Genomic DNA, 72,089 nt, shown 5'->3' on the forward strand with positions numbered 1-72,089 from the left:
TCAAATGATCACGACCAGGTTCTGGCTCGTCTGACAGGCCAACTGTTCTCTCTCTGTGTTTCTGTCCAATCCTGAAATCTGTCATCATTCTCCTCTCATAGCTTCACTGAGGAAACACTGAGGCCTGAACGACGAAGCCAGTTCAACATATCCAGGAGATCTTTCCGATATCCAGCTGAACTTAACCTAACGAACAAAGTCAGGCTAAGCGGTCACATGATGCTGGTTATCAACTTGTTAACCCAGGTTGTCGTCTTCAAGATCTGAGAACGTGCACATAAAAGGGGCGGGGTTTACTGCATTTGACCAATCACAGACATGGACAAGTGAACTGACAGCAGAGTCTCATATTTCACAACGAGGATCAAACTGTTCTATAGTAAGAATATGAGGAGAACAAACACAGGATCCAGAATAAAAGAAACATAGTTACAGCTGCTAAATGCAGGAAGAAAAGCTGGTAAAACATCTGTGATTGTGTCAATGTGTAAGTTATGGAGCCCCCTGGTGGCATTTGGGAAAATATATATTACGTGACCACGATATTATAACGTGTGGGAACGAGATAAATAACTCGGGGCCACAAGATCTGAATTTTTTCTTTACTAACAAGACGTGTGGAAGTGAAGTCAAGAAGCCTCTTGATGAGAAACGTTTGAATCACATGATGTGGCTTCAATAATTAGCTTTAGTCTGCACTGACTCTGAGGAAACACTGTAGTGGAAACCTTTGACATCACTACTCAATAAACACACATGGACCTATTTTCAGGACCCTGAGTGCATTTGGTATTTTGGTGACTGGATGAGTCTGGAGAGATTGAGATGTACTGGGTGTGTTAGCGGGAGAGATCGACTTAACCAACCAGACATTGTTTTAAACTTCCCCTGTCCTTCCCTTTAAGGAGAGTGTGCACCACACAACAGTGTAGAGTCACTTTGGTCAGTGGGCGGAGCTTTTATACGGGTTGTTCTCAGACTTAACCTGCTCCAGAGCAGGTTAGCTGTTCATCATAACTTACCATGGTGATTTACCCCGATAAGAAGTCAATGAGCTTCGTAAGACTGAAAAAACTAAACCTGAAGTTAACCTGATAACCACAAATCCTGTTTCGTAGTACAAACCCTGGATCTTTACTGTGATACTGACTGTGTTTCGTAAAATACTGATGAAAGCGGTGTGGACTGACTCACCTCACAGTCTCCAGTCAACAGTCTGAGGGCTGCTTTAGATCAAGCAGCTCTTTCACTCCTGAGTCCTGCAGGTCGTTTCTGTTTTCATACTTTGAGGGTCCCTACTGACCCCTTCAAGTAATTACGGATAGTAAAAGCCCAGAAAATGTATTTTACACAATATAGGCCATTTAAAAGTGGTTTTATAAGTAGGGTGTTGGGCCTTGGTGGAGGTCTGAGCTCTTTGAATGATTATGAGAGATTAGTCACCAATTTCATGAAGCTGTGTCCTAATGCAGGGGCCACATTAGTGGCAGTTCACAGTAGAAACAGTCTCTTACTGTGCGTGTGAGAGTCCAGGTTCATTTCTGAAGTTTCGGAGTTTTCGTTTGGACCTGTTACTCTTCACAGACACACAGCTGAACCATGAACACGCCGCTCTGTCCTCCTCTTCCTCCTCATAACCACTCATCTTCAGTCTGAGAGGAAAAACAATGACACTGACTGTTAGCTCAAACACACACACAATGAAGCCAGGTACCTAAATTCTGTGTTTCTTCAAATATAACAACAGTCTCTTACTCTGCGTGTGAGGGTCCAGGTTCATTTTTGAAGTCTTGGTATATACTTTTGGACCTGTTACTCTTCACAGGCACACAGCTGAACACTGGAGACTCCGCTCTGTCCTCTTCCTCCTCATAACCACTCATCTTCAGTCTGAGAGGAAAAACAATGACACTGACTGTTAGCTCAAACACACACAATGAAGCCAGGTACCTAAATTCAGTGTTTCTTCAAATATAACAAAGTCAACCCTCCTACACAGTTTCCCTGTTGTCACGGTAACCTGAGACAGTTGTAGGTTTAATGTGATCGACTCAGCCGATCATAGAATTGAGTCAAACTGTTGATTGACAGAAGTTCATCCTTGATCTTGTTCTCTCGACAGTTCACGTGTAGAAAAACTGACTCAGAGTCTCCGACAGTAAAATAATATTAATTAATAATATTAATGTTGATATATATCTACCTATGTACCTGGCTCTGCAGGTCGATGTTTCTCAAACAACCTCAGCCAGTGAGTCCAGAGCTTTACGGGGATCGACAGTGAAGACTGTCGACGAGTTGGTGACCACTGCTGTAATGTATGATTCTGAAAACACCATTCTGTTTTTAAACACTTGATTAACAGATGTGACGAAGATAAAAAGTGAAATTGTGAGTTAACTCTGTTAATTAGTCATTTGAAGGCACTTTGTTCCACACCTGGTGTTCACATCTGTCCCTGGTGATCCGATCACATGGAAACTATGTCTGTCACCAGGTGTGAACTGACAAACTTAGAGCCGTGTGAACCGCAGACGGATGTTAACACCAGATGTGAGAGTGTGACAGTAAAACTTTCATAAATGTGTGTTAACACTCACCTACTCACTTTTCTTCCTTCTGCTCATCCAAGTGAAAATGGAGTCTGACACGTCGCTGTTCTCATGCTCCTCCAGCGTTGAGCCTGTTCACACTTGACAAAAACAGGTTCAAAGTTCAGTTCATATAAATGAGAAGGAACTAGTTATCGTTGACAGTCACTTCAACACTGAGTCCTGACTGTGTGCGCCACGTGTTGTACTGAGCCGTAAAATGTTGGCTGGTCATTTTTCATGATGTCTAAATGCAGCCTCATAAACTCTGGAGTGAATCAAACAAAGTCTGAGTAACTTCATGTACTGATCAGGTCCTGATAACTCGTGATGAGTGTTTATTAGTTAAAGTGAGAGCAGAGTGGAGGAGGACACAGAAACTCCAGGTACAAGCCAACCTTCTGATCATTGAGCAGCTGTGGACCAGAGAGAAACTAAAACACACTCTGCTCGTCTTATCTTGTCTCAATGTGTGAGTCACTGTGTGAAAGTTAGACAAAAAGCACATATTTTCAATCCAGTGTCGTCAAAAATTGGTCACTAATAGTATTAGCGTATAAATACTGAAAACCTAGTAGCCTATAATACATTTTCAAAAAGAAAGGGTCCTCACAAATAAGTGAGAAGGTATGTGTGTTTGTGTTAATTAGAGACAATCTTTTAAATCTTCAGTTGTTCACTTTTATTTCTGTGCTACAGTCAGTCAGGCATTCTGTGATATTTTCTTGGGTCAGAGTCCATCTAACCTCAGAAAATGTCACCGCATTAATCTGTCACTCTCCTCAAAGCACACAATCCATATACATAGAGCAGCACTAATGCAGTTATTGACCAATTACAGTGTTGTCTCAGCCTTAATGGTTTGTGTTTCCTGAATTATTATTAATAAACCATTAGACCTTTAAAATATACTGGACAAATCACCTGTTCGCATGTGCAGTACAAGATGACGACTGTGAATATAGAGCAATTTGTGCAGTAAACCTTTTTGAGTCTTGTTTTTGTTTTATGATTTCTATCATGTTCTGGGCACTAAAATAACTATCTGTTTTATTTAAATGATTTAATATATAATACTTTACTTAAGGAACAAACAGAGCCACAGTGAGCCACTAGATGACGCTACAGGGCAAAACACACAGTGAGCTGTCCGTCTCCACAAACAAAGCATTTCACACTTTTCTAAAGATTTTTTAATAATACTAATAATGAAACATTAAAATCAAGCCATGTACCTGGTTTGGACTGAAATGCAAACTGTCGGACTGCTGACCAATGTTATTTTATTTTATTTTATAAATTCAATAAAAATAATTTAGATAATTTATCACAATTATGTTTCATTTTAATTCACTTAATAAAATTTACTTTATTAAATTTAATGTATTTATTTGAATTTTTAAAATTAATTATGTTAATTCATATAAATATGTTTTGTTGAATTAACAAAATAATATGATGTGAAAATAACATAACATATATATTTGATTGACACCATGCACTCTCAGATGACGGATGTTTTGGTTGTGGATGACCAAGGTCACTTACTCAAGTTGTTCCTCCCTGAGTAGTTTTAGTTTTAACTTCTTCTGTTCATAAATTGCAACTCTTTTATTTTGATAAATGAATGTAGATTTTTTTTTGTCTTTTAAAAACTAATGGATATTTGTATTTATTACCTCTTATAGCAGCAAGGTCTTAATCAAACTGTTGCACTGTTGTTATAGCAACAAATAGGCAGTCATTCCATTTTTCCATTACACGCACTTAAGTGTGCGTGTGTGTTTGCACGTGCACTCACAGTGTCCAGATCAATTTGTGCTCTCATTGGCCTCAATCTTCCCCAATTGCAGACAGTTGCTTGATGTGCTACTTGAAAAAACACACATACACACTCACACACACACACTGGTTAGGCCTCAATTACAAAATGGCGCCATTTGTCTGTCTAATGAATCCATCGTGTAAATGCGGGATCGCCCCTTCGCCCTCGTTACACGACGCCGCCACAGCGTCCTCAGTGAGCCATGTGATGTCAAAGAAACTTCAATGAAGTGGAAAATGTTTATTTTCATGTAAAAATGAAGAAATAATTCATGTTAACAAAGCAGCCACAAGATTTTAGAAGTGAACAAAATATAACTGAGATTTGAAAGAGACGTTATCGTGACGATCAAACTGGATTTCCTGGTTTTCCTGCAGCAGTTGAATTAAATGAAGAATTGAAGCTGAGATTTTCGACCTACTACCATTAAACTGTGAAACATCGAAACTCAGAAACTCAAACAGATCATTCAATTAAACACTGTAAAATAATTTTGGTATAATTTAGACTGTAAATAAAGATGGCCAACATGATGGCTCTCAAAAGTGAGGCCAAATTATCTGGATCACACCCTGGTGGCTGGCTGCAGTATAGGTCATAAACCCCGCCTCCTCCATGTGTCTGATCAACAGATTATAGAATCACAAATTCTCGGTGTGTTGTTGCTGTGAGAGGTGACAGACGACATGTCGCTCACCAACCAATCACCGCTTGACATTTCCATACAATATTACAATATTCTGGTATTCACCAGATTAAGACAATAATCAGAATAAGACACTGACATATAAACAATATGTTCTGATAAACTTAACCTGAATAAGATCGAACTCAGAATAATCAATAATCATTGATAAAACATGAAAACGTCCTGTCGGAGTTAACACAACATTTTGACATATGACAGTTACAACTGATGACATCATGTCCTGGATGTAGTGAGGTCTGTGCATGAAGTACGATCATAGACTGTATATAAATGATTCATCTGCAGTTGATCATGTTGTGAATTGAAAAATGTCACTTTAAGGGATATTCCCTAATTTCCTTTTATTTCATGTACATTTGTGAATAATTGTCCGATGTTGTTTAAATGCTGTACATGAAAGAAAGTAAACTTATATAAAACTTTCTAACTCTTAGTACACGAGCAGGAACATGCAGATTAGTTATTAACACATGTGTGAAGAATCCAGAGAGAATACAAATCATGAAAATGTGAATTCACATGTTTTTCATGAAGTTATTGAACTGATTAGATATAATGAGTCCAGACGTTTTCATTCATTTCCTCAGTGACAGCAGAGCTGCAGGCTCCCTGCTTTAAACTAATTATCTCTGTGTTTCTAAACGTCTTTCACCCACAGACTCACACCACTTTACATTTGAGTGATTAGGTGAAGCAGGTTATTAAACTATGTAGATGTCAAACTTTACTATTTGACAAATAACATGTTTCACATGATTAAATTAACTTTGAACAGAAAAACATTTTAGCTTCTCATTAGGTGAAAATATTTTTTTAATCTGAAGAAGTTCTTCGCCGCGTCATTATCCTTTCTTCTTTAGTTACATCGACGCTTAGCAATCACTGTTGACTATACAATTTTAACTTTACCCTTTCTGATTACCTGCAGTGCTAATCCACGTGTTTCCTTTAGTTTTCAACACAACATGCTAACATGCTTCCATCAGCAGGATCAGGGGTGAAATTGTTTTAAAATATAAGACGCTGGTCTGAACTCAGCAGTTATCTATTTGTAACACTGACTGCTCACAGCTTCGTGTCCCTACCAGTAAATATAATGTCACTTTTTAGATTTGAAAGTAAAATTTGCATTAAATTGGCACATTTTCCCACACATAATTTTGAAATATTTAGGGATTTGACTTTTCTGTGTCAAAGGACAGAGCAGCAGCAGAGCAGAGCAGATACACTGATGGTGCTGTGTCACATCCACAGGAGCACACAGGAAGGATGGTGGACTGGACACTGTGTGAGAGTGGACCTGATCTCAGAGCAGCTCACCTCCTCTGATTCCTCTGGAGCTCTGTCTCCACTCTGCCTCCCTGCAACAAGGCCCAGTCAGAGCCGCTCTATGCACAAGCTGCTGCTGCTTCAGCCTCTGTGGATGATCAGGACACAGCTCAGCCTCCATCCACACACACTGTCCTCTTCACACTCACCTTTACAAAATGACTTCCTCAATCTGTTGATAGAAGAACACATCAGTGTTTACAGAGACTCACTTCATCAGCTGTGAGTCAGTAATGCAGCACATCCAGTATAAAGAGCAGCAGGGACTTCAGTCCTGTTCAGAGGATGCACTTCAGGACCCTGAGTGCATTTGGTATTTTGGTGACTGGATGAGTCTGGAGAGATTGAGATGTACTGGGTGTGTTAGCGGTAGAGATCGACTTAACCAACCAGACATTGTTTTAAACTTCCCCTGTCCTTCCTTTTAAGGAGAACAGCTAACCTGCTCCAGAGCAGGTTAGCTGTTCATCATAACTTACCATGGTGATTTACCCCGATAAGAAGTCAATGAGCTTCGTAAGACTGAAAAAACTAAACCTGAAGTTAACCTGATAACCACAAATCCTGTTTCGTAGTACAGACCCTGGATCTTTACTGTGATACTGACCATGTTTAGTAAAATACTGATGAAAGTGGTGTGGACTGACTCACCTCACAGTCTCCAGTCAACAGTCTGAGGGCTGCTTTAGATCAAGCAGCTCTTTCACTCGTGAGTCCTGCAGGTCGTTTAGTCTTAGATCCAGTTTTTTCAGACGAGAGGGGTTTGACCTCAGAGCTGAAGCCAGAGAAGAACAGCTTATCTCTGACAGACTGGAGCCCTTCAACCTGGATAAAGGTTCATTTGTGAAAATAACATAAAAATATTCACGTCAGTGCAGACTCATAACATGGAAGGTAAATATGAAATCAGGACGAAAAATGAGTCCTGATTCAGTAAAAATATATTATTTGGACCCTGTCTCTGTCCTGCAGATCAGTTTAGGAAATCCAAAACTAAACACAGATGTGTTTTAACAAGTAGCTGACAATTTAGAATTCAAATGGATAAATTGGGTATAAATGCTGTATTATAGATATGCGATCTACAAAACTCGGTCTGTGAACTGACCTCAGAGTCTCCAGTCGACAGGTTGGACTCTCTACAAAACCACACAGCTCCTTCACTCCTGAGTCCTGCAGGTTGTTTCTATTCAGATTCAGTTTTCTCAGATGAGAGGGGTTTGACCTCAGAGCTGAAGCCAGAGAAGAACAGCTGATCTCTGACAGACTGCAGCCCTCCAACCTGAATAAAGGATAGTGATTATAATATAAAATTATGTTTATAGTACTTTTTAAAAACAGAGTTTTCAAAGTGGTTTGACAGCAAGCACGAAAAGTAAATAAAAACGTGACTACATAAAAGCAGTAATATGACAATAGAGATAAATGAACAAGTTAATAAAAGGTGAAAATGATAAAAACACAGTAAAACACAACATCACATAAAAGCTATAAAAATTGGTTTTAAGAAGTGGTTTAAAAGAAGTCACTGACTCTGCCTTATCTCCTCAGGTAGGCTGTTCCAAAGCCAAGGGTCCTGATGGTAAAAGCCAGTCACGGTTTAGTTTTCAACTCGACTTTGGGACAGCCAGCAGGATCCACCTGAGGATCTAAGGCTGGGTGCAGGCACATAAGTGGTCAATAATTCTGTGATGTAGCTGGGGGCCAGATTCTTAAAAAGTGATCAGTAAAATCTTAAAATCAATTCTTAAACAGACAGGGAGCCAATGGAGAGAAGCAAGGATCGGGGTGATGTGATGTTTGCCATTTAATACCAGTGAGAAGCCGAGCTGCTCTGTTCTGAACTAGTTGGAGGTGGGGACTTTTGGCTGACGCCAGAGAGGATGGAGTTACAGTAGTCCAGTCTAGAGAAGACTAGTATAAAGTATAAAGGATTAAACTTAACTGTAAATTAAACTGAGTTCATGTGGTAAAATAAAGGACTTTGACTAAACATCACTGTCGATGTTTTCAGACCTGCATTGAAGTCTGAGTCAAGTTGTTCTGGACATTTTCTGGAACTTTTCCTGCTAGCCTCCAAATAAAATTTCTGAGTGAGTCCATGTGAGAATAGAGCAGGTAAATGTCCCGAGGATTCACAGTGAGCGAGTGGAAGTGTTGATGACGGACACAAACACGCGAAGGACATGAAACTGCAAGAATACAAATATCTCAGGATGAAGAAGAGGAGCCATACACGTAGAAGACGAAGACGTCAACTTGGAAAGACGAGGAGATTCCAGAGCTTTTCAAAGCAGAATTTATACGCCATGCCCGGCCTCCTGCTGCTCGACCTGTTCTTCATATGTGAAAGTCAAACTCCAGAAAATGTCCAGACACTATTTTACAGAGTTCATGACTGAAAACAGCTTCAAAGTGTAAGTGTTCAGTTGTTTGTAATATGTAACTTCACCACTAGATGTCTCTAAATATATTGCTGGACATCTTCAGGAGTCTAGATGTGAACAAGTGGACTACGTTCACATGTACGACACCTGGTGACGTCACTAAATCTTTCACAGTGAGTCTGTAATTTAACATAACTCAATGTAACGATGATTTTCATGGAGATATGTGTTTTGGCTCCACCCCTTGTCTGAATGTTCCCAAATTTTCCTGTTGCTGTGAACAAGTCTGACCTGGACAATCTCCTGCTGCTTCTTCAGCTCCAGAAATGGTCTGCACCCAATTTTCAGAACATTTTCCACAGTTCATGTTTGAAAAGGGCGAGCAGTTATATGATCATGGTTTCTTGAAGGGGCGATGATCTGAGCAGCAGTTTTTTTGACCAGTTAAATGTGGTGCAGGGAGGCCTGAGTAACACGTGTGTACAGGGCGGTACAGAAATCTAGTGTTGAAAAGATAAAGGCATGGACGACCCCGTGTAAGTCCTGATACCATAGGAAGGATTTCATGTTTGAAATGAGCCCAGTTCGAGAACACGAACGCAGCACACTGTCATGTTGTCAGTCCACAGGACCACCAGGACAAATCCTAGTTAGCTTACAAAGAAGCATTACATGTACACATTGTCCAGCATTGGATTGTTTATCTCTCAGTAAAACTTCAGTCACATTTTACTCGATCCTCAACGCTCATTCTACAAACATCTCTCAGTTCAGTATCAGTGTTCACTGTGAGGAACAGATGTTCTGCACTATGAACTTAAAGCTCTAGTGTGTAAGTTTTAGGTGAAAGGATCTACTGTTAGAAACTGAATATAAAATAGTACTGATGTTTTTAATTTCTTTATCTAATTGTACAAATTGTTTTTGTACATACAGATAAAGCAAAAGTTTAGTTTGCTAAACTAAACGTTTGAGTTTCTAATATGACTGAAGCTACCACAGGTTCTCTTTCATGTTTGGAAGGGAGGGGGAGGTGAGGGGTATTCAGCTGCAACATGATGCTTCACCAAGAGATGTCACTAAAGTGTACACACTGAACCTTTAACATTAACACACGATGGCTGACCTCAGAGTCTCCAGTCCACAGGTTGGACTCTCTAGAAAACCACAAAGCTCCTTCACTCCTGAGTCCTTCAGGTCGTTGTAGCTCAGATCCAGTTCTCTCAGATGAGAGGGGTTTGACCTCAGAGCTGAAGCCAGAGAAGAACAGCTGATCTTTGACAGACTGCAGCCCTTCAACCTGGATAAAGAAATATGAATATTTGAATTTGTCCTCCTGTTATTGTGGATCGTCATCATGTCAACACAGACTCTCAACATGCTGCTGACCTCAGTCCAGTCTGTGACCTGAAGATAAATATCAAATCAACATTTTTGACCTTTATTTAATTCATCACATGACCTTCTTCTATGTGTGATTGGTCACTGAGTAGGTTTTCTGAATTAAACACTGTTTAAAGTAGGGATGGCTCCTGACAGTCGCTTCCTGTTTGTTTCTATATTTATCAACTGTCCGACGTGTTTCAATAAGAATGTGTCTTATTTTGAAAACCTGAGGAGTACGAGTGCTCGGCCTCAGTCCACATTATTTTACTGATACTTTATTACTGATCAGGAGCAGGTGTGTGCAAGTGAATGGAGTTGGGCTGATGAGGTGGACGTGACTGACAGGCTGGGTGAGTGACAGATGACTGAGGGACAGTGAGCAGACTGGAGCAGAATCGTGACAATCCATTTCAATTTAAATAAATAATGATGAAATAAGAAAAAAGTTGGAAAAGTGAACATTCAAGATTTTAAGGACCTGACCTCAGAGTCTCCAGTCGACAGTTTGGACTCTCCAGTCCAGCACACAGCAGCTTCCACTCCTGAATCCTGCAGGCTGTTTCCACTCAGATTCAGTTCTTTCAGATGTGAGGGGTTTGACTTCAGAGCTGAGGCCACGACTTCACAGTGAGTCTCTGAGAGTTCACAATCAATGAGTCTGTAATTAGAGAAAATATAAAATCTGTTAGAATAAATCTGAAAACACAACATTCACACAAAACATGATCATTTCACCCTCCCCGTGGTATATCCCCTTTTTGCCTCATGAACATGTTATCTTAAAAACACCTCAAGAGAATCCTTTCAAATTTGGTACAAGCATTCATTTAGACTAACAGAAGAAACTCATGAGATTCTGGTGGTCAAAGGTCAAGGCCAAAAAACATGTTTTTTGGCCCTCTTGAACATGATATCTCAAGTCTGTCTTTAAGGAATTTCTTCACATATTGACAATCTGGACTCAAAGATAAAATGATTAGATTCCACGTGGTCAAAGGTCAAAGGTTACAGTGACCTCATATTATTGTGAATGCAATATGCAGGAACCTGGAGAGACTGACACTGCACTGGTTTGTGGTGGCGCACAAACGCAGGGTGATAATTCTAGTTTGACAATAAAGAAGAATAATTGATATTTCCAGTTCTGCTTCTTCAGTGATTGTCTCCTCACACTGTGCTAAGTGTGCTAAGTCGGAAAAAAAAACCTTCCACCCTCATAGAAAGGCTGCACTAACAGTGTTGACCACTGCAACACCATGCTGCCCAAAAAAATTAGAAAAAGTTAATACAGTGGGTATTTGAAAAACGACTAATCTACACTGATCGAATGTGTTATTGATCATGTCTGGACTCACAGAGCTTTCTTGCAGTTCCTCACAGCTGGGATCAGTCTCTGTCGACCCTGGTCTGATGTGTTGAACTTCTTCAGGTCCAGCTCATCCAGAACCTCCTCTGACATCTGCAGCATGTAGGCCAGAGCTGAGCAGTGGATCTCAGATAGTTTCTCCTTTGATTTGTTCTCTGAAGTCAGGAACTGTTGCATCTCCTGATTTACTGAGTGGTCGTTCATTTCAGTCAGACAGTGAAAGATGTTGATGCTTCTGTCAGGAGAAATGTCCTCACTCTGCATCTCCTTCAGGTTGTTGATGACTCTCTGGATGATCTTTGGATTGTTCTCTGTCCGACCCAGCAGGCCTCCTAAGGCTCTCTGGAGGATCTTTGGATTGTTCTCTGTCCAACCCAGCAGGCCTCCTAAGACTCTCTGGTTAGACTTCAGACTGAGGCCGTGAAGGAAGCGAACAAACAGGTCCAGATGACCATTTGTACTGGTGAGGGATTTCTCCATGGTTCTCTTCAGGAGGTCATCCAGAGAGAAGGTATCGTTGTGCGCTTCCCATATGTTCCCAAGAAGTTTTGTAGTTCTTCTGTGTTCCTCTTGGTGTAACAGTGGAACACGTAGACTGCAGCCAGAAACTCCTGAACGCTCAGATGAACAAAGCAGTAGACAGATTTCTGGAAGATCTCACACTCTTTTCTGAAGATCTCAGTACAAACTCCTGAGTACACTGAGGCCTCTGTGAGATTAAGACCACACCACTTCAGGTCTTCTTGGTAGAACATGATGATTCCTTCCCTCAGATGTTTAAGCGCCAGCCTCCCCAGCTTCAGAAGAACGTCCCTGTCAGCCTCCGTCCGCTGCTGAGGAGTCGTCTCATGTCCCTCACTGTACTTGTTTTTCTTCCTCTTTGTCTGAACCATCAGAAAGTGTGAGTACAAGTCAGTCAGGGTCTTTGGCAGCTCTCCACTCTGGTCTTTGGTCAACATGTGCTCCAGAACTGTAGCACTGATCCAGCAGAAGACTGGGATTTGACACATGATGTGGAGGCTCCTGGACGTCTTGATGTGTGAGATGATTCTGCTGCACAGCTCTTCATCACTGAATCTCTTCCTGAAGTACTCCTCCTTCTGGGTGTCAGTGAAGCCTCGTACTTCTGTTACCCTGTCAACACATGTAGAAGGGATCTGATTGGCCGCCGCAGGTCTGGAGGTTATCCAGACGAGAGCCGAGGGAAGCAGATTCCCCTGGATGAGGTTTGTCAGCAGTGCGTTGACTGATGACCTCTGTGTGACATCAGACACAACCTTATCGTTGAAGTCCAGAGAAAGTCTACTTTCATCCAGTCCGTCAAAGATGAACAAAAGTTTACAGAGAGCGAGCATCTCTGCCGTGAGCTTCTGTAATGTTGGATGGAAAACACGGAGCAGCTCGAGAAGACTGTAATTCTTGTCTTTCACCAGGTTCAGCTCTCTGAACGAAAGCACAATCAGCAGGCCGACATCTTGGTTTTCTAAACCCTTTGCCCAGTCCAGAGTGAACTTCTGCACCGAGAAGCTTTTTCCAATACCAGCGACGCCGTTCGTCAGGACGACTCTGATGCTGCTCTGCTGGTCAGTTACGGCTTTAAAGATGTCGTGGCACTTGATCGGAGTGTCGTGGAGGGTCTTCGTCTTGGAAGCCGTCTCAAGCTGCCTCACCTCATGTGAGTATAACCTCTTCACTCTGTCCCTCTGTGATGTAGAGCTCAGTGTAGATCCTGTTGAGGCGGGTTCTACTTCCTGTTTTATCAGTTCCTTCAGTCACGTGTTTACATGTCCTCTTCAGACTGATCTTATGTTCATTTAAAACCTTCTGCAGAACCCGATCTTCTGAAAGACAAGAAACAATGTCAGACTAAAGACAGAGAATCTGAGAATCTGCTGATTATTTTCATCAGATACAGAAAAACGACAGAAAATAAAAGCTTTTTAACTTTGTGGTTTTATACAAATGTTAAATGTTAATGCTGTATGAGGGAACCAAATAAAACAACATGTGCCGTTGTCAAAAGTGAAGACATCAGCAGACAGATGTACAGTGCTGCTCTGACCGGCTGTCCGAGCTCCAGGTCCTGTTCTGGATCTTTGTCCACAGCTGGGACAGGAGGAGTCTCCTGAAGAACCAGACTGGACGACCTTCAGGACATCCTGACAGGAAGCACAGCAGGACGACTGCTCCTCCTCAGAAACATGACTCCTCTCCCTCTCTCTGTGAAGACATTTCCTGATAACTAAAATGTCACAGTCAAAGGTTATCACTACTTCTGTCAAGGAGGTTTTGTTTTCACCCATGTATGTTTGTGTGTTGGTTGGTTTGTTTGTTCGTTAGTGGGATTATAAAAACGATCCCTGAACAGATTACCAGTAAACTTGGTGGAAGGATGTGGTCTGTCAACCAGATCCCTTTTACAGACATGTTCAGGGGACCGATGTTTATGTGTTTGTGAAATTTTGTGCAGATCCAAATAAAAATGAGTCTCTAAGTGACGTTAAAGGGCCCATATTTTTACATCTTTCTGGGATTTAATTTGAGGTATTGGTACCCCTAAGATGATATATCAGTGGTTTCATGTCGAAAACACACAATGTAAACACATTCTCTTCCTTGCATCCCTCCACACTGCAGTGTTTCTTCAGTGTTGTTTGTTGTGGTTAGCCTGTGGTAGCTAACAAGCTGCTAGCTCAGCAACATGTCTGCTTGGTGTCGCGTTCGGTGTGGAGGGGTGGTGGGCGGTGGGTTCGGAGGCTGGACTGGTACCGGCTGGGTGGGGCTGAGAGACTTTGAGGGTCCCTACTGACCCCTTCAAGTAATTACGGATAGTGAAAGCCCAGACAATGTATTTTACACAATATAGGCCCTTTAAAAGTGGTTTTATAAGTAGGGTGTTGGGCCTTGGTGGAGGTCTGAGCTCTTTGAGTGATTCTGAGAGATTAGTCACCAATTTCAATGAAGCTGTGTCCTAAAGCAGGGGCCACACTAGTGGAAACTAAATCCTCTTCTGATCAGTTCACAGTAGAAACAGTCTCTTACTCTGCGTGTGAGGGTCCAGGTTCATTTCTGAAGTTTAGGGGTGTTCCTTTGGACCTGTTACTCTTCACAGACACACATCTGAACACTGGAGACTCCGCTCTGTCCTCTTCCTCCTCATAACCACTCATCTTCAGTCTGAGAGGAAAAACAATGACACTGACTGTTAGCTCAAACACACACACAATGAAGCCAGGTACCTAAATTCAGTGTTTCTTCAAATATAACAAAGTCGACCCTCCTACACAGTTTCCCTGTTGTCACGGTAACCTGAGACAGTTGTAGGTTTAATGTGATCGACTCAGCCGATCATAGAATTGAGTCAAACTGTAAATTGACAGAAGTTCATCCTTGATCTTGTTCTCTCGACAGTTCACGTGTAGAAAAACTGACTCAGAGTCTCCGACAGTAAAATAATATGAATTAATAATATTAATGTTGATATATATCTACCTATGTACCTGGCTCTGCAGGTCGATGTTTCTCACACAACCTCAGCCAGTGAGTCCAGAGCTTTATGGGGATCGATAGTGAAGACTGTCGACGAGTTGGTGACCAATGCTGTAATGTATGATTCTGAAAACACCATTCTGTTTTTAAACACTTGATTAACAAATGTGACGAAGATAAAAAGTGAAATTGTGAGTTAACTCTGTTAATTAGTCATTTGAAGGCACTTTGTTCCACACCTGGTGTTCACATCTGTCTCTGGTGATCCGATCACATGGAAACTATGTCTGTCACCAGGTGTGAACTGACAAACTTAGAGCTGTGTGAACCGCAGACGGATGTTAACACCAGGTGTTAGAGTGTGACAGTAAAACTTTCATAAATGTGTGTTAACACTCACCTACTCACTTTTCTTCCTTCTGCTCATCCAAGTGAAAATGGAGTCTGACACGTCGCTGTTCTCATGCTCCTCCAGTGTTGAGCCAGTTCTCACTTGACAAAAACAGGTTCAAAGTTCAGTTCATATAAATGAGAAGGAACTAGTTTTCGTTGACAGTTCATTTTTTTATTGGCAAGATGATGTAAATGATAAACTTATGATCATGTATTTAGTTATTAATCGATGGTGTCGGATCATGAATCAAGATCCTCTGCTCACTTCAACACTGAGTCCTGACTGTGTGCGCCACGTGTTGTACTGAGCCGTAAAATGTTGGCTGGTCATCTTTCATGATGTCTAAATGCAGCCTCATAAACTCTGGAGTGAATCAAACAAACTTTGAGTAACTTCATGTACTGATCAGGTCCTGATAACTCGTGATGAGTGTTTATTAGTTAAAGTGAGAGCAGAGTGGAGGAGGACACAGAAACTCCAGGTACAAGCCAACCTTCTGATCATTGAGCAGCTGTGGACCAGAGAGAAACTAAAACACACTCTGCTCGTCTTATCTTGTCTCAATGTGTGAGTCACTGCGTGAAAGTTAGACAAAAAGCACATATTTTCAATCCAGTGTAGTAAAAAATTGGTCACTAATAGTATTAGCATATAAATACTGAAAACCTAGTAGCCTGTAATACATTTTCAAAAAGAAAGGGTCCTCAAAAATAATTAAGAAGGTATGTGTGTTTGTGTTAATTAGAGACAATCTTTTAAATCTTCAGTTGTTCACTTTTATTTCTGTGCTACAGTCAGTCAGGCATTCTGTGATATTTTCTTGGGTCAGAGTCCATCTAACCTCAGAAAATGTCACCGCATTAATCTGTCACTCTCCTCAAAGCACACAATCCATATACATAGAGCAGCACTAATGCAGTTATTGACCAATTACAGTGTTGTCTCAGCCTTAATGGTTTGTGTTTCCTGAATTATTATTAATAAACCATTAGACCTTTAAAATATACTGGACAAATCACCTGTTCGCATGTGCAGTACAAGATGACGACTGTGAATATAGAGCAATTTGTGCAGTAAACCTTTTTGAGTCTTGTTTTGTTTTATGATTTCTATCATGTTTCTGGGCACTAAAATAACTATCTGTTTTATTTAAATGATTTAATATATAATACTTTACTTAAGGAACAAACAGAGCCACAGTGAGCCACTAGATGACGGTACAGGGCAAAACACACAGTGAGCTGTCCGTCTCCACAAACAAAGCATTTCACACTTTTCTAAAGATTTTTTAATAATACTAATAATGAAACATTAAAATCAAGCCATGTACCTGGTTTGGACTGAAATGCAAACTGTCGGACTGCTGACCAATGTTATTTTATTTTATTTTATAAATTCAATAAAAATAATTTAGATAATTTATCACAATTATGTTTCATTTTAATTCACTTAATAAAATTTACTTTATTAAATTTAATGTATTTATTTGAATTTTTAAAATTAATTATGTTAATTCATATAAATATGTTTTGTTGAATTAACAAAATAATATGATGTGAAAATAACATAACATATATATTTGATTGACACCATGCACTCTCAGATGACGGATGTTTTGGTTGTGGATGACCAAGGTCACTTACTCAAGTTGTTCCTCCCTGAGTAGTTTTAGTTTTAACTTCTTCTGTTCATAAATTGCAACTCTTTTATTTTGATAAATGAATGTAGATTTTTTTTTGTCTTTTAAAAACTAATGGATATTTGTATTTATTACCTCTTATAGCAGCAAGGTCTTAATCAAACTGTTGCACTGTTGTTATAGCAACAAATAGGCAGTCATTCCATTTTTCCATTACACGCACTTAAGTGTGCGTGTGTGTTTGCACGTGCACTCACAGTGTCCAGATCAATTTGTGCTCTCATTGGCCTCAATCTTCCCCAATTGCAGACAGTTGCTTGATGTGCTACTTGAAAAAAACACACATACACACTCACACACACACACTGGTTAGGCCTCAATTACAAAATGGCGCCATTTGTCTGTCTAATGAATCCATCGTGTAAATGCGGGATCGCCCCTTCGCCCTCGTTACACGACGCCGCCACAGCGTCCTCAGTGAGCCATGTGATGTCAAAGAAACTTCAATTGAAGTGGAAAATGTTTATTTTCATGTAAAAATGAAGAAATAATTCATGTTAACAAAGCAGCCACAAGATTTTAGAAGTGAACAAAATATAACTGAGATTTGAAAGAGACGTTATCGTGACGATCAAACTGGATTTCCTGGTTTTCCTGCAGCAGTGAATTAAATGAAGAATTGAAGCTGAGATTTTCGACCTACTACCATTAAACTGTGAAACATCGAAACTCAGAAACTCAAACAGATCATTCAATTAAACACTGTAAAATAATTTTGGTATAATTTAGACTGTAAATAAAGATGGACGACATGATGGCTCTCAAAAGTGAGGCCAAATTATCTGGATCACACCCTGGTGGCTGGCTGCAGTATAGGTCATAAACCCCGCCTCCTCCATGTGTCTGATCAACAGATTATAGAATCACAAATTCTCGGTGTGTTGTTGCTGTGAGAGGTGACAGACGGACATGTCGCTCACCAACCAATCACCGCTTGACATTTCCATACAATATTACAATATTCTGGTATTCACCAGATTAAGACAATAATCAGAATAAGACACTAACATATAAACAATATGTTCTGATAAACTTAACCTGAATAAGATCGAACTCAGAATAATCAATAATCATTGATAAAACATGAAAACGTCCTGTCGGAGTTAACACAACATTTTGACATATGACAGTTACAACTGATGACATCATGTCCTGGATGTAGTGAGGTCTGTGCATGAAGTACGATCATAGACTGTATATAAATGATTCATCTGCAGTTGATCATGTTGTGAATTGAAAAATGTCACTTTAAGGGATATTCCCTAATTTCCTTTTATTTCATGTACATTTGTGAATAATTGTCCGATGTTGTTTAAATGCTGTACATGAAAGAAAGTAAACTTATATAAAACTTTCTAACTCTTAGTACACGAGCAGGAACATGCAGATAGTTATTAACACATGTGTGAAGAATCCAGAGAGAATACAAATCATGAAAATGTGAATTCACATGTTTTTCATGAAGTTATTGAAACTGATTAGATATAATGAGTCCAGACGTTTTCATTCATTTCCTCAGTGACAGCAGAGCTGCAGGCTCCCTGCTTTAAACTAATTATCTCTGTGTTTCTAAACGTCTTTCACCCACAGACTCACACCACTTTACATTTGAGTGATTAGGTGAAGCAGGTTATTAAACTATGTAGATGTCAAACTTTACTATTTGACAAATAACATGTTTCACATGATTAAATTAACTTTGAACAGAAAAACATTTTAGCTTCTCATTAGGTGAAAATATTTTTTAATCTGAAGAAGTTCTTCGCCGCGTCATTATCCTTTCTTCTTTAGTTACATCGACGCTTAGCAATCACTGTTGACTATACAATTTTAACTTTACCCTTTCTGATTACCTGCAGTGCTAATCCACGTGTTTCCTTTAGTTTTCAACACAACATGCTAACATGCTTCCATCAGCAGGATCAGGGGGTGAAATTGTTTTTAAAATATAAGACGCTGGTCTGAACTCAGCAGTTATCTATTTGTAACACTGACTGCTCACAGCTTCGTGTCCCTACCAGTAAATATAATGTCACTTTTAGATTTGAAAGTAAACTTTGCATTAAATTGGCACATTTTCCCACACATAATTTGAAATATTTAGGGATTTGACTTTTCTGTGTCAAAGGACAGAGCAGCAGCAGAGCAGAGCAGATACACTGATGGTGCTGTGTCACATCCACAGGAGCACACAGGAAGGATGGTGGACTGGACACTGTGTGAGAGTGGACCTGATCTCAGAGCAGCTCACCTCCTCTGATTCCTCTGGAGCTCTGTCTCCACTCTGCCTCCCTGCAACAAGGCCCAGTCAGAGCCGCTCTATGCACAAGCTGCTGCTGCTTCAGCCTCTGTGGATGATCAGGACACAGCTCAGCCTCCATCCACACACACTGTCCTCTTCACACTCACCTTTACAAAAATGACTTCCTCAATCTGTTGATAGAAGAACACATCAGTGTTTACAGAGACTCACTTCATCAGCTGTGAGTCAGTAATGCAGCACATCCAGTATAAAGAGCAGCAGGGACTTCAGTCCTGTTCAGAGGATGCACTTCAGGACCCTGAGTGCATTTGGTATTTTGGTGACTGGATGAGTCTGGAGAGATTGAGATGTACTGGGTGTGTTAGCGGTAGAGATCGACTTAACCAACCAGACATTGTTTTAAACTTCCCCTGTCCTTCCTTTTAAGGAGAACAGCTAACCTGCTCCAGAGCAGGTTAGCTGTTCATCATAACTTACCATGGTGATTTACCCCGATAAGAAGTCAATGAGCTTCGTAAGACTGAAAAAACTAAACCTGAAGTTAACCTGATAACCACAAATCCTGTTTCGTAGTACAGACCCTGGATCTTTACTGTGATACTGACCATGTTTAGTAAAATACTGATGAAAGTGGTGTGGACTGACTCACCTCACAGTCTCCAGTCAACAGTCTGAGGGCTGCTTTAGATCAAGCAGCTCTTTCACTCGTGAGTCCTGCAGGTCGTTTAGTCTTAGATCCAGTTTTTTCAGACGAGAGGGGTTTGACCTCAGAGCTGAAGCCAGAGAAGAACAGCTTATCTCTGACAGACTGGAGCCCTTCAACCTGGATAAAGGTTCATTTGTGAAAATAACATAAAAATATTCACGTCAGTGCAGGACTCATAACATGGAAGGTAAATATGAAATCAGGACGAAAAATGAGTCCTGATTCAGTAAAAATATATTATTTGGACCCTGTCTCTGTCCTGCAGATCAGTTTAGGAAATCCAAAACTAAACACAGATGTGTTTTAACAAGTAGCTGACAATTTAGAATTCAAATGGATAAATTGGGTATAAATGCTGTATTATAGATATGCGATCTACAAAACTTGGTCTGTGAACTGACCTCAGAGTCTCCAGTCGACAGGTTGGACTCTCTACAAAACCACACAGCTCCTTCACTCCTGAGTCCTGCAGGTTGTTTCTATTCAGATTCAGTTTTCTCAGATGAGAGGGGTTTGACCTCAGAGCTGAAGCCAGAGAAGAACAGCTGATCTCTGACAGACTGCAGCCCTCCAACCTGAATAAAGGATAGTGATTATAATATAAAATTATGTTTATAGTACTTTTTAAAAACAGAGTTTTCAAAGTGGTTTGACAGCAAGCACGAAAAGTAAATAAAAACGTGACTACATAAAAGCAGTAATATGACAATAGAGATAAATGAACAAGTTAATAAAAGGTGAAAATGATAAAAACACAGTAAAAACACAACATCACATAAAAGCTATAAAAATTGGTTTTAAGAAGTGGTTTAAAAGAAGTCACTGACTCTGCCTTATCTCCTCAGGTAGGCTGTTCCAAAGCCAAGGGGTCCTGATGGTAAAAGCCCAGTCACGGTTTAGTTTTCAACCTCGACTTTGGGACAGCCAGCAGGATCCACCTGAGGATCTAAGGCTGGGTGCAGGCACATAAGTGGTCAATAATTCTGTGATGTAGCTGGGGGCCAGATTCTTAAAAAGTGATCAGTAAAATCTTAAAATCAATTCTTAAACAGACAGGGAGCCAATGGAGAGAAGCAAGGATCGGGGTGATGTGATGTTGCCATTTAATACCAGTGAGAAGCCGAGCTGCTCTGTTCTGAACTAGTTGGAGGTGGGACTTTTGGCTGACGCCAGAGAGGATGGAGTTACAGTAGTCCAGTCTAGAGAAGACTAGTATAAAGTATAAAGGATTAAACTTAACTGTAAATTAAACTGAGTTCATGTGGTAAAATAAAGGACTTTGACTAAACATCACTGTCGATGTTTTCAGACCTGCATTTGAAGTCTGAGTCAAGTTGTTCTGGACATTTTCTGGAACTTTTCCTGCTAGCCTCCAATAAATTTCTGAGTGAGTCCATGTGAGAATAGAGCAGGTAAATGTCCCGAGGATTCACAGTGAGCGAGTGGAAGTGTTGATGACGGACACAACACGCGAAGGACATGAAACTGCAAGAATACAAATATCTCAGGATGAAGAAGAGGAGCCATACACGTAGAAGACGAAGACGTCAACTTGGAAAGACGAGGAGATTCCAGAGCTTTTCAAAGCAGAATTTATACGCCATGCCCGGCCTCCTGCTGCTCGACCTGTTCTTCATATGTGAAAGTCAAACTCCAGAAAATGTCCAGACACTATTTTACAGAGTTCATGACTGAAAACAGCTTCAAAGTGTAAGTGTTCAGTTGTTTGTAATATGTAACTTCACCACTAGATGTCTCTAAATATATTGCTGGACATCTTCAGGAGTCTAGATGTGAACAAGTGGACTACGTTCACATGTACGACACCTGGTGACGTCACTAAATCTTTCACAGTGAGTCTGTAATTTAACATAACTCAATGTAACGATGATTTTCATGGAGATATGTGTTTTGGCTCCACCCCTTGTCTGAATGTTCCCAAATTTTCCTGTTGCTGTGAACAAGTCTGACCTGGACAATCTCCTGCTGCTTCTTCAGCTCCAGAAATGGTCTGCACCCAATTTCGGAACATTTTTCCACAGTTCATATTTGAAAAGGGCGAGCAGTTATATGATCATGGTTTCTTGAAGGGGCGATGATCTGAGCAGCAGTTTTTTTGACCAGTTAAATGTGGTGCAGGGAGGCCTGAGTAACACGTGTGTACAGGGCGGTACAGAAATCTAGTGTTGAAAAGATAAAGGCATGGACGACCCCGTGTAAGTCCTGATACCATAGGAAGGATTTCATGTTTGAAATGAGCCCAGTTCGAGAACACGAACGCAGCACACTGTCATGTTGTCAGTCCACAGGACCACCAGGACAAATCCTAGTTAGCTTACAAAGAAGCATTACATGTACACATTGTCCAGCATTGGATTGTTTATCTCTCAGTAAAACTTCAGTCACATTTTACTCGATCCTCAACGCTCATTCTACAAACATCTCTCAGTTCAGTATCAGTGTTCACTGTGAGGAACAGATGTTCTGCACTATGAACTTAAAGCTCTAGTGTGTAAGTTTTAGGTGAAAGGATCTACTGTTAGAAACTGAATATAAAATAGTACTGATGTTTTAATTTCTTTATCTAAATTGTACAAATTGTTTTTGTACATACAGATAAAGCAAAAGTTTAGTTTGCTAAACTAAACGTTTGAGTTTCTAATATGACTGAAGCTACCACAGGTTCTCTTTCATGTTTGGAAGGGGAGGGGGAGGTGAGGGGTATTCAGCTGCAACATGATGCTTCACCAAGAGATGTCACTAAAGTGTACACACTGAACCTTTAACATTAACACACGATGGCTGACCTCAGAGTCTCCAGTCCACAGGTTGGACTCTCTAGAAAACCACAAAGCTCCTTCACTCCTGAGTCCTTCAGGTCGTTGTAGCTCAGATCCAGTTCTCTCAGATGAGAGGGGTTTGACCTCAGAGCTGAAGCCAGAGAAGAACAGCTGATCTTTGACAGACTGCAGCCCTTCAACCTGGATAAAGAAATATGAATATTTGAATTTGTCCTCCTGTTATTGTGGATCGTCATCATGTCAACACAGACTCTCAACATGCTGCTGACCTCAGTCCAGTCTGTGACCTGAAGATAAATATCAAATCAACATTTTTGACCTTTATTTAATTCATCACATGACCTTCTTCTATGTGTGATTGGTCACTGAGTAGGTTTTCTGAATTAAACACTGTTTAAAGTAGGGATGGCTCCTGACAGTCGCTTCCTGTTTGTTTCTATATTTATCAACTGTCCGACGTGTTTCAATAAGAATGTGTCTTATTTTTGAAAACCTGAGGAGTACGAGTGCTCGGCCTCAGTCCACATTATTTACTGATACTTTATTACTGATCAGGAGCAGGTGTGTGCAAGTGAATGGAGTTGGGCTGATGAGGTGGACGTGACTGACAGGCTGGGTGAGTGACAGATGACTGAGGGACAGTGAGCAGACTGGAGCAGAATCGTGACAATCCATTTCAATTTAAATAAATAATGATGAAATAAGAAAAAAGTTGGAAAAGTGAACATTCAAGATTTTAAGGACCTGACCTCAGAGTCTCCAGTCGACAGTTTGGACTCTCCAGTCCAGCACACAGCAGCTTCACTCCTGAATCCTGCAGGCTGTTTCCACTCAGATTCAGTTCTTTCAGATGTGAGGGGTTTGACTTCAGAGCTGAGGCCACGACTTCACAGTGAGTCTCTGAGAGTTCACAATCAATGAGTCTGTAATTAGAGAAAATATAAAATCTGTTAGAATAAAATCTGAAAACACAACATTCACACAAAACATGATCATTTCACCCTCCCCGTGGTATATCCCCTTTTTGCCTCATGAACATGTTATCTTAAAAACACCTCAAGAGAATCCTTTCAAATTTGGTACAAGCATTAATTTAGACTAACAGAAGAACTCATGAGATTCTGGTGGTCAAAGGTCAAGGCCAAAAAACATGTTTTTGGCCTCTTGAACATGATATCTCAAGTCTGTCTTTAAGGAATTTCTTCACATATTGACAATCTGGACTCAAAGATAAACTGATTAGATTCCAGTGGTCAAAGGTTACAGTGACCTCATATTATTGTGAATGCAATATGTCAGGAACCTGGAGAGACTGACACTGCACTGGTTTGTGGTGGCGCACAAACGCAGGGTGATAATTCTAGTTTGACAATAAAGAAGAATAATTGATATTTCCAGTTCTGCTTCTTCAGTGATTGTCTCCTCACACTGTGCTAAGTGTGCTAAGTCGGAAAAAAAAAACGTTCCACCCTCATAGAAAGGCTGCACTAACAGTGTTGACCACTGCAACACCATGCTGCCCAAAAAAATGAGAAAAAGTTAATACAGTGGGTATTTGAAAAATGACTAATCTATACTGATCGAATGTGTTATTGATCATGTCTGGACTCACAGAGCTTTCTTGCAGTTCCTCACAGCTGGGATCAGTCTCTGTCGACCCTGGTCTGATGTGTTGAACTTCTTCAGGTCCAGCTCATCCAGAACCTCCTCTGACATCTGCAGCATGTAGGCCAGAGCTGAGCAGTGGATCTCAGATAGTTCCTTTGATTTGTTCTTTGACGTCAGGAACTGTTGCATCTCCTGATTTACTGAGTGGTCGTTAATTTCAGTCAGACAGTGAAAGATGTTGATGCTTCTGTCAGGAGAAATGTCCTCACTCTGCATCTCCTTCAGGTTGTTGATGACTCTCTGGATGATCTTTGGATTGTTATCTGTCCGACCCAGCAGGCCTCCTAAGGCTCTCTGGAGGATCTTTGGATTGTTCTCTGTCCAACCCAGCAGGCCTCCTAAGACTCTCTGGTTAGACTTCAGACTGAGGCCGTGAAGGAAGCGAACAAACAGGTCCAGATGACCATTTGTACTGGTGAGGGATTTCTCCATGGTTCTCTTCAGGAGGTCATCCAGAGAGAAGGTATCGTGTGCGTTCCCATATGTTCCCAAGAAGTTTTTGAGTTCTTCTGTGTTCCTCTTGGTGTAACAGTGGAACACGTAGACTGCAGCCAGAAACTCCTGAACGCTCAGATGAACAAAGCAGTAGACAGATTTCTGGAAGAACTCACACTCTTTTCTAAAGATCTCAGTACAAACTCCTGAGTACACTGAGGCCTCTGTGACATTAAGACCACACCACTTCAGGTCTTCTTGGTAGAACATGATGATTCCTTCCCTCAGATGTTTAAGCGCCAGCCTCCCCAGCTTCAGAAGAACGTCCCTGTCAGCCTCCGTCCGCTGCTGAGGAGTCGTCTCATGTCCCTCACTGTACTTGTTTTTCTTCCTCTTTGTCTGAACCATCAGAAAGTGTGAGTACAAGTCAGTCAGGGTCTTTGGCAGCTCTTCACTCTGGTCTTTGGTCAACATGTGCTCCAGAACTGTAGCACTGATCCAGCAGAAGACTGGGATTTGACACATGATGTGGAGGCTCCTGGACGTCTTGATGTGTGAGATGATTCTGCTGCACAGCTGTTCATCACTGAATCTCTTCCTGAAGTACTCCTCCTTCTGGGTGTCAGTGAAGCCTTGTACTTCTGTTACCCTGTCAACACATGTAGAAGGGATCTGATTGGCCGCCGCAGGTCGTGAGGTTATCCAGACGAGAGCCGAGGAAAGCAGATTCCCCTGGATGAGGTTTGTCAGCAGCGTGTTGACTGATGACCTCTGTGTGACATCAGACACAACCTTGTTGTTGAAGTCCAGAGAAAGTCTACTTTCATCCAGTCCGTCAAAGATGAACAAAAGGTTGCAGATAGCGAGCATCTCTGCCGTAAGCTTGTGTAATGTTGGATGGAAAACACGGAGCAGCTCGAGAAGACTGTAATTCTCGTCTCTCACCAGGTTCAGCTCTCTGAACGAAAGCACAATCAGCAGGCCGACATCTTGGTTTTCTAAACCCTTTGCCCAGTCCAGAGTGAACTTCTGCACCGAGAAGCTTTTTCCAATACCAGCGACGCCGTTCGTCAGGACGACTCTGATGCTGCTCTGCTGGTCAGTTGCGGCTTTAAAGATGTCGTGGCACTTGATCGGAGTGTTGTGGAGGGTCTTCGTCTTGGAAGCCGTCTCAAGCTGCCTCACCTCATGTTGAGTATTAACCTCTTCACTCTGTCCCTCTGTGATGTAGAGCTCAGTGTAGATCCTGTTGAGGCGGGTTCTACTTCCTGTTTCATCAGTTCCTTCAGTCACGTGTTCATATGTCCTCTTCAGACTGATCTTATGTTCATTTAAAACCTTCTGCAGAACCCGATCTTCTGAAAGACAAGAAACAATGTCAGACTAAAGACAGAGAATCTGAGAATCTGCTGATTATTTTCATCAAATACAGAAAAACTACAGAAAATAAAAGGTTTTTAACTTCGTGGTTTTATAACGATGTTAAATGTTAATGCTGTATGAGGGAACCAAATAAAACAACATGTGCCGTTGTCAAAAGTGAAGACATGAGCAGACAGATGTACAGTGCTGCTCTGACCGGCTGTCCGAGTTCCAGGTCCTGTTCTGGATCTTTGTCCACAGCTGGGACAGGAGGAGTCTCCTGAAGAACCAGACTGGACGACCTTCAGGACATCCTGACAGGAAGCACAGCAGGACGACTGCTCCTCCTCAGAAACATGACTCCTCTCCCTCTCTCTGTGAAGACATTTCCTGATAACTAAATTGTCACAGTCAAAGGTTATCACTACTTCTGTCAAGGAGGTTTTGTTTTCACCCCTGTATGTTTGTGTGTTGGTTGGTTTGTTTGTTCGTTAGTGGGATTATAAAAAAACGATGTTTATGTGTTTGTGAAATTTGGTGCAGATCCAAATAAAAATGAGTCTCAAGTATTTTACATCTTTCTTGGATTTAATTTGAGGTATTGGTACCCCTAAGATGATATATCAGTGGTTTAAAGTCGAAAAAACTGCTGTAATGTAAATACATTCTCTTCCTTGCATCCCTCCACGCTGCAGTGTTTCTTCAGTCTTGTTTGTTGGGGTTAGCCTGTGCTAACAAGCTGCTAGCTCAGCAACATGTCTGCTTGGTGTCGCGTTCGGTGTGGAGGGGTGGTGGGTGGTGGGGAGCGGGGGTGGTGGGTTCGGAGGCTGGACTTGTACCGGCGGGGTGGGGCTGAGAGACGAGTGCGATCCCAAATGAGATCATACGGGGAGGAAGTACGAAACAAGACTTTTCGATAACATATTTCTTAGAATGGACTAAGAGAGAAAAAGTCTGTTTTCAGACTTTGAGGGTCCCTACTGACCCCTTCAAGTATTTACGGATAGTGAAAGCCCAGGCAATGTATTTTACACAATATAGGCCCTTTAAAAGTGGTTTTATAAGTAGGGTGTTGGGCCTTGGTGGAGATTCTGAGCTCTTTGAGTGATTCTGAGAGATTAGTCACCAATTTCAATGAAGCTGTGTCCTAATGCAGGGGCCACACTAGTGGAAACTAAATCCTCTTCTGATCAGTTCACAGTAGAAACAGTCTCTTACTCTGCGTGTGAGGGTCCAGGTTCATTTTTGAAGTCTTGGTATATACTTTTGGACATGTTACTCTTCATAGACACACAGCTGAACACTGGAGACTCCGCTCTGTCCTCTTCCTTCTCATAACCACTCATCTTCAGTCTGAGAGGAAAAACAATGACACTGAATGTTAGCTCAAACACACACACAATGAAGCCAGGTACCTAAATTCTGTGTTTCTTCAAATATAACAACAGTCTCTTACTCTGCGTGTGAGGGTCCAGGTTCATTTCTGAAGTCTAGGGGTATTCCTTTGGACATGTTACTCTTCACAGATACACATCTGAACACTGGAGACTCCGCTCTGTCCTCTTCCTTCTCATAACCACTCATCTTCAGTCTGAGAGGAAAAACAATGACACTGACTGTTAGCTCAAACACACACACAATGAAGCCAGGTACCTAAATTCAGTGTTTCTTCAAATATAACAAAGTCGACCCTCCTACACAGTTTCCCTGTTGTCACGGTAACCTGAGACAGTTGTAGGTTTAATGTGTTCGACTCAGCCGATCATAGAATTGAGTCAAACTGTTGATTGACAGAAGTTCATCCTTGATCTTGTTCTCTCGACAGTTCACGTGTAGAAAAACTGACTCAGAGTCTCCGACAGTAAAATAATATTAATTAATAATATTAATGTTAATATATATATATATATATATATACCTATGTACCTGGCTCTGCAGGTCGGTGTTTCTCACACAACCTCAGCCAGTGAGTCCAGAGCTTTACGGGGATCGACAGTGAAGACTGTCGACGAGTTGGTGACCACTGCTGTAATGTATGATTCTGAAAACACCATTCTGTTTTTAAACACTTGATTAACAGATGTGACGAAGATAAAAAGTGAAATTGTGAGTTAACTCTGTTAATTAGTCATTTGAAGGCACTTTGTTCCACACCTGGTGTTCACATCTGTCCCTGGTGATCCGATCACATGGAAACTATGTCTGTCACCAGGTGTGAACTGACAAACTTAGAGCTGTGTGAACCGCAGACGGATGTTAACACCAGGTGTTAGAGTGTGACAGTAAAACTTTCATAAATGTGTGTTGACACTCACCTACTCACTTTTCTTCCTTCTGCTCATCCAAGTGAAAATGGAGTCTGACACGTCGCTGTTCTCATGCTCCTCCAGTGTTGAGCCTGTTCACACTTGACAAAAACAGGTTCAAAGTTCAGTTCATATACATGATAAGGAACCAGTTTTCGTTGACAGTTCATTTTTTATTGGCATGATGATGTAGATGATAAACTTATGATCATGTATTTAGTTATTAATCAATGGTGTCGGCTCATGAATCAAGATCCTCTTCTCACTTCAACACTGAGTCCTGACTGTGTGCGCCACGTGTTGTACTGAGCCGTAAAATGTTGGCTGGTCATTTTTCATGATGTCTAAATGCAGCCTCATAAACTCTGGAGTGAATCAAACCAACTTTGAGTAACTTCATGTACTGATCAGGTCCTGATAACTCATGATGAGTGTTTATTAGTTAAAGTGAGAGCAGAGTGGAGGAGGACACAGAAACTCCAGGTACAAGCCAACCTTCTGATCATTGAGCAGCTGTGGACCAGAGAGAAACTAAAACACACTCTGCTCCTCTTATCTCGTCTCAATGTGTGAGTCACTGTGTGAGTGAGTGGGGGCGGGGCCTGTGTGTGTGAAAACTCCTACTCGCTCTCAGTCTGAGGAGTCTGTGAGCACACACACACACACACACACACACACACACACACACACACACACACACACACACACACACACACAATGTTACACAACACACACCTAGATTAGCCTTCATAATTACACAGCAGTCTTCATCCACCTTTTGTTGGTTTTGGCAGAGGCAGGTGGCGGAGACTCAGTGTATCTAATTGCCTGTTTGGCTGCAGATGGGATCTTCCCTCCTCCCTCGAGTCGCTCAGTGCTCTCCACCTGCTCTCACTGTGGCCCAGGGTCTCTAATGAAGTTACGCCACCCCTCATTCAGGCTTTTAAAAGCTCCCACTGTCGCCCTGATGGCAGGTCAGAGTGCTCCCCAGCGCTTTCCCTTTGCCCTCCTATGCCCCACTAAACAGTCTGTCGCTTCACATCAGCCAGCAGATTCACTGCTGCTGTGTGTGTCCACAGCTCATGCACAAAGCTCTGTCTGTCTAATGTATTTTTTCATAGATCATATAGTTCCTCTGTTCCTTTCTCTTATTCCATGCATGTACAGTTTTCAGACTTTCAGCTGGTACGGGGTTTAGAATAAATCTATTATACTAGTGGGTGTAGAGGCTGCTTGATTTCCTCACCTCCTTCTAAATGGTGTATCAGCGAGTGAAGAGTTTCTTTAAAACCATGTAACATCACAGCTGATTGACTTGAATGTATCTGAAAAGGGTCAAATTCTGTCCAAATACTTTTTGATGCAAGTAAGTACTTTCACAAATCCTTCAACACTGCGAACCCACAGTCAACTGGGTCTCTGGGATGACGTTAGTTATCTGCAGACACCTCAGACACCGTTTGAGTGAGTTAAGGGAACAAGATAAAATGTTCATTTATACAACAGCAGCTTCCAGTGTAGGACATTTTCTCAGCTGATATATATTCTGTGGACATATTGACTATATTTATTCCCCAGTGCACAAACAGGGATGTTGGAATTATTTTCTGGCACTGCTGACTACTTCACCTTTCTTGCATTAGGGGCATTACACCTCGTATGATAATCACTTGTTTGTCAGCTATGGGAGAGCACTGTCCAACACAGCTGTGCTGACTAGATATTCATAGATATCTATAGTCCTCTAAATATGCCTGTTTTTTTTCACCAAGACCCATGAATTATTCCCTGGGAAAATGTTATCTCCCAAACTTAAATAAAGTGAAATAAAACTGTAGAAAAACTTGTAGAAAAACTAACTCAGAGTCTCCGACAGTAAAATAATATTAATTAATAATATTAATGTTGATATATATCTACCTATGTACCTGGCTCTGCAGGTCGGTGTTTCTCACACAACCTCAGCCAGTGAGTCCAGAGCTTTATGGGGATCGACAGTGAAGACTGTCGACGAGTTGGTGACCACTGCTGTAATGTATGATTCTGAAAACACCATTCTGTTTTTAAACACTTGATTAACAAATGTGACGAAGATAAAAAGTGAAATTGTGAGTTAACTCTGTTAATTAGTCATTTGAAGGCACTTTGTTCCACACCTGGTGTTCACATCTGTCCCTGGTGATCCGATCACATGGAAACTATGTCTGTCACCAGGTGTGAACTGACAAACTTAGAGCCGTGTGAACCGCAGACGGATGTTAACACCAGATGTGAGAGTGTGACAGTAAAACTTTCATAAATGTGTGTTAACACTCACCTACTCACTTTTCTTCCTTCTGCTCATCCAAGTGAAAATGGAGTCTGACACGTCGCTGTTCTCATGCTCCTCCAGTGTTGAGCCAGTTCTCACTTGAAAAATACAGGTTCAAAGTTCAGTTCATATAAATGATAAGGAACTAGTTTTCGTTGACAGTTCATTTTTTATTGGCAAGATGATGTAGATGATAAACTTATGATCATGTATTTAGTTATTAATCAATGGTGTCGGCTCATGAATCCAGATCCTCTGCTCACTTCAACACTGAGTCCTGACTGTGTGCGCCACTTGGCTGGTCATTTTTCATGATGTCTAAATGCAGCCTCATAAACTCTGGAGTGAATCAAACAAACTCTGAGTAACTTCATGTACTGATCAGGTCCTCGACCACTTGTGACTGAAGGCTGCCGTATATATACAGTAGTAATTTATATCAAAATAGTATGAAATAGAGCAGGGGGGCAAATTGTAATGTATATTGTAATTATGATGTGTATTTTATATTTGTAATTAGTTGCTTTCATTTGGTCATAAAAACCTATGTAAGTGTAGCATTGTTAAAAGCTCTATAGACATAAAATATATTCTTATTATAATTGAAAATGCACTAAAAATATCTGCAGTTCAGTTGAAACATGCAACCTTGGATATTAGACTTTTTTAAAACCTTTGTATTACTTTTTCCTCAAGTAGCCGACAGTTTTTTAGGTCTTCTACTTCACTACATCTGCTATAATGTCATTTATACCTGTGTTACAACTATGTCTATCACTGAACTGAAAATAGCTGTATTTTCTGCACGGATACTATGCCACAGTCTATGAAAGAATGTTTGACTAATGTGAGCCAAACATTTTCATGAAATATAGATTAATTATGCTCTCAGTATTAAGAGTTAGAATAAATGTGCAGTAATGTCAGTAATGATCGTGTGCTCCCTGTCAAGACAGAACTTAGCCCACATGTATCCAAATCCTCATAACAATATTAATTACCAATCAAAAGTCACGTAAGATGTTTTTGTATCAGTGCAAAGACTCTAAGTTAATATTCCTACCATGTCTAGAAATTTACAGGAGGATTAGTGTTCAGATTAGCCACAGTTTCTTTATGGTCTATAACAGAGGTCTTCAACAGGGGGTCCGCGACCCCTAGGGGGTCCGTGGAGGTACTGCAGGGGGGGTCGCGAAATATTTGGTTGATTAGACAACTTTTTATATTTTCTTAATTTTAAATTTTTTTTCCAATCAATTGTTTTACCACTAATTTAAATGTCTTTAAATACACATTAACATGAATCCAACATATTGTAGCGAACGGATAAATGGAGGCAGAAGACGTTATCTTTCAGTCAGCAATGCACACACTGCAGCTCCTATACCTTGCACATGTTTAAAATAAAAACATGAATATATGAACCTGTGTATTATTTGAATAGCTTAGTGTTGAATGCACAATAACAGGGTAGCTATGTTTATACATGGCACTAGGCCCAGTTTAATATAAAACACAATTTTATACAATATATATATTGCTCCATCTCTCCATCAGTTTGGGGGTCCTTGGCCTGAAAAACGTTGAAGACCCCTGGTCTATAACATTGAAAGCACATAGTCTACAGCGCTGGGATATTAATTCTTAAGGTGAAACAGTCAACCCACTAAATCACATATTTACAGTAATATATTTATTGAACATGTTACATCAAATTTCGACGTCTCAAAATAACAGGTTCAATATTCGAACTCAATGTCAGCGTTGTTCATGTAAACACGGTGACCTATATAAAGACAGGAGAGTGCGTTTTTCCTATACTGTAAAAAACAGCCACCCTCAGAAAGCCTGTTAATGGACATCAGTGTTGTGAGTCCATTAGTTTTTACAATCTATTACCCATACTGTGTCTATCTGTCTTCCTAATTACGGAGCCCTTATCATGCTGTTCGGAGACGCTGCAGGAGAGAGGATGTCTGGGCCATTGACCTCCCTGAATAGAGCTCTTAGTGAACCATGGTCTCTTTCCAGTTCATTACCATGACCTCTGCAGCTCCAACCAACAACAGGTTTGATTCAGCAGCATTAGCCCAGAGAGGAAGACTGTGAAAGAATCAGACTGAGACCTTGTCATTGATATTAGCGACATATTATTGACTGGAAATAAACAAGATACTGAATTAATATGATTCTATCATTGTGGGTTTATAGTGTTTCCATTATCACAAAAAACACTTTCTCCAATATAAATCAACAGCAGTGTGAATAAATGAAACGAAAATAATACAGAGGTGGATTTCAATGCACCTTTTTTCCACATGACTTTATTTCTTGGTGCTATTGGGATGTGAAGAGATTTCCACAAATAAAGAAAAAAAGTGTTTCAGAAACAACTGAAACAACCCAACTTTTAAGCATGATGCGATTACGTTAGTAAGATATAAGGATAAAAACAAGTGTGCCTCAGATAAAGATGGAAACAACAGCAAGTAATGATGATCTGCTGCTTTTAACTAATAAAAAGAAAATTGGGTGTTTGTATCCATGAATATGTTTTTTCTGCACAGCACTTTGATTGTGTGAAGACACGTAACTTTCCATATTATGAACTTCAAACAGTTTTTTGAATAAGATGTTTGTATATGAGCTAACCCCACGATGAAACTTCTGAATATCTCACAGGTAATATCTCAAATGATTGTTTTTTGTTGAGCATGAATCCAGAGCTGGTCCAGTGACATTGTCACTGGGCCAAAAATCTTTCCTTGATTAATTTCCATAGGCAGAGAGAGAGAAAAGAGTGAAATATTAGGAAAAAAACGTATATTTCTGAATTTATTCCCACGTCTTATATTTACAGTCTAATAAATGTGTGTGTGGGTTTGTTGTGATCTAAGTTCACAGTAAGCGACAGTATATTAATGAACACCTGTTTCTGCATCACATCCAAACATTGGGAACAGCAGAGCATGAATATTCTTTTTTTATTCATCAGGTGTCATTGTTGTGGTGATATGAATGAATAAGGTATCCAGTGTCCATGACTTTTAATGTGGGTAAATGTTCTGTCTGTCGCCTATGAGCTCAGAGTCTCTTTTTTTCACTCCGTCTCTCACACACACACGCACTCACACACACACACACACACACACTGCAGCTGAGTCCATTTTCTATTTTGGGAAAGTTGATCTTGTCAGCCACAGCTCAGTCTCTCTAAGATTGTATAAAGTGCATTAGTCTGATGTAGAAGTCCTTCAATATCCTTCATTATGGAGCATACTGGAAAAGAGGGCTGCACACTAATGCATCAAATCGAAACTACGTAGCGTTCTTACATCATCTTACAAATAAAAAGATCATTTCATAACAGTAGCTAATGTAGAAAAGGGAAGAGCACCTCTTTTAACAAAGGGTCACATTAAAGTGTTTCTGAATTTTGAGTATTTTGAGAACTTTGAGTAATCTCTTCAATTATTTTTCACAAAACTGTTTTCCTTTCCATTATGATCCTTTGTGTTGTCTAACTGAAACTGCTGGCATTACATCGAGACAAAGAGAAATACAGGGCGCTGTTTTTTATCATGATATCATTTTACTTGCATTATACCCACATAATGCATTTTTTAGTATAATTTTATTGACTTATCTGAGACAACTTTGATACCACACACAAACAAAAATGATTATTTAAAGATATGGCAGGTTTCACTCAACCAATTGTTTGTTTTTCTGTTTTCTTGTTGCTGTTTCTATAGATTTCAAATGCTTCTTTGAATAGGAGCTTATTACTCACTCTCGATTTGGATGGCAACTTCCTCCATATATGAAAATAACATTAGACACTGAGGTTTATCTTAACCTCAGGTTTATGTTGCTCTAATGTTAAACACTGTGAATGAACCAGTTTTCCTCTAAACTGTGTCACATGTTCAACCAAAAAAACAAATAGCAGCCTCCTGGCTAACTCTTGCACATTTACGGCAATTTTATTCATCTTATTTGTCCCTGCTAAATAAATCAACCGATTATAAATAATAAATCTTGTATTTTGAAGCAGATAGATACATTTTTGCCATATCTTTGGGGCTTCACTCAGAACACTAAATTAAACATCAGGTTCCACATGTGACAGTTGTTAGCAGAGCTTCATTATTCAGATCAGTCTCATGGGGGATATTTAGTGCAGCTTCCCTCAGCTGAACAATGGCAGCTGAACAACAACATAATCCTGCATTGTGATTCGCTGTTTCTCTGTTTCACTCTCGAGGTCAGATGACTTAACCTTGTGATTGTGAGCAAAGTAAAACATTGACCTGACAATGTATCACAAACACAGTTCTTCTTCTTTATTTTTTTTCTTTTCAGCCTGAGCATCTCTGTGAAACGGGCACACTGTGTCCATCTATGTGTCCATCTGCTGCACAATAGCTGACCTAATCTTTTGTAAAACCTTGATATGTCATTTTTCCAACCAAGCAAAATAAAAGAAATACAGCAAAGTGGATGGTAGTGTAATTACTGTTATAGCTCATAGTTTGCAAATAGTTTAAACCATAATATAATGTAATGTAATGTAATGTAATGTAATATAATATAATATAATATAGCACACACTGTATGATTATCCTCTCATTGTAGGACTGTGTGTGTGGTCTGTTACATAGAGAACTGCAGTACATGGGGCTCATATCTGTACTTGAGCAGTATTTATCCCTCTGGAGTAAAACAAACCATCTCATTATGTGTGTGTGTGTGTGTGTGTGTGTGTGTGTGTGTGTGTGTGTGTGTGTGTGTGTGGGGGGGTGTTAGTGTGAGTGAGCATTGTAGAGTTACCAGGATATATAGTTTACTGAGGCATGATGCCAACAATGGCCGTGTCAACCTTCGTGACTGTTGCAGTGGAGTTGGTGTGTGTTTGTGTTTTGTATCCACAACTACACAGAGATTCAGTGATGTATTTTTAAATGATATAAAAAAGAAAACAGAAAGCAGACCGCCTCACTTGTAACTGAATGATTTGTTTTGTTGAGTCTTGTTTGAAAATCCATGGAGATGAAGCCGGGCCCTTTTGGGAAGTTTGACTGTGTGTTGACTGCAAATAGAAAGAAAATGAAACCCATAACAGCCACAAAGTAATGTCCAAGAGGTTAGAGGTTTTGTTTTATCTTAAAATGTAATAAAATTATGGGGGAAATCAGTGACCTTATATCCAGTAGTTTGTGTATGTTCTCACACTCTTCGAGGGCATGTCAGGATTATGAGGGAACATCTCAGAGGATTGTTTTTGTCCAGTGAGATCAACTGAAACCACCAACTGAACATAAAGGTCCTTTCTTCTTGTTCCTAAAATCTCAGCTGTGAATCAGGTCAGCTCTGGAGTTTGGTGTGTTCTCTTCCATTGGCTGTAAAGTGGCCCTGCAGGGCTTTTATTGTTGTTTTCCTGCCTCCCATGGACATTGCCATGTGATGGGCTCGTGTGGCTCCATTGTTGTCCGAGACTCCGTTAAAGGCCATTTTCTATGTTCACAGATGCTGAGACTTCCTTCCTGCCATTCAGTGATGATGTCACTGGAGCTATTTCAAGAGCACATCACGAAACTGTCATGAAAAAAACAAATGTTTGGTGATGTGCATGGGAGGGTTGAAACTGAGGCGGGTGTGTGCAGACGTTGGATAAAGCAAAGTGAAATCTACGGGAAGAAGAAGAAAACAATGAGAAAATCCACATGCCACTCTAGATACAGTCGTCACAATAATGTGAAATAAAAACATCACCCACTTTTCCTCCAGCTTTTGGAAAACTGTGAATTAACAGGTGACCTGAAATGTATCTGAGTACAAATAGCATCTCTGAAACCTCTTTGTTGTTCTCAACTAAAGGCAAACATCAGGTTATGTAAAGGTTTGCTAGAAAGCTACATGAGCTCTTATCATGCCCTTTAGTCTCCTTCAGATTCTGCCAACATGCTGTTATCTGGTCACCATGTTTGCACAGGTAACTTTGATCAAATCATAACATGACTACAAATCAAATGATTTATTGGTGACAGTCACAGGACAAGTGTCATATTCTAATCTAAGGTAGGTGAAGTTTGTCTTTTTTTGGTTCATCAACACGAATTGGCAAAAACCTACTGAAGTGATTACCACAAACTTGCTGGAGGGTTGAGTTATGGGTCGGGGAAGAACCAATTACATTCTGCTGTGGATCCAGGATTTTTTTTAGTACTTTACTAACATTGCGAAATAGGGCATTTTTCAAAATTTTCCAAAAAATCTGACACATTATGGGAACTGATATCTATTAGTGTGTGCCATCTGGTGCAGTTTGATTGCATTTAAGTGGACTGTTAGGCCTTGCTGGAGGTAAGTGCTCTACCTAGTGTCATTCTAGTTGTGATTTATTTTGTCTGCACGATACAAATTCAAACATTCTTCAATGTGGGGCTTCTGCAGTCGCAGCAGTGGGGCTGAGGGGCCATGTTTACTGTACACACACACACACACAGAACCCGCGAATAGAAGCTGCTCAGTTATGCGGCTCAGAGAGAGAGTGACCATCCATGGAGCAGATAAACAGAGCAGCATGGGTTTACCGAAGCGCCTCAGCTGTAATTGGATGAGATCCAGTATAAACATATAGGATTGGCTTTCATCTTGTTAGTTGCATATGCTGCAGCGACAGAAGCTTTGGGACATTTATTGACCATCGTGCTTTCTCTGTATATAATTGTCGATGTCATAGCCATCGACGGGGTGGAGATCAACTTGGATCGTGACATTGATACTCTATAGACCTGAGTTCATAAATCATTCTTTTTTTTAAAGCACTCGAGAGGTATGGTCTACTACAATGCTTCACTGTGGGATTAGTGCAGGAGCTGCATTTTTAACCTGGCTTTCCAGTGTAGGGTATGAGGCTGCGTTAAAATGTGGTACATCGCCATGGTAACCTGCACATTGAGATCTGCATGTCAAATCCAAATGCCCCCTCACCGAACAGCAGCCTGTGAAAATGGCCTTTCCAGAGGATCACGTGGTCTTGATTAAAATAACCTTTAATGGAGCTGATGTCATGAGGAGACCAGAAAATGTGACAGTATGAGACAAACACTAAGAAGAAGTGCAGAGAGGAAGTAACAGATGGTGCATGCATGCTGGACTGTTGAGGCAGAAATCTGAATATTTATACAGTGTCAGTGTCATGACTCTATTGTATCTATAAAACATGTATAAACACTATAAAAGTCAGTAAACACCCACATGCTATGCAAGTTCGCGCTCCATTTACTAACATGTTTGTGTTGGCAAGTTCCTCTAATGGTAAATGTAATCATTAATATTTAATCTTCAAATTTGGGGATTTAAACTGTAATCTGATATAAATCACTTAAAATCAACTTGAACAAAAACATGAAATATTCATTCAACATTTGAACTCTTGTATTACAACATGAGCTGAAATCTATTTTGAGCTTTATTATAAAAAATATTTTTTGATATGATCTCAATTGTCTTGTTAATATTATGAGTCCCACAACAGGGGAAGAAAATCAAACTCTGAATGTTTTTGTGGCTCAGTTTTATTTTTAGTAAAAAGAAAACAAGTCAAAACATGTCAAGCTCCAAACTGGCAGCAGAACCGAGTGTTCTGACAAATATTGATGGATTGATTTTTATTGGATAAATGTATTTCTACCCAACCTGCTAAACTGATTAGATGATTCTAAATTGCATGTGGTGGATTAATAGCAACAATAAACTGTGTGTTCTGAGGAGGGAGAACAATGTTACTGACTCATTAGTTCACATAACTCATATGACTTAAATTCAGCTGCATTATGGTTATTTAACTTTTAGTTCACCACTTTCTTTCGTATCTGCATTATGATGATTTTCACAATTTGAGATTTCAAATATACAAAATTATGGCCAGGGTGTTGTGACCCACTGGATTTTTATTTGTTTAAAAAGTATTTCTACAGTAGAATTGGAGAACAGCCGGCTCAGGGTTTGGGGTTTTCTCAGTGACCTCAGGGTGCTGTCAGTTCAGAATACAAAGTCCAGAAGAAATTGTTTGAACACCTGGAAAAGAGCCGTCAGTGAAGCGGATGATTCACAATCCCATGTCAGCTCAGGTGAGACGTAGTGAGGCAGTGAGCCAGATGATCGTTCAGGCTGAAATACGCTGTGACAGCTACTGTCAAACGATCTTTGATTCGGCCTTTCTCTCATGCATCAAATTACATTGAAATATTATGAAATTTGTGTTGGATTAATAGAAGGACTTGATTCCACTGTCTGATTCTAATCCTTCTGTGTTTCCCATGTGTTTCTGTTGCCTGAATCAAAACCTCCTATCAGTAAGTCAGTAACTCCCTCAGGGACCTTTTATGTGAGGACGGTCTCATCAGCTGATGATGCCTAATTCACCCACGTGACGAACAAACGCGACCATAGAGGATTAAGCCAGAGATCCACCTGTGACCATTTGGTGTGTTCGTTGTGCTCGTCAAGCTCTCCACCAAAGTTGAATGGGTTCTTTTTCGGTCCGTGTCCTGTTGGAAATCTGTTTAGTTTTTGCTAAATACTGCTGACAAACCAACCGACAAGAAAACAAATGCAGGGATGGACACATAACCTCCTTGGTGGAGGTAACAGTTAAAACTAAATATAGAGGAAAGGTAATCATTGGTTTTTATGCATATAGGATTTAAAGGCCCTAGAACCCATTGACAATGATAGTAAATGAACAACACCATAAATTAAACAATGAGTTTAATCCGAAATACTTACTACAATACTTACCATACTAACCCACTTCACAATATCAACCTGTTATTAACACTCATTTCACATAGGTTACTTTTATTTTGGGGTCAAAACAACACATTTCATTCTGATTGATTCAAATGATGCTCATTGATGAAATGAAATGTGTGATATCACCTTTTTCTAACCTCAAACCAAGAAAAGAGCCAAGACAAAACACACTTATTTTTAAAAAATAAGCAAAACTGTTAAACTGCAAAACTATACAGAAAGTTATGTTTTTCAGGCATCACTCATTAGGAGCTGACTGAGAATAGGAGCTGATAGCCTTTTTAGAAAGGTATGTAAAGCCTCTCCCTCAGTGTACCATTGGGATTAACTTGTGCATCTACATTTAATGCTTGACAACACTTTGTCATAAGCGCTCAGTATGTGACCTGAAATGCCCTCCTGATGGTTTAGCTGAGAGAAAGAGACCAGGAGAAATGACCTGTTGTACTCACATCGAAGACTCGCTAATCTCCATCTAATCTGTTTTCCAAGAGGCAACTCAGCTCAGCACAGAAGGTCAAGAGGCCCTAAAAAGCACATTTGCATAATTCTCGGATATTTTTGTCCCTGTCATTTGTATTGCCTCAGCATTTAGGTGATAATTCTTACTGTGGTTATTATTTTTTAACTTCTCTCCTTTTGTTTTAGTATCTATTTTTTTCCAGTTTTATTTTATCTTCTTGACAATGCTGCATGGATATAAATCCCTCGACAAAAAGCTTTTTCCTTTTTACAATGGCTTTGGGACTACTGCAGGAATTAACCTCAGTAACAAACACAGGTTTATGATACTCACACATTTTGTACAGTAAGATAATCCTCACAAATGAACACCACTTTTGTGATTTGTGAAACTGAAGTAAAAAGCTCATGTTAGGTTATAAACAAGAGGCTGTATATTAAGATGGTTGACCCATCTCCATTTCTTCCCACTACACAGAAATAAAGCCAAAATATCCTGGATACAAACGCTGACATCTTGCACATTTGGAGCCAGAGTCTACTAGAGTCAGTCTCAGCTGTCAATCATGATGTTTGCCCCGTTTTTATAGCATCAATTAAGGAATTAAAACTAAACTTACCTGAAAATTGTACATGTGGATATACATCAGTGTGATAAGAACTACCTAAGATGACAGAAATCATCTTTGAGACAAAATGATTTGAAGATGTGTACTTTGACTTTTTTAGTTTGATCCATGTCCCATCCACTAATATGGAGGAGGAAAGGTTTATACTAGTACTGCAGCCAGCCACCAGGTGGTGATTATGTCGCTTTGACCTATCTTTTGTGGAGCTGTCATCTTTATTTAAAGTCTACCTTATAAAGAAAAAGACACACCACTGTTTCATCCGCCACACAACTTAATTATCTGTTCTGCAAAAGCCTTTTTTCCTGGAAAGTTAGTAGTAGTCTGTAAGAAGACAAACACAGTGAGGCTGTTATGGTGAACTCTTGAGTACATTTTGTTTGCGTTAGGTATCATGACTAAAGCCCCTTAAGCCACTAGTTAGCAACACGTACAAACTTGAAACCATAAAGTAAAGTTAAAGATTCAAATGATTTGCAGTTTTTAATCCCTGAGTTGCTTCTACAATATCTGACTTACAGTTCAATCTTAACCTTGATGGCTCAGCTTGCCATGTCCCTCCACACACCATTAGGTTATAAGTAGCAGGCTTTTTATGCCTCTGCATGAAATGCTAATTTTTATGTCGCAGGAAGTTTAAATGGTGCAGGAAGGCCACCCCTGAGGATGTGGTCTTGTACTGACATGTGTCAGAGGGCGGTGATGAAACGCTGCGGCTGGATGTGGCTGCTCGTGAATTAAAAGAGCTGCAGTTAACTTGATATACAAGGACACTTGTGGAGGACAATGTGTATGCACTATATTCATATGTGATTTATATTACTGAAGCAAGTTAGTGAAACTGGAGACGTGTGTTTGGATTTGTCTCTCTTTGTCCAGCAGACTGAAGTGGACACATCTGTTTGATCATGGTTGAGACTCTTTCAACTCTGGACCTACGTCACAGTCCAGGTTCAAAGGGAGGACATGTACTGTAACATAAATAAAGTTTGATGTTTTAAAAAGGTAGCGCCAACTTAAACATGGATTCTGCTCATGGTTGCACTTACAGAAAGTGAGGGGACCAGCGGTTTAATTCACCCATAGGTGAGACGTTGTAGTTTTCATTTACAATAAGCTTGGCCCTAAAACAATCAAACATCAGTCCTGAGAAAAGCTAAACCAGGTCTGTGCCGAGATGTTGCTCCAGTCGCCCTGAATAACAGTAATCTGTGGGGAGCTGTCCCGCAGTTTCTGTTTGTTTTGATGTTAGAGGTTGTGGCTGTGCCATGGTGACAGGACGGGAGGAGCCGAGCCCACAGAGGAGGGGGAGGGACAGGGGCGAGGAAGGATGAGGACAAAAACACTCCACTCTTACCGAGACATGTGGGGTCAAACTTTTCAGTCTCAATATAAAATTTACTCACAATTCTCCTAAATGACCACAGCTGGTTTGCATCCCTCTCGAGTAGGGAATGAGAGTATGTTTTAAAATGCTGAAGACGATTATTGGTTTGGGCCACAAATTAGATCTGAACATATGAAACCATTTGTCATAAGGCTGCATCGAATGCTGTCTCTCTCCTCTCCTCCTCGATGACGTCCCTGTTTCACTCCTCTTCTCTCCTGCTCGCTCCTGTGCTCTTTTAGTAACTTGTTACTGTTAATGTGATGACGCACATGTTAAAGTGTTGTTTAAAGATGTCAAACATTCATTGAGTGACAGCTCACCTGGTTAGAGGCTGAGTTTCTACTGTTGCTATCTCACTGGTATCATAAAAACACCATAAATTCATTCGGCAATGACACAAGACATTTTGGAAAATGTGCTAATTTGGTGAAGTAAAGATTGATACCAAACTACAGACAGAGACCATAGACTGTATATAAAGATGGAACACGCGTTTTTTCTTCATCCCACTATCCAGACATGAACAAAAATGACAAAATGAAAAGACCATGTTTGGGAAAATATATTTAATTATATTTTTTTAATGTAATGCCCCATCCGCTAACATGGTGGAGGCAGGGTTTATGACCTATACTGCAGCCAGCCACCAGGGGGTGATCAAGATGCTTTGGCCTAAGTTTTGTAGAGCTGTGTTGTCCTCTATCTTTATATACAGTTTATGATTTCATTGATGAGGACCATACCAACACTAATAACAACACGTGTTTTATTGTTTTTTTATTCAGGCCAACAAGTTGAACAGGGTCAGGTTGTGTCGCTAATCTAGGCTAAGCTAACTAGCTCCTGGCTGTAGCTTCATATTCATCATACAGACATGAAATTGATATTTTCATAACTCTATCAAAAATCTTCTGTCTTTCTGTTTACGTCTTTGTGTTGATTGTACCTTTACGCGGTCACAGTGAACATTTCAGCAGAATCTCAGCCGGGAGACTTCATTCATTAAATATCCGGTTAGAGAAAGTGCAACCTCCAGGCAACGTCTTCATTTCGACCCAGTACTTTTCCTATTCTGTCAGCACTCCTGGGAAAATACTGCACATCAAAGCACAATGTTTGATCACAGAGTAGGTGTGTGTGTGTGTGTGTGTGTGTGTGTGTGTGTGTGTGTGTGTGTGTGTGTGTGTGTGTGTGTGTGTGTGTGCCTTTGTTATCTGGGTTTATTGAATTGCTAAAGTAACTGGGTTCGGTCGTTCTTATCTTACTGCCACTAATGGAATAGTCTTTTGCGTTCATGCATGTATCTGCTTGCATTAATTGAACACAAACAAGTTATGATTAAATATAGATTAACCTGCCTCAAGGTATTTGAGTAAAATTTCAGCCTGTGTTGTCGCCACCATCTATGTCCTACCATCCAACTCTTTGTTTCCCTTATCAGTTGTCAATAAATAGAGGGATGAGGGTCAGGGTTTTCAAACACAGGACAGCAGTGACTGTTTGTTTTGAGAAAGCATGTGTGACATTTCCCTGTGGCCTTTCACTCTGACAAGGATCTCTGACTGCGCTGTGTCTGCTCTGCTATCTGGTCCAAAAGTTAATGTTGATTTAGTGACCTTTTTTTTTCTTCCTCCTCGTCTCTTCCTGTCAGTGCAAAACATAGTATTGTTTTCCATGTTTCTCGATCTCCTGTGGCCTTTTTGAAATCATAGACGGTTTGAACAGAGATGGCATGTGAGTAACTTGAACAGTTTTCTAGCATGAAACCTCAAAGATGTTTTCTTTCCAGGGAAATGCAGAAATTTGAGAATAACAAGCCTCTTATCTCGGCTTTTGACTTTGGCACAAAGATGAGGGAAAGAGAGAAATGGAATCTTTATAGAAGGGATTGAAAACAAGTCATCACAAATTAGATCAGTAACAGTCGGTGTGGAGCCCCACAACCTTGCATTCACTTCAGAACATATGATACAGAATGTGATATGAAAGGGAATAGGGCTGGGGCGATCAATACGTTGATCTGCATAACGTGCCTTGACGTGTCATATGGAAGGTGGCTGGGCCTAATCAAAGCAAGCTGAAGCGAAAAAAAATCACCCACAATCATCTTAAGCATAGATCACCAATAGGCAGTCCGGACCAGACCCAGACCCAGACGCCGTTCTATGGACCCAGACCTGTTATTAGATTTTGATGGAGCGTTTCTATTTTAACCTGCGCAACTTTTCTTGCATTGACAACAGTCTTATTTTAACCTGTGCAGCTTTTTTCATCTTTACGGCAGTGAATCCTGGCAGCACAGCGTAGTTTACTTCTCTCACTGAACAAGAGAAAGTGGGAACAAAGAGAAAAAAGGAGTGTTAAAGCTTTTTAGTTGTTCATTTTAGTTGAGTAAGGGAAAAGGGAAACTCAAACTACATCTTTATTTTTCTTCTTTATTTCAAGATGCCTTTTTCAAAAGCTCTTTATTTTGTTTTTAAATGCAAACCTTACTTTACTTGAAACGAGAAAAAAATATTTATTTTATTATTATTATTTTATTATTAGATTACCCTCCATTTCAATGTGAAAATCTATAATAAACATTGTTGAAATACTATTGAGTTGTTAGGGTTAGCCTTGCTTTATTTTAGTGAGTCAGTTTTTGACTTCATACAGACATTGATACAACTACTAGGCTACTTCAAAATATACAGTATGTCACTGAATCATAACAATAGACATTATGATGTTTCGGATCTTTGCTTGAGGAAATTATCTCTAACTTGACCTCAAATTTTTTTGGTCGAAGGTCAAAGATCAATGTCACAGTGACCCTATGTTCTCAGGAATGTGATATATCAGGGACAACCAGCGAAGGGAATTACTTCACATCTGGCACAAACATTCACTAAGACTCAAAGATGACCTGATTAGGAATTGGAGGTCAAAGGTCGAGGTCACGTGACCTCAGCAAACTCTTGTTAGAATCCTTTCCAATTTGGAAGCATTTATTCACTTAGACTCACATATTAACTGATTACATTTCGGTGCTCAAAGATCAAATTCACTGTGGCCTCAAAAAACATGATATCTAAAGTCTGGCTTTCGGGAACGTCTTCAAAATTTGTTCATATGTCACAAAGATGAATTGATTAGATTTCAGTGGTCAAAGGTCAAAGGTCACAGTGACCTCATATGAGTCTGTAAAAAATGTTGTGTCGACTGAAACTGCACTGGTTGGCGGAGACATACAGCAGAGTGAAACAAGTTATTTATATGATCTTGCTTAAAAAATGCTTTCCTCTATATTTACTTATTTATTTCCCAAAGAATATACAACCATAAGTAAGTTTTACACCCACATATGAGATGATTTTGCCAAAGACTTCCAGCAGGATATGTCTCTCCTTGGTCACCTGGTTGCTCTCAGTCATTTAACTCTGGCTTTGGCTGTAATTGCATTATGTCAAGGTCTATATGACAATTAACTAGAAAAGAAAATCCAGCTCCCGCAGTTCTCAGACAAACTGTAGCCTCTGAAAACGTCTGTCTATCCTGGAAGAAAAGCCTCATGAACTCAGGTTTGTTCTTGCTCATCTTTTATTCTTTTTAACACCACATGTCTCAGTCAGGTACATTTGACAGTGTTCTACTTTGGGCAAAACATGTTATTGCATGTTTCCTAGAATCTTGAAGAGCATTCAATTTGTGTTATTCAAATAACATTTCTAGGAATTAAACATCTCATTAACGTTAATGATCAAACTGTTTTATAGACCCTCACAGAACCTCTTCGATCACACAGTGAGAGGTTATCTTTCCCTGTACCCTGCACAATGGGTAAATTAACCATTCTCTGCTCGCTCTTGGCATCTCCTACTTTGCCACTTGTTTACGTTTTCTACTGACTAATCCACAGGAGCAGAGTGGCATCGAAAAATGGAGCAAACAGATTATGATCTACTGTCTTGTCATTTTTCCATTAGGGTTTGTTTCCTCTCGCTTGCTCGCCACCGGTCCACACTGCCATCAATTTATGCTCGGCGTGCTGCTGCACTTTGCTTTGCTGCCAGAGTCCAAAACAACATGCTCCTGACATACAGATGACAAAGCTCACTTTCCCTGAATTCATCAACCTTACTAGAGCCGTCTTTGAGTCATGCACAATAACAACTATGGGCTTTACTCAAAATGTGAAAGTTACAGTAATGTGATTAAGTCAAAAGAAAATGTTATTTTAACCTGGTGCTCAAATGCCCTACACACAAGCCAGTTTCAGACATGAACTCCGGAGAATGTCTGCACAATGAGGTCCCGACATTCTCTGGACGTTGCCTTTCGAACATAAACAATGCAGCAGGAGATTCTCCACAATAATACAGAAATCTCTGGTTTATTGCAACAGTAGAACAGGTTAGTGTTTGGCATCTCGGCTCCGACTTAATCACTTAATCTCCCCCAGATATGATTACAAAGATATGATGTGAGTGATGACCAAATACTTATACCCCCCCGTCGGAGCCTACATGTGGATGCTGGGGTGTTTGAGGGGAGAGAGAGAGAGAGAGAGAGAGAGAGAGAGAGAGAGAGAGAGAGAGAGAGAGAGAGAGAGAGAGAGAGAGAGAGAGATGAAGTTACCTTCTTGCATGGTTCATATTGGAAGTATTTATTCTTTTTAAAAAGGTCCTTATCAGCAGAGGTTCTCTCGTGCACGCGGCACCTGCTCTCTCGCAGGGGGGTGGACGGGATGGGAGGCGGCTCCGCGGGTCGCTCCTACTCATTTCTTGCGCTCCCAGCTGTTGGTGGGGAAGCACCGGTGGAGCACACACACAGTCGGGAACTAAGCTCAACAATGAGAGACTCGCATCCTTTATTTTAAAAAAGATGGAAACATGACGTCGGATTCGGAGCGACCTGGAAACGCAGAGTAGGCGCGACGGCACGCCGGTGACGACGAGGAACTGGTGCGTCTTTGGCTCCGTAGGCACCAAACTTCAGTAAGGAGCTGATTTAGATATAAAAACAAGCACCTTCTCTGCAAGACTGAGCATGTCTCCACTGACTGTTTCCTCTCATGCAAACACTTGACTACATTGTGCTCTGAAGTGTGGAAAACGTGCGTGTTGAGCTCATCTTGTCCCCCCCCCCTCTAACCGTGCAAATGCTGGGATGGCTCGTGGCTCTGTGCATTGTGATCCTGGTGGTCCTGATATGGCCGGGCTCCAAATATTTTGGCACCGAGAGCCCCCCGGATGCTCTGCTCCAAGGACTGGGGATTCCACATCAGGCGGTGAGGGACAAGACCGGGAGGTGCGTCTCGGAGGAGCGGGAGGAGAGGGACGGTGCCCGGGCCGATGAGAAAGCGCGCACCGTGGCACTGATCTGCAAACCCTCCGCGCTGGCCAACTACCTCCTGAAACACTGCAGGACTTTCAGCCATTACTCGCCGTGCGTCGGCTGGACGTGGCGGGCCAGCGCCTTCCTCCAGAGCGCGTACGAGGCGTGCTGGCCCTACGACTGTCCGGTCCAGTTCGTGCGGGACAACCTGCAGCTGAGCGACGACGGGCTGGTGGCCCTGGACTGGGCTGTGCCATCCTACCAGAAGCGACGCAGAACTTCCAGTCACTCCACCAGTCCGATTCTCCTCATCATCCCGAACTCCTTTGGGAAAATCACTAGAAACGTGTTGAAGGTAAATGCACGCGTCTCACTCATGGACTCCACTGCATTTACTTTATTACAGAGATGAACGTCCTACCAGAAATAACCAGAGCTAATCAGATTGGGTACCTCAATCATCTTCAAACTGATATCTCGTCCATCTGCAGACTCTAGCATCATGACGCTGCTTACAAAAAGCCATTTGTGTCCACTTCATTGATAAAGATCAAGATCCCCTCACTAGATGACTTTGTAGCTGCTCGTGTGTCTTGAATCTATTATGACATCAACACGATGAAAATGGTAAGCTGCAAGGCACTGCGTGTTTGTCATTGCACCAACAGTAGCAGTTCTTCACTTAAAAAGGTACATATGAGTATATTTATAGCTGAAATTCAAAGAAGTGATTGCACTTGGTATAAAGTGCATTCCTCTGCCAAGGCACACCAGTCAAGCTAAATTTAAACAAGTTAAATCAAACTACACTAAACTACACACATTTATAGAGAGCAGTTCTCTTAATGTTAAATCAAGGTCCATGAATTAGTCTCTGAGAAATCCTTGAAAACTTAAAAGGATAAAATCTCACACTGTTTAATAAAGAGATAAAAAAAATCCCTGATAAAAGAGCAAACTGATTTCAAATGAAGAAATATAGAAACCATGAAATGCATGATACACATTTACACAAATGTCCAGACACTTTATCCGCACAAAGTATTTTAACAAGGAAACCAATCAAAAGAGACGTAATAATCATTTAAAGAAGTATTGGGAAGATGCTTGTGCAAATCAACAATGGCAATTGGGCAAGGGAAATCACTTGACTTTTAGCAATGGTAAACTCAGTTTACAGAAAAAGGAAAAAAAAAAAAAAAAAGGAGCAGAAGCATTACGAGTCTTTCAACTGTTCTTTGAATGCCCTGACTGAGGTAATTGAGTGAGGGATTACAAAGCATCCCTTGACTCGAGGGGCCAGTGGGAGTGCAGTGCTGCTCCACATGAATGCCTGTTGGCTCTCACATCACTCTGGGCACCTGGCGTCGCGCTAGCTAGCTCATTTCATCTGGTACTGTAAACTCTGTGTGCAAATTAGTCATCGGCTTCCTGTCAGCTCCATGTCAGAAATAACAAGTGTGCAACAACTGGATTGTCCCAACACAACAAAATGGGTTTGATATAAGCCTGGAGTTAATAACATCTTATATTAATAGGGGAAGGCAGGAAAGAGGAGGAAAAGTGATGAGGCAAAAATAACAGTATTATAACAACGTAAACATGTGGCTACTTAAATATTCACCCAGGAAAATGATAAAGAGATGATGAGCAACTCACGTTCAGACGGATTTGTGCCTCTTTTTTGGGCCTTTATCAGGGTAGAGAGTATTTGTGACGGAGTCAGCCAGTTACGCTTGGGAGGACAGGAAGCAGAGGCACCACAAGGGATAGACACCAATTAAGATTTCTTCTGTCACTGCTGATTTTCACTGTATAAAGCAGTCAGCGTGTGCGTGGAAGACAGAGATAAAAAAGAGGTCATGTTTGCATGGGCATACACACACGAGTCTATATCTGTGACACAGAGAGGAGACAGAGGAGGAAATGTCTCTTTTTCACAGCACTCTGCAGGAACTGATGAATTTATAAATGAACCATCTCCTCTTAAATCATTCATATTTTTACACTTGGTTTGTCGTTTGCTTCTTATTTAGTCTGCTGCTGTCCACATCAGACAGTTTGAAATGTGCAGAGACGATACTTAGCACTTAACAGGTCTTTCAGTTGTTAATCAGTGAATTTACACTGGTCTCTCTGTCTTGTTTCTTCTGCTCCATCTCTGTCCTTCATCATTATATATTCATATTTTTATATTTCTTAAAGTGGTCACTAAACATTAAGCCAAAATTGGTCTTTTGCTTTCTTGCTGAGGGTTAGACGAGAAGATTGATATGTCACACACATATCTTTGTGGTAGATATGAAGCTACAACCAGCAGCTGACTTGCTTAGCTTAGCATAAAGACTGGAAGCAGAGGGAAACAGCTCGCCTGGCTAAATCCGTAGGTAACAAAAACTTCCATATATCCACAGCTCTAAAACTCATCAAGTGAAATGTTAGGTAATGATCTTATTTGTTTAATCCAAATAAAAACTTTAGCGTAGTGTAATGCACACAACCCTGCTGTAAAATCAGAAGGGAGCTAAAGACATGAAGCAGTGAGTCTCTTATTCAGTGGCTTGTGATCTGTGTTCAGAGCAACGTGCTGAAAGGTCGTAGATGTTCACATAAGCAGAAATCCAGCTGTGTCAGATGTTGTGCGTTACGGCCATCGTAGTTTCCTGAAAGAGCAGATTGGATCGTTATAGTTTCACTGTTCTGTGACCATTCTTTTCACTTCATGCGTTCTGAGAGAGCAGTTTTGGAATTCCTCAAATTCCATGTGGGAAGTGATAATAGCTTTAGACGTGTGCAGTAAAAGTTTTTACATTTACAGCCTGGAATGGATCAGCGAGGGAAGTAATACCAGCAGAAATACATCATCAAACCTAGTTTTGGAAATGTCTTTATCGTGTAAATATCACCAGCGACAAAAAGCACATGATCCATTTCAGACAAGGCGTGAATGTCTCTGGTCATCAAGCATCTGTTCATGTCAGAGTTTCAACTGGGCAAAGAAAGAGGGATTAGATCAGGGCAATGTCTTCTTCTCATCTCTTTGGGAATTTTACAGCTTGGTGTCGATGCACTGAGGCGAAAACTGTTCATTAAGAGCAGCAGTACTTACTCAGGGATGACAGTGAACAATAATGAATTTAGTTTGAAGGTGTGTACCTACATCTTTGGTGAACACTGTAGGAACTTTCGCCCATAGGTGCCCTCTTGTACTATTCAACAATAGCTGGGAGCTTGTCGAGTGGACACAGGGGACACTGAAGACATTTTTCCCACACGCTCAGCAAAATGCAAATTTGTCTCCCCACTTTTTCCTACATCAGTGTCTGGCCCTACATCTGATTTTGGCAGCAATTCTGTCAATGACTCATTGGATATGTTTTTTTTTTCTCAGCTAGAATGAAAAGGTATTGACATTTTACCAACCACTTGATTCTCATTCATCTTGGAAAACACTAATTCAGCAAACCCTCTGTGACAAAATACAGTTTTATGGAGGCTGGTATGAAAGGAGCTACCTTGAAAAATAGTTAGTGCTCCTTGGTGTTTTTAATTGTGGTGATGTTGTCTTCAAATTATTCATAGCTCCTCTCCACTTTGAATGTGTGTCCGTGATGCTTATCTTCATACTGTATAGGGCTTATACAGTATGAAGTTGCAGGATGATTTAAAGCAAAACAAATATTCAACGAAATAGATTTTCAGCAAAAATCGCCATAATTCCTCTCAAATGTCTGCACCGATTGCCCTGTTCCTAACTCAGAGGAGTAAATCCATGTATGGCCCTTGTCACAGGCCTGTTGAAGAGTATTTAGGCAAACTATTGACCTGGATAGATGATGGAGCACTGTAGTGAGATGCTTTGTTGCTTTTAATCGAATAACATCCTTAATTTAACTTGATGTGCCAAAGTTAGTTTGACAGAAGTGGTGGTCTCACAGAAACAGATCACATTACACTGTGATTTGAGAGGAATATTGTTGAACTTTTCAGGGGCCCTCTTTTATTTATGTTTGTCATTGTTTCAGTGGAGGGGGATAAGAGTAAGAAATGCGACGCTCAGTGTGTGTGTGTGTGTGTGTGTGTGTGTGTGTGTGTGTGTGTGTGTGTGTGTGTGTGTGTGTGTGTGTGTGTGTGTGTGTGTGTGTGTGTGTGTGTGTGTGTGTGTGTGTGTGTGTGTGTGTGTGTGTGTGTGTGTGAGGGACAGCCCTGGCATGTTGTCCAGCGTCTGGAGTCCCTGCTGAAGGAATTTATCACTGCACTGACACTGCACAGTCTATCAGCTCAACAAAACGAAATGCACAGCTCAAAATAACACACGGCCTGAAACGTTCTGTCTGCAAATCTGGTTTAGAACAAAGCTGAAGTATCTTGTTTTTCAGTAATGTACACAACCTTTAAAATAACATCTCATGATCGGTATCGAGTGTTTAGCTGCATGTGTCATGTGCAAATCACAGGTTGTATGAAAACATCAGTTTTGTAATTTATCCATCCATCCACTATCCCACATTGAAAGTCACAGTGGACTGGAGCCAGTCCCAGCTGGCATCAGGCGAGAGGCGGGGGTTTCCTCCTGAACAGTTCACCAGCGTATCACAGGGTCATCGTATACCTCTTTTACACACAAGTATATTAAACATGAATAAACATGCAAAATAAATGTGATTAACTCCTTTCATTGCCAGTCGAGTTTGCCTTTTATTTCCCCGTGTGACTAATGTTCGACGTCACGAATACGCCAGAAACCAACTCGTCAGAAACCTCGCTGTCTTGCGAGTGTTGCATCTTGCATGATACAAACAAGAGCTGTTGCACGTTGTTAGCAAGATGTGGAATACAATAAGTACACAAATGTTTGTGGCTGTTTATGCGCCAATGTCCGAAAGTGCAATGGACATCGTAACGGCACGCCGCAAAAGGTGCAGCGGAAAAATAAAAAAGAAGAAATTAAAGCGTTAATCCTGGTGTCACGTTAAAACCGACATCTACTGCAGAGCCATCAGAACAGGGAGTTAGTGCTGATTGTTTTCATTCCCATTGCAGAGATAAGCCCGATCTTACACCCATTTTAAACCAAATATAGTGAGTATACGCAGATTTTCCATACGCAGGTAAACCAGCTCAAAGCAGCCAATTGACGGCGATTAAAAACCCTTTTCTACTGCAGAGTCATTAGAGCCGGAAGCGAGCGCTGATTGTATCCATTCCCATTACAGACAAGAGCCAGATGTTAGTGTGTTTTTTGAGCAGTAGAAAAGGGGCTTTAGAAAACCCACGCAGACACAGAGATGCAAACTGCACACTGAAAGAAGCAGGTTTGTCTTGCTGTGAGGCGATAGTGCTATAACCACTGCCTTCACAATCACATCTTCAAAATTATTCCTCCTTGGTCATGAGTCATTGCTTCACCTCCAGACCAAAACTTTCAGTGACACACAATGTAACAGATTTAGCCGTTGCAATATCCTTGGATGTGGTCAATTCTCCCTGACCACTTTCTTCTTGTGTTCCATCCACTCTGTGTTTAGTAGTTAACGCAGTGCAGTACCTCCTCATCGCTCAGTGTGCCTGGGTGACTCACACAGTGCATCACCACACTGTGTGACCGTGGTTTACACCGTGCAGCTGTAGCTTGCTAATACTGGAGCATGCAGACATAACCGGGGCAACATAACTTCACCTGATTCAATCTAAGGCACAACATTCATCACCCGGCTGCAGCTCCTTTGAAATGTTAAATATCTCAATACCTGTGGGAAGGAAACTGAACTGAAGTGATTCAGGCTCATTGAGAGCTGCTCTCCACTCCCCCTCACATGTTCCTCTTGAATCTCAGTGATCCAACGTTATCTTTGGAAGAGGCTGATGAATGAGTTAGTGAATGAATGAGGCTCCAATGTATTAGATCTGCTCGGAGCTTTACTCACGCTGCCTGTATCTGGCTGAGTAAATCCTCTTTTTATATAGAAAGGGGCAAAAATACGACTGCAGTGTCTCTGAGCTGTTAAATATTTAATGCCGTGATTCTGCAGCTGCTCTGGCAGTATCCTGGGGTTTCTGTAAATCTAAAGCAAAAACGAAACTCATTTCAAATCGGACATTTTATCTGCTTATAAGCACCAAACCTCTGAGAAAAAGAACACTTTTCTCTGTGGTGAGATGAAGCAGATTGACGCTGCAAATTTACAGGGAAGACAAGTTGCCTGCATTAGTTTCCAGACACTGACGTGGACAATTTATTCTAAAGGTAAATTTCTGAGGCTCGACTGGAATAATCATCAATTCTTCTCTGCAGGAAGAGCCTCTCAATTTATACATGGGGGATGTCATTTCTGCTCAAATCAAAACGTTGCAGCCCTGCCAGATTTATTTTCCCCAGCTCATGCAGTTTTAAGCAGTTTTACGCATTCATACAGTGCTACTATGTGCTGGACTTTATGGGGTTCAGCCTCTTGCCCAAGGACACATGTGGACTGGAGGAGATAGGGATTGAACCGCCGACCTCTGCAAAGTACAAGCCGCTCTACCTCCAGAGCGGATTTATGTTACTAACACTTAAAACCCCTGTGTTTATCAAGATCAAGAATTTAGTGAATGAAGTAAAGGAAGCTAAGTTGCAACCCAATGTGACAAAGATCCTCACCTTACCATCACGTTTCATGAAGCCTTTGAGGCTCTGCTGTTTCCTCTGAGGATACATCATTCTCCTACAGCCTCCAAAGATTTCAACCATCGTACAACTTTTATTTATGTGCTGAATAGAACAAGAATGTTGCATCAATTCCACATTTGTGCACACATTTTAATTGGCATTGATTCAGTTCAGCACCAATGACTTTATACCGCCCTGATATCTCATGTTGTCACATTCATGCAGCAGAGTAGTGATATTTCTCTCCGGTGAAAGTGAAGTCTTCCTGCCAGAGACATGAGATCACAGGTTTCCACACTCGAGTCCTTTCTGCTCTCCTGCTGCCAACACCGCTCCAAGTCCTTTTCAGGGAACGCTGCACCGTGCAGGTCGAGGCTTTTCTCAGCAGCTGACTGTGGGCTGCATGGGCATCATCTAAACAAATGACATTGTGCATAATAGCCTTCATAAATCCCCCCACTGTGTTTGACAATTGCCTCTATAATGCCTGTACATCTTACACTTGCCAAGTGCATGGCACCACCCTGATTTGTTGAGAGATGAATCTATATATATGTATATATGTATATGTTTATATATACAACCCACTGTTGTATGTTAAACAACAGTGGGTTCCATGTTATTCAGTGGTATGACAAACATTTTTACTGTGTCAGTAAAGTGATTGCACTTAATCCAGTTCATGTTGTATGACTGTGTACACCTCAAGCATGGATAAACAACACAGTGAAAGGGAGCAACACTTAACCCTGGTGGTTTACTGTGATTTATTTTACCTCTGCCAGCAAATGGTTATTTACTTTTCCATGCAATAAAAAGCACTACCATGCATGTGCAGGCAGCGACGACATTTCAGGGAGCAAAATGGAAACTGACTTCTAAAAGGAGGCATTGTTGAATTCTGAGATATAACAACTAAGTGACCAGGCCACACAAAATCAACCATGGGGCACAAAAAGGGACAAACAACACCCTTTTCTACAGTCAGAAAACCAACTCGCACCCTCTAACATCTGGCTTTTGTCTGCAATGGGAATGGACACAAACATTTACTCCCAGATCAAATGACTCTACAGTAGACACAGGTTTTAATCGGCTCTGGCTGGGATCAGCATTGATGGATGGCAAGACAGCGAGGTGAGAGAGCGCCTCAGTTTTTGAAGCGTTTGTGACATCAAACATGAAGAATCAGAAAAGCAATTCCTCTCCTGGCAGGAGGAAAGAAGTCAATCACATTTTTAGCAGGTTTAACCCTGTTTGAAGACCTGCATATATGTGCTAATTTTGGTGTAAAAGATGTATAACAGGATTTAAAAAAAAAAAATTCTATTTGAAAGAGTAAGCTCCCCAGCAGGTCCTCCCATAAATAAAGTATGTGGATGTAATAGAATAAATTGTTGAGACCAGTCCACTTGGGCTGGTCAGAGCTGTCTGAGATGGATGTGTGGAGAGCCATTTGTTCCAAGGCACATTAGTGTGCATTGCTGTGCAGAGTTGGAGATAGAAAAATAAAGATGTGCCAGTTAGATTTAAATGTTTCTGGATATCGTGAATTGCTTGGAGGCTGACAGGTACAAAGGACATAAATTGGTTGTTATGAAAAATTTGAGAGTGAAGACAGTTAAACAAAATTTTGCAATGCGGCAAGAGACCAGATAGAGCTTTCTTAAGTCGTTATTGAGCCAAATTTCCAGAGTCAATAATCAGGAAGGATTATTGACTCAGTGAAATGTTGAAGTAGATCATATATTGTAACATGTGAAGGGGACACTGTGTTCTCTTTTACTTGCTCCAGGGCACACAAGAAGCAGGATTTAACCATTTGGAGACCAATGATATCACTGGAAGTTATGTAACCAAGATTACTTTGGCGTTTTTGTGTTTGGAGAGTCGACCATTTCAGTCTTATATTCCCTCATATAAATCCAGATGTTGAAGAAAGGCATCGTTGAGCTGAAACATTTCTGGAGATACATTTACTTTACCTTTACCTTTACTTATTTTTCCAACCTCTCTCTCCAGTTGTGTGAAGCGGCACTGTCCCACGGCTACCTGCCTGCCATCTTCAACCGCCGCACCCACAACAGCACCCCGCTCACCACCCTCAAGCTGCAGCAGTTTGGAGACCCGGCGGATCTGCGCGAGGCCGTGCGCTACATTCGCTACAGGCAGCCTGCGGGGAGACTGTACGCAGTGAGCGAGAGCAGCGGGTCAGGCCTCCTCCTGTCGTACCTGGGGGAGTGCGGATCGTCGAGTTATGTGACGGCAGCCGTCTGCCTGTCGCCCATGTTCCGCTGCCAGAGCTGGTTTGAGAACGGGCTGTGCTGGCCCCTGCAGTGGGCACTGGTGCTCTACCAGAAGATTTGTCTCAGCAGGTATTGAGATAAAGATGATGCTGTTAATCAGTTAGATAATGAGAAATGGGTAGAAAACATGGTCCTAAAAGCTCGGAGCAAAGTATGTATGTAAGATTGATTCTACTTTGTTTTCTATTAAAGTTGCAGTGTGTAGAATTTAGTGACATAAAGTGGAGAAGTTGCCTGTGGCAGCTGAATAACGCTCACCTCACCCTCCCCTTCCAAACATGAAAGAGAACCTGTGGTAACCTTTAGTTTTCATAAAAACTCAAAGGGTGTTTAGTTTGTCCAGTCCGGGCTACTACAACAAACTTGGCGGCCTCCATAGAGAGGACCCCCCCCTGATGTAAATATAAAGTATTTCAATATAAAGGCCCATTCTAAGGTAAATAAAACAAACATTTTTATAATTTAGAAGGAAACACACTCGTGAAAACATCACTAGGATTATTTTATATTAAATTTCTGTCAATAGATTTCTTTCACCTAAATCTTACAAACTGGACCTTTAAAGAGTAGATCTAGATTATTACTGCTTGGATTTTATTTACCCTAACAACAGAGGAACCATCTTTGATCAAATTTGGTTTGACTTTTTACTTTGGTCCATTGAGAGCAGGCAAGTCTTCTATCTTTATATACAGTCTACGGCACAGGTCAAGTGGAGGCAAAGGTGAAAAGTACCTTTCTTACACTGTCTAAAACTGTCAAAGTTCACAACTTGTTGAAAGATGTGTCACAATTCATCAAGAAATACATTTGTTTCTTGTGCTGTCTGACATCTTTGTGGTGATGTTGTCTCATGAGTACTCACCAATATAGGACAGAACAATGAAATTATCATGAAAATGAATTAATGAATTCTAAATATTGGTTTTAATATGATTAAATTGGTAATATGAAAGGGGATTGCTGATATATAACACATGCAAATCCTATTCCCTTGGAAAATGGTGCATTAGTGGAAGAGAGCATAAAGAGTCTTGGAAGACGGGAAGAGATAAACGGCTCCTTCTCTTCTTTCACTTTACTCCGGGAGGAAATCACAGAGGATGTGATATGAACAGGATGGTCTAAATTCTGAAACCAGCTCAAAGGGGATTGTAATGAAAGCAGAACCTCACTAACCATTTATTGGACAGACCGAGACAAATAAGGAAACAATGAAGTTTCTGTAGCAACAGATGGGCAGGTCATTGATTCTGAGAAAGACCGTGACCCGGGTGAAGTTTCTTGAATCAATGTCAATAGGGAACGTGAGAACAGTGCAGCTCCTCAGAATTGATTTACTGGTATTTTTGTCTTGTTGTCTCTGTTTACCTGTGTGTGTGTGTGTGTGCGTGTGTGTGCGTGCGTGTGTGTGTGGATTCTATTTTGTTGTGCAAATGTGTGTGTGTATGCGTAGGTACAGGACGGTGCTGGGAGAGACCATACAGACAGACACCCTGTTTTCTAGCTGTTCCTTGCGCAGCCTGGAGGAGGCGCTGTTCTGTCAGACTGGACATACAGGCCCTGCACCATCAGCAGCAGCAGCGACAGGAAGCAGTGGTAGCACCAGTACATCAGGTACCTGGGAGGCTTACTGGGAACGTAACGAACCCTTGAGAGACGTGGACGAAGTGGCCATTCCTGTTCTGAGCGTGTGCGCTCGGGATGACCCAGTCCGCGGGGACACTTACTCCACCATACCCTTGGAACTCTTTGAGACCAACCCACATTTTTTTCTCCTCCTAACGGACCGTGGAGGTCACTGTGGTTTCTCCACCCAGTCTCAGGGGAGTGGTGCTGGTGCATTCGGTGCAGCCGGCTCTCCAGCCGTGCCGAGCCGTGGGACCAGTTGGAGCCACAGAGCTCTGCTGGAATTCTTCAGGGCGACCACAGACTTCTTTGCCGCTGAGGAGAGAGCAAAGCAGCTCGCGGCAAGGAGGAGGGGGCTGGGTGGAGGGGCAGGGGGCAGGTTTTTCCGGCACCGCAGCGTCAGTACATGTAAAAGGGTGCCAGAGTGTTCCCATAATATCCACGCCATTTACAACTGGCAGAGGTCCTACACACGATGAGGGAGCTTAATGGAAGTTAATGGACTGCACTGATGCACTGGGATGTGACGCTTTGCCTGTGTGACACTCAGAGACAAAGTCTTATGATTACAAAACTAGAAATGGGCTGGGATTGTAAAGTGCTGAGGTGATGGAGTACTTTAAAGTGAGCCATAAAACACTAGGACTTAAAAAACAAGACAGGCCACAAGTTGGCAGGCAGATGTTATGTTCAGCTGCTCGGCAGTTGATACTAAACCCTCAAGATGAGCGGCTGTATATTTTTCTATGGACTGATTCAGGTTTCCTCACTGCCAGCTGTTAGAATGAAAAGATTCAGTTTTATTTACACAGTTTTTGATTCATCAGTTCATCTGCCTAACATTTTACACAGTTTGCTATATTTTGTAATGTGTAATGTTTAACTGTTAATGTTTTAATTTCCAAAGGGATATTATTCAGGAGAAAAGTCCTGTGCTTAGAGAGTAGAAGGGGAAAAAATCCAGTCAAGATTTCAAATTAATTTGAGCAAAATGTCAAATGAGTCTGAAGGACTTGTGCAGTGTTATTGTAATGAAAACATTAAAGAAAGTTTACTGTGTTAATCATCACCATGTTCTCTTCTTTATTGGGAAATGGTCGTGGTTCCCAGAATAGAGAAACTTGTTGCAGCTTTTAGAGGAAAGTCTGTGTCATGAGGTTATGATCTGTTAATGAGCTGAGGAACTGGAAGCGTCTTGTGAGTTTTCCCATCTCATCACTTCAACTCTGTGCTCCAAGGTTTCTGTGGTTTTCTGTTCAGATCTAATGATGGTGAAACTGTGAGAATGGCAGGTTTTTGTTTTTGTTTTGAAGTTCAAGTCAGACCCTGAGTCCCTGGAGAGCTTGTTATTGGGGTTAATTCTTGGGCATTAAGCAAATACATTTTACAAATTATGTCACAGTATAAATCATCTTCTGTTCTAGTGCTCAAAACTATTGCACTATTGGAGAGGGATCCCATTACGTGTGTCTCTCTGTGATTTCAACTTTTTTCCCTCCCCAGTTAAAAGGGTTCTTTTGGTAGTTTTTCTTCACTCTAGTCGAGGGTTAAGGGCAGAGGACGTCTCACTAAGCTCTATTTGGCTATATGGGCTAAACTATATATGTTTTTACGTAAAAAGTAACTCTTCTCTCTTAAATTCACTGGATCTGGATTTTTATTTGGACCTTCACCAAATTGCACTCACTCATAAATATCAGTCCCTTAAACATGCACGGTTTTCTTCCATCAAGATCCATGACCTATTCTTTGAGAAATCAATGACAATTTTAAATTCTTGCAATGTTAAAATAGGTGGGGAAAAACTTCCGTCAGCCCACTGATCCGGATCCACACCAAAATTGATTGGGTTCTTTTCTGACCCATACCACAACACGTTTGATTGTAATCTGTCCTTCAGTGTCATTCTGCTAACTAACAGACAACATGACCTGGCGGTGGTAATGAGACACTCGGAGGAGAAACTTGGATTAAATGGCATTTGTATTTATCTTGTTCTGGATTTCTCATTATCTTTACTTACAATCAATGTTCATGTTTAAAGCACTTTACACTAATGTTGTAATCTGTGGTCTTGTCACACTCCTGCATAGTCAACACTCACAGACACTCTCTATTATAGCACAGGCCCCCGAGCCATTCCACGCTGTGTGTGAAAGTCACTTCAGTGTTTGTCCACCCACTGTGCCTTATACACTCAGACAGCTGGAACACAGCAGTGTACACAAAGACAGACACAGAAAATGTGCTGGCAGACACACTGTCAACACACATCTTTGCCATCACACACACAAACGGATCAAGACCCCACAAAATACATACTTAAGACACACAACAGTCATGAAGCTGTCACATAGATGAAGGATATTTTTATACTCGTTATCTACAGAAACCTTCACTGTCCTGTGACACACACACACTGACACACATACGTGACAATTGCATGTTAATGACACCGTTCGTATTGTAGACAGGGCCTATGTAACAGTAACCTGAAGCGATACCAAGATAAAAAGATATGGCTCATTCTAAAGTGAAATATGGAGTATTTTTGAAAATGTGATTTAAAAAAAGTGTGGATTGAAACACAAAACCTTGTATCTCATTTCCTATTCATTTTCTAGTACAAATTGTACTGACTTGTTGCCATTGTTAAATAATGTAGACCTCTCAAGACATGACGATGACACTGTTTTTGACTGTAATGACATAACAATCCACACGGGGACAGGGGAGACCAGATGTATTTTATCCTCTTCACTGTCCATATTTCAGTCTTGATCAAACTTAGTTTTTCTTTGGTTTTTTTTGGTTTTTTTTGTAATTATCAGGTTAGATTTAGAATCAACGGCATTTCGCTACACGCTACATGACAATGACTACACAAGACTACACAAAGACAACACAAGACTCACAAACCACACACACTCCAGATGTTGCACACATTGTTATTGGTTGAGAGCAGTATAGTCCATTAGTCCTAGAGTATGCATATAGGGAAGATAGGTAGACTGCAAGCATGCACCAAGGACTAGCATCTGTGCCTTACACCTGTAAATACATGTGGACAGCACATGCTGAGAAAGAGGGAACTTCAGGGGGAACATGCAAAAACGGCTTCACACAACCTGTCCTGTTTTGTTGTTGACATTACGTTTCATAATTTATGTCCAAAAGTAGAAACTGTAAACACTGGCTTTCATTGGCCCCAAGCAAATTAAACCAATAAGATTGAATTGCCCTTTCCAACTTTGCTTATTCAATTCAGAGCCAATTGTCTCCCTCAATGTTCGGCGACTGATTTAATTAAAAATGATGGATATTTAATCAACAGAGAAACGGACATTTCCATCACTTTGATTAGACTTAATCACGGGTTCCATTAAATTGAGGAACAAGCTTAATTGGGCATTTGTTGACGTGGGAATAAAGAGGCAGGAATAAAGAGGCAACCAGGTGGTGAGAGGCTGGTTAATGAAAACATTTATTTAATAAATATACAACAGAAAAGTATAAAACATCAAAAGATGATTTAGATTTAACAACTGGTTGTTTTCCCAAAGTTTTTCTGATAGAATAAAGTTGAAGCATTGTTGTGTGTTTTTGTAGTTTTGCTGCTATAAAGCCTAATTTGTCTGGTATAAACATAAACTTTCTGATATGTATTGAGGAAATTTTGACCATCCTCACACATTACTGTATATGCAACTATATATCATGTATATAGTGTATATGACACATTATATCTGTACACCATTAGGAGAATAGTGCCTGTCTAGTTCACAGATACTCCCTTCAGTGCCCAAGGTCAGGTTGTAGATAAAGGGCCGACCAACAGTACATTGTTGTGTCTACACTTTAGGACTTTCATATCTAATTCAGATGCGCCAGACAGAGACACTAGCGGCAAGACGTAAGGACACAATGCGATTAAGAAATGCATACTTTGGCCTTAAAGGTTCAGTGTGTGGAATTCAGTGATATCTAGTGGTGAAGGATATCAGAGAACATTTAGGCTAAAAACATGGTGTAGATGACGCAGTTTCAAGTCAAATTTTACTTATCTTTAAATCTTACAGGCACTTGGATGACACCACAGGAGCAGTATGGAGGCGCTTTCTGTTTTTTTTTATGTTGTTTTACCTTTGAAGAAGTGCTCACCGCTTACTTCAATTGTATTGGATTTGACTGCAACGCGGTTTACTCCTGAAACTCCAAAAGTGTTTTGTGGACTCAAACACTTTCACCCACCCCTCCATCTGCATAGTGGTGAGTAGATAATGAGAGAATTTTCACTTTTGGGTGAACTATCCCTTTAATGCATTTTGATAACTGTGTCTTCACTGGCTGTCTTGACAGCTCGAAACCACTCTCCCCAAAATCTAACCTAAAATCAAACTGCTCAGCATAGTAGATCAATCATGAAAATGTCCATTGTACAGGATCCAACTCTTCAAATGGGGTTCGTCAAGAAAATCTACCGTATATTTTAGCTGGTGTGGTCGTGTTTTTACTTTGATTTCACAGACAATAGCTGGAATGCCAGAGAGTTAGTACAATCACGTTAGAGAAATTTTAGCTAAAAAGTGTTACGTTACCAGAGTCTCCTTGGAGCCAACACAACTAAAAGTAATCAGAGAGATCATAGCAACTAGCGCGCCAACAATAATACGAACCAGATGTCCAGCTTTGGGTCAGTGACAGTTTAATTGTACTATAGTTTGGATGATAATCAGCCAGTGAGGAATAGGAGTGTTCGGTGTTTCGTTGTTGGCCCTGCTCCTCTGTAAGAGTTATTCTGAGCAGTGGTGGTGTTTATAGTGGAGGACTTTTGGTATATCTGGTGTTTACATCATCGTATAACTTAAATAAAACACCAGAGATAGTTCCTTTTTGTTATATGACTCCCAGTTTTCTGTTTATTATAAAAAGGTCGCTCCTCTGTGGTATATACATTTTGGCTGATGTTAATTCTGTGTGACATGTTGGCTCTGCAGCTCCAGAGCTCAGCATGAAAACTTGATTATTATCCTTGACATACAGAGTTGAGTTGAAAGTTGGCATCAGCTATTAGCACATGAAAAAAAAACTGGAATAAACCAATTCAGCATTTCAGTAATTACTTTAAAACCCTCATTAACATTTAAGGTTAGTGGGATATTTACTATTTATAAAAAATAACAAGTCTTTTGCATTATAATTTGTTATGAGTTGGAAACCCTGCAGTATTTCTAATGGAGTATTTACCACAACACAGCTCAGAGGGATTATAACGTGAATTTGCCACATCGTGTTTATTTCAATAAGGTTACACAGTCTTGTGTGAAATAGTCCAGTCAACTGTATCAGAGAAAGATCGGCCTTGTTACCTTGTTAGTCACATTTCTTAAGAAAAGGTAATCATGTAGTCTATTACTTTATGTGTATGGTTCAATAGATTTCTGATTATTGCTGAATTATTGAAATTTTGATTAGAACTGCCACAATAATTACTTTTAATCGGTGTTGGGGGGGATTATATAGGCAAGTGTCCGACAGAGGCTGGTTTCATGCAAGTTCCAACCAATCTCACCTTATACCTCTTTCATTTTTATTATTTTTTCATAGCTTTGGAATATTGGACACATTTTTTTTCACATCTGCAATCTTTATTGTCCTATAAATTCTATAGTGTTTAACCCCGCTTCATGTTGAAAGACACCACAACCTTCTTCTACTTGTTAATTGACCTTTCACCTTCTGATGAGATAACAATGAGTGAAAAGTACGTCAATCCTGGACTATTACGTGAGTGAAGGTCTGAGTCATTTCCTGCTGATGTAATATATAATTTCTTCCTTTGGTGTTTTAATCAGGTAGTGTTTTTGGATGACCTCGGGATCTATTATCTCGCTCCTGTTTTTCATTTTGTTCTCTTAAAGAAGTATTCAAAAGCCCGGCGAATGAAATAAAATAATTGAAATACCCACTGTCAGTACAACCTGAGAGATACAGTTGAAAACTACTTTGATCATGGGCGCCATCTTGTGGATTACTCTACTTCAAGTCCCTCTGTGAATATACAAACATGTATTAAATATATTGCAGTTGTAAGTAGATACAGGGGCATTTTCAGAAATAATAATAATAAAAACAACAATAATTATAATAATAATAATAATATGTAATGTAGTATTTCCTAATATTATAACTTCTTCATTCTCTTATGCAACAGCCTCCATCTATGGGAGTTGTTAAAAAGCTAACTGCTTACTAGTAAGTTATAGCATGTTACAACCCATTCATTACTGCTTTTTAAAAAGGGAGACTTAAAGCATCATTGTGTTTGTATGAATTTAATATATATTTTTAATTATTTTAGTTGAATGTGTACCGTATTAGTAAGTATTAGAAACTACTGGGATTACAATATGATATATAATGGCATTGATAGTTGGTTTATTAAGCCGTTATAATGTTAATTTGATTTAAAAGTTAGTCGGAACATCATTTAGCCCCTGACATTATAAAGAAGCTTTGGAAGATAAATAATGAAGATAATACATTTAATCACTGCAGAGCTCTGAGTCACATCCTTATTTAACACTGCTTTACATTCATAACCCATTAAATAGGTCTGTCTGCCTTTTCAATGATGCCTTATCAAGACCACTTGACCTACTTGCTCATCCAAATTATCTAAGCATGTCATCCAACGTCGCCATGGAGACCTCCTCCTCCTCCTCCTCTTTATCCTCTGCTGTGTCGGCCCGCAGATGGCAGCATCAACAAAGGTTTCTGTGTGGAGTGTTCCACGCTCCGACTCCCCCAGGGGTTGACTCTGCTCTCACAGACACAATGACGCAGCTATCTCTGCTTTTGGCTTGGAAACTGTCTGTATATTTAGCACCTCGTTTAAAATTAGAGCTCAGCACATGGGGAATAATTTTAGCTGGCAGTTAAAATAGATATCTGCCAAGTCATTCAAATTGGACTCAGCGCACACATACTGTATGTCCATAAAGACTACTGTGCAGACGGGAAGGGAAGAAGTTAAAACTTTCTGACTGAGCTTTTAATTTGCTGCGTATCCAAAATTGATCCTTAGTTGCGCAGAGTCATGTTCCGTGTATATTGTGCATTCATGAAATGTGTTACAAAGGTTACTTTGAGTCACGTGACTCCACAGTGAAGAAATGGGAACAAACTAAGCTGTTTAGAGCCAACTGATTAGTTAAAACTGTTGCATTGCTACAAGCCAAATAATGAAATTGATTGTATGCAGATATAGTTTCATATGCATGTCCATTGCTGATAATGACTCATTATGAATTGTTTTAACTGTACAGAGGAGACATGAGGAGCACAAAGACAGCACCTGTATGTGTCAATGTGCAGTGTAAACAAACTAATGTGTTATTAAGGAGTTTTTGTGTCTGAGCAATAAAACTTTAAGTGGAATTCCAATGATCTTTTGTGAATAATGAGATCTTTTCGATCTCATTTATATTTTTTGTCTAATCATCTCCAGCGAGGAGGTAATGATTTAGTCTGTTTGTAGTTTTCATAAGGGGACTGTTGGGCCTTCATGGAGACTACTAGTTCCTCATAATTTGATTTTATGTTCAGTTTTTTTAAAATATATTTCTCAGTATGGGATGGTGTCCTATATTTGTAGTTTGTCTCTTATCATGTGGTAGTGAAGCCTTTGTTTGCAGTGTGTCAGCATTAGTGTCACATCATCTTATGTGACTGTTTACCTTGCAGCTCATTCGCATGTTAGCATACTGTGTGGCTGAGCCTCAGTGTGAATGCTCACCTTGTATTGTGACCTATCTGGTCATGAAATTATACCCACTTTGGTGTTTATTTCATGTTGACACTTATTTGCATTAAAATCTAATTAAATAGCCCTAAAATAGCATCGTATGTTTGTGCAGTTATTGATCACTGAAAAAAAAACACATCAAATAGTATCTGAAAAAGGTTTGACAGAGATTAATCAGTTTGTGTCTGCTTTTAGCCCATGAATCAATAGATAATTGATGGCCTGATAATGGACAGTGAGCCACACGTGTCAGAGCTTGCAGGACTGACATTCTGCAGAATCGGAAAATGCACAACGCAAGACGAGGTCAATAAAAACCTAAAAAGCACGACAAGACAAAAATGAAAATCCAATGAAGAGAGAAATGATGTCTAACAAACAGCAACATAACCCAATTTTCTATTCAGGATATGAGAAGAAAGAATTAATTTAAGAGAAACAGAACAAATATAACACAGAACAATACATATACCTACTTTGAACTCATATCAAATAAATATGCTGCAACTGCAGAGTTAAAATACATTTCAATAATATTGAATACAGTGGAGTCAAAATGCAATTAATTCCGAAACTTATTTTCGGTTCTGTGTGTGCCAGGTTTCCACAAGGGCAGATTGGTGAGCTTTCAGCTTTAGTAGATTTAGTAGATTAAATGCTAGTGTAAATCTGAGCTGATCAACTGGTTAATGCCAAGGTCATCAGAAAGTATGAGGAGACATGTTCTCCACCAATGTTTTAGGTTTAACACACAGCACATGTACCAGTTGTTTTGAGTTAACCTGGAGAATATAGAGGAAGTGTAAAATCCTCTTGAAGCAACTTTAAAATGCATGAAGCTCAAACTTTCCAAACTCAACTGCACAACATCTGTTCACAGACCTTATGGTCATGTGGCTTCCAAACGTGTGGAAGTGCTGTTCTATTTTCACATTGAACCCAAATTTGTTCTTGTTAAGTAAATATGTTTTCAGTTTTTTTTACAGAGTTTTTATCTGAACAACCTCAGGCAACAACAACTCATATTTCCTGATACAAGTGACAACATGCTACAGTAAATATCCCTCTAAATGTATTCAAATGAAAACCAGTCCTAATTCAGAGATCACTATCTATATCACATAGACAGCAAAGAGGACCATGCTTGCGAATCTCACAGTAAAATTATGCAAATTCTGTGAGTTTCAGAGAGTCTGTTTACAAATGCAAGTATCTCAAAAATGACATTTATTTGAGCATCTGCAAATGTCGAAAAAGCTGCGAAAGGTTTGTAGATCGTGTTCAGCAGGCCTGACTCCCGGCAATTTTCCTGTCATTTACACCACCAGTGACGTGCGAGCATCTTGGACTCAGGCTGCAAGTATTTGTGGCTAACCTGCGGCAAATTCCTCAGCTGTCGCATTACAACATGGGTTACACTGGGTGTGGCTATACCCTCCGCTGGTGAGGAGCAGAGCAGCTCGGCTCGGCGTAGCCACCAGTGGGAGGATGTGTGCTGGTGTCGTTTTGTTGTTTGAGGCCTGAAAAAGGGCGAGAGAGGGGACAATGGAGACATGAGTGAGGGACACGAGAGGGGACAAAGACATTCATATTGCTTGTTAGCATGTGAGTGCGTGTGTGTATCCGGGTCTGCACATGTTGCATGTGTATGCATGTCCTTCTTCTATGTATAATCTGGGGCTGCTGGTAGGTAACCACCTCTCCTTCAGGCTAAATTGGAGTCAGCTAACACTGAAAGATCTAATGCAACATGACAGTTAGCCTGGTCTGCCCAACTGTCTCTGCACACATTCCAAACCGCCCTGGCAAATAGAAAGCAAAGCATCTTTCTAGATAAGAGAATAGGACAAGAGTCACCTGCCAGCTGCTTTAATAAAGAAGCCCTTTAAACAAATCAGCGGAATTAAAATGCTGCCTTTCGTAACGTGTTTCATCTTTGAAATGAGTGTCACGTGCAACCACTTATACCGTGTCGAGTTATTTCTGCTTTTCCACTTAAAAGGAAAAAAAGGAACAATGTTATGACTGTGTATGTGTGACAAGAATGAGCGGGCTGCAGATCAGCACCCTCCACTTTGAATGCAAATTAAGATTTTACTGTAAAATTATGAAACGTGGTTCGTGAAAGAACAAACCTAGTCTGTGGCGGAAGGAGATTGTGACTGTAAAAGATATACAGTCACAGAAAACTGCGCAAGTTTAAAGGGCTCCGTTTGGAGAGGTACATCAAACTCTCTGATTTCCACTCGTTTGTATTCCTGTTCTCTCTGCTTGTAATGCTATCTTGTTTTCCCTCCGTCTCTTTCCCTCTCCTTGTGCAACCCGTGGAGTCTTGTGCAAGGGAGTGTGATGTGTGACAGAGCAGTAGTAGATGAAGGCCGGAGAGCAGCAGGTGATCCACCAGGGCACAGTGGGGCTCATCTTTCCCCTCCTCTGCAGCGCACCGGCCGTGTACAGTGTGACCCATACAGCGCTCTAATCTCCAGAGGACTCGGTGACTCTAATTTTCATCTTATGCCTCTCTCATTTTGTGTCTCCTAAAACGCAGACAGACAGAAACACACACACACACACACACACACACACACACACACACACACACACACACACACACACACACACACACACACACACACTCACTCACGTCTGACGGTGCAGCAGTGAGGGCAGGGCCTTTGTCCCGGGCAGCCAGTTTGTTCTTGTTCTGCTGCGTTTTACAGTACAGGCTTACATAAGCAAACAGCCCGAGAGCAGCTGCTTTCAAAATGGACTCCAGGATGCATTCTTTTCTACAAACAATCACGCATAAAGACACACACATGTCGTAACACAGAAACTGAAGCTGTCTCAAGATGCTCAGCCAGGAAAGAAAAGATTCCTTCTTATATTTTTCAGTCTAAAACCATCATATCAGTGTGCGATAGCAGGGCGTCACTGGGGGATGTCTCCTTGCCCTTGGTGTCTGTCTCTGCTACAGGCGGCTCTGATGAAGGCCACAGATGGGGACTGAAGGGGAGCTGGGGAGTAAGGAAGGACTGAGGGAGAATCGGAGAAGGGAATGTGGGAGACAACAAGGGAAATGAAAGTGGAAAGAGTGAGGAGGAGAGGCAGAGGGGGGGGGGGGATTGAAAGCGAGGAATGGGGAAGGAGACAGAGGAAAAGGGAGTGGAGGGAAGCACTGGCAAGGAAGAGAGTGAAAAAATAAGAGGTTGGATGGAAATATAGGAGCAAGATGTTGGATGTGGAGACATGAGAGGAGCGTGTGTGGCTGCAGTGCTTTGTGCGAGAGCAAAACCTCCGTGGAAAAATACCAGCCTCCTTCCTTAGCTTCCTTCACTTATGCGTCTCATCACAGTCCATTTGGCTGTCCTTCTGCACACCCACACACCCACCAGCACCACTACTAACACCCACCCACCCATCTCGGCGTGCAGTGGAGGCGGTGGTGGTGGTGGTGGCACCCTGCCCTTCTCCTCTGCCCCCATTCTTTCATTCCTCACATTCTTCTTCTCCCCCCAGGTCTCCGCTTTCCTTTCACAGGAGTGTAAGAAAGTTGCATGGCCTCAGGATGTCACTGTTTTTGATTTGCAATCATGTGCAAAAAGTTACATCGGATAACTTCTGGAAGCTTTAATGTTTCTATTTCCTATTAAACAAAAGAGCTGGAGCTGGTAAGACAAATGAGAGAACGTGACTGACTGTGGATTTGAAACTATGAGGGAAACTAAGTAAACTTACGCTCATATAAGGTTAAAGAAATGTTTTATATAAACAACCCAAAGATCTTTGTCAACAATTTCCTTTATCAAGATTCCTGCTGCAGAAAGTGTCCATATCCTTTTGAAACTGCAGCCTCAAGTTGGATATTAAAAGGTTCTAAATAAATTCTTATATTGGATCTATGAAGTATAAACCACTCTTTTCTGTTTAATAGGAAATGAACAAGTCATAGACAGATCCTTAGGTTTCCAGAAAACAATGAAAAAAGAGATGGTTCTGTCGTCTTATTGGTTCATCGTGTTCAATCTAGTGAATAACTGGCTATTTATAGAAGCAGGAAGCAAGCCTGATGAGTCACAGCTACTTCCCAAAGACCTTACTGCGGGCCCAGTGCAATTCACATTCTTCTAATTACCCACATACTGTAGCTAGCAAACGACATAGAGACCAAATAAATTTATAGAGAAGAGAATCAGAGCTTCAGTCTTTGTATGTCAAGTATTGAGATATGTTCGAGTAAATGTGTCCCTCAGGATGAGTCATGATTATGTGCTGAAAAGCCTCGACTGGTTTGCTTAGTATGCTCTGATACGCTCATCATGGACAAGGATCGCTCAGCTCTGAGAACAATCACCACTCAGCCTCTGAGGGTAAACTGATTATCATATAAATATATATAGATAGATATATATATGAAGGAGATTCAGACACATGCACTTCTGCGGAGGATGTTTGAGTGAAACAAACACTTAAATAGAACATGAGTGGTGACTTAATCAGCTTAGTGTAATGCGAAGTCAGACAGGTTCATGTGGCAGGAAACCAGGATGGGGTTCACCTCACTCAAACTCTGTCTCATACTGTAATTCTGTCTGATTGTTTGTGTTAGGACAATATGTGTGAGGCTCTGAGGGTTGAGACTTGCTTTTAGGGTTAGGGTAAGAATTAGGTTTAGCTTAGGGTTAGAGTAAAGGTTATGGTTAGGCACTTATGTTGGGATGGCTGAGGTTCGCGTAAGGGGCCAGGCAATGCATTATGCCAAAGAGTGTCCAGACTACTGCATGTGTGTGTGTGTGTGTGTGTGTGTGTGTGTGTGTGTGTGTGTGTGTGTGCGCGCGTGCGTGCGTGTGTGTGTGTGTGTGTGTGTCTGTCTGTACTTGTTTTGTACCCTTTTCCATCATAAACACTGACCTTGTCAGGACCAGTAGACCTCATGGGACCAAAGCCTGGTGCTAGTTAGGCTTAACGTCATTTCTGAGCTCCTGGGTTACACATGAATTGTTCATGGTTAAGGTTAAGGATAAGGTTTGGGTTAGGCTGTGTTATTCATGTTGTGGAGACCTATTTACACAGTATAAACAGTCACATCATGGGGACTTGTCTTCCTTATTGGGACAAAAAGCAAGTCCTCATAACATATATCATTAAATTTTGGCCTAAAAGATTAGGCTTAGGGTTAGGCTAGTAGTATATGGATAAGGTTAAATCTCTAGGAAATAATGTAATGTCCACTGAAGTCATGGGGCAGGACTGTGTGTGTGTGTGTGTGTGTGTGTGTGTGTGTGTGTGTGTGTGTGTGTGTGTGTGTGTGTGTGTGTGTGTGTGTGTGTATGTGTGTGTGTGTGTGTGTGTTGCCCAAACACACAGATACAGTACGATCTTCCCTCTCTGCTGAAGACACAACAAGGTTATGTTGTGTATTGAAATATGAGTTTTTCACCACAGGACCAACACCTTGAACACAATGAACACACAATCTGAAAACTGGACAAACAGCAGACAAATAAAGAATCACACTGATAAAACTTGATTATTGTTAGACAAGTAAATCAATCGAATTACCTCTCATTAAAAAAAACATTGCATCACTGTAATAAGTGCATGCAGCAAAAGTAATTAGCTGTTTATTAGTGCATGACAGATAATTCATCTGCAGTAGCACGGACCATAATGCTGGTTATTTGTTTTTGCTACTGAGCCCGGCTTAAACATCTCCAAAGACCTGTCACACCCACACCTCATTTATTCTGTAATTAGCACAGCAAGAAATTGAGGTTTTAGCACTTAGGATGTACGTACTAACCATAAACAGATAGTGTTAGCTTAACCGCAGTGACAGCAAGCAGCTTTTCTGTTATTGGATGGCACAGTATATTTCTCATCCTTTAGTAAAAGCTTATACTGGATGTCATTCTGATCATATTACTGAGTCAGATAACCTCATCTTATCAGCCTCACAGTTTTCATTTTGAGTTGGAGGCATAAGGGACTTCTGACAGCTCCAATTTGAAATTGTGTCAGTAAAACTTGAGCAAAATGTCTGCC

The 72,089-nt window shown here is 40.7% G+C and overlaps 2 protein-coding genes, 2 long non-coding RNA genes and 1 pseudogene across 5 annotated transcripts in view; 1 reads left to right on the forward strand and 4 right to left on the reverse strand.

Annotated features, from left to right (window-relative positions):
• Positions 1–7,101: 7,101 nt before the first annotated feature.
• On the reverse strand, positions 7,102–27,653 carry LOC117773135 (annotated as a pseudogene).
• On the reverse strand, positions 11,579–20,046 carry LOC117773037 (protein NLRC3-like). Its single transcript, XM_034604732.1, is given in 5 exon segments — positions 11,579–11,922; positions 11,977–12,091; positions 12,094–13,276; positions 13,278–13,434; positions 20,019–20,046. Coding segments are annotated over 5 exon segments (1,827 nt in total).
• Positions 27,654–27,871: 218 nt separating the features above from the next.
• Positions 27,872–38,040, reverse strand: LOC117773432. Of its 2 annotated transcripts, none has more exons than XR_004615915.1 (2): positions 38,029–38,040; positions 27,872–28,033 (listed from the first exon to the last, which is right to left on the reverse strand). It is a non-coding gene; the product is annotated as an uncharacterized LOC117773432 (long non-coding RNA). The 2 variants fall into 2 exon arrangements; XR_004615914.1 differs by lacking the exon at positions 38,029–38,040 and adding an exon at positions 31,034–31,054.
• Positions 38,041–47,087: 9,047 nt separating this feature from the next.
• abhd15a (abhydrolase domain containing 15a) lies at positions 47,088–59,296 on the forward strand. The gene is made up of 3 exons (XM_034605320.1): positions 47,088–48,005; positions 56,325–56,677; positions 58,065–59,296. The coding sequence occupies exons 1-3, from the start codon at positions 47,475–47,477 to the stop codon at positions 58,714–58,716; spliced, it is 1,536 nt and encodes a 511-aa protein (XP_034461211.1). The 5' UTR covers positions 47,088–47,474; the 3' UTR covers positions 58,717–59,296.
• Positions 59,297–66,962: 7,666 nt separating this feature from the next.
• The window catches only part of LOC117773433, a 10,359-nt gene continuing 5,232 nt past the window's right edge, over positions 66,963–72,089 (reverse strand). The window contains exons 2-3 of the long non-coding RNA XR_004615916.1: positions 68,446–68,581; positions 66,963–67,564 (exon numbers count right to left, since the gene is read on the reverse strand). This is a non-coding gene — a long non-coding RNA (uncharacterized LOC117773433). The remainder of the gene's footprint in view (positions 67,565–68,445; positions 68,582–72,089) is intronic.

Source organism: Hippoglossus hippoglossus, chromosome 13 (genome assembly GCF_009819705.1).
Source record: "Hippoglossus hippoglossus isolate fHipHip1 chromosome 13, fHipHip1.pri, whole genome shotgun sequence".
Taxonomy (NCBI): Eukaryota; Metazoa; Chordata; class Actinopteri; order Pleuronectiformes; family Pleuronectidae; genus Hippoglossus; species Hippoglossus hippoglossus.

Excerpts from the sequence above, each read along its gene's own strand:
- abhd15a (XM_034605320.1), top strand. The coding sequence starts at position 47,475 with ATGCTGGGATGGCTCGTGGCTCTGTGCATTGTGATCCTGGTGGTCCTG. Across the intron at positions 48,006-56,324 it reads TCACTAGAAACGTGTTGAAG|TTGTGTGAAGCGGCACTGTC; the intron begins GTAAATGCACGC and ends CTCTCTCTCCAG. Across the intron at positions 56,678-58,064 it reads CAGAAGATTTGTCTCAGCAG|GTACAGGACGGTGCTGGGAG; the intron begins GTATTGAGATAA and ends GTGTATGCGTAG.